Raw genomic sequence first — 72,089 nt, 5'->3', positions numbered from 1 at the left:
GAGCAAGGAGGATGGATTCATAATACAACAAAGTCAGAGTAGAAGAAAATGGGACAGTTAGTCTTCACTAACTGATAAGGTGAGTTATTACTCTCACTCTCTCTCTCTCTCTCTCTCTCTCTCTCTTTAGATTATGAACATATATATATATATATATATATATATATATATATATATATATATATATATATATATATATAGGCTTAGGTTATTATATTCAAAGTAATTATTGTGTTATTGTATGCATAAATGTGGGCCAATCATTTTACTTATTTTAAGAAAGTGATTAATACATATTATTGAATTAAATATAATTGAAAAATACCATCTAATTTAACTAGAAGGGTATTTTAGTCAATTAATATAGATTTAATAAAGGAAGTTTGTATATTTTAAGGGATCATAGATTCTATTAATTTTAAAAACCCGATTTTACGAATTACCTGATTTTTAAATTAATTCAATTTTAATTATAACGTATTTTTTTTATTCTATCCGATTTTATTCTGTCAGAATGATATTTTATTAGAATAATATTTTATAAGAACGCTAGGATACACATTTATGTCAGAATACATATTTTGATTAAACAAACTTCTTGAAGAAAGACAACAATCTTGAACCATAGTTGAAAAATAACAAGATCCTTATATATATTCACCAACATCAGAAATTTGATTCATACATATTCTTACAAAATAATAGCCTATATTTTAATACAATTATACATATTCTGACAAAATGTCATAAAAATGAAATAAATTCTTAAAAAATATAGCATGTTTAAACATACAATTCGTGAACAAATGCCCTTGATCTTCTTCAATGGTCCATAATCGAGTGATTCCAACCATTCTTATGAGAATGACATTTTGTGAGACTAACACCAGATGAGAATTACATTCTATAAGAATATCATTCTGTGAGAACACATTTATCCTCCTAATCTAATATATGAAAACTTGCAGTCCCTGCTTTTGCTTTCTCTACTTTACCAGTTCCAACCTCCAGATCCTTTTTTGATAATCAAAAATAAATATCAAACTAATAATCCAACTTAAAATTAAAGTTGAATGAAAATTCCAAGTAGCAACACTGCACAGTTACTTTTTGTATCAAATTTTGATGAACTGAAAACATATATATCAGGTGGAATAGTGATGTTGATGCTTTCTGAAAACGATTAATAGTGCATTGTTTTTGGAAGATTGATGACCATTGTTCATCTCCATCTCATGCACCATCATCCAATCTTGAAGCCTTTGATCATCACATTCCCTTCACACATTCTATGAGAATAACTGTAAATCGAATTATGTAGAATAAAAATATGTGAGAATGATTTAATATGACAAATAATAAAACAAACTATAGTAATTTTAACAGAATATACTGATATTAAAAATAACAATGTTACATTATTGCATAATAGTTCATATTAGAATCTTTACCAAGTTCATATTCTTTAAGAATGTTGGTTTTCAAAACCTTACTTACAGTTCTACCGTAATCATTACAAAAAAACACAGTAAATAACACAAAAACATCCAACTCAGAAAGGTTTCAATTTGACATGGAATCTTGCAAAAATAAATGGGACAGTTCCATTTTCATGTTTTGAACCTAATGAAGAAAACTAACTTTTCTTAAAAGAATAATAAAGAAATGTTTTCATGTTTTGAACTAATAAAGGAAACTAACATTTCTTAAAAGAATAATAAAGAAATGTTTTCATGTTTTGAACTAATAAAGGAAACTAACTTTTCTTAAAAGAATAATAAAGAAATGTTGTTCTTAAACTGCAACTACTAGGTACAATTCTTGAAGTTGGTCTGCAAAATCCAAGTCCTTTTAGCATACCCAAAAACTATGAATTGAGTTTACTAGTTCCAATAGCACCAAAAGTTCTATTAGAATGCAACGGGATAAATGTTCATATTTAAGCACTCAAATACTTTTTTAGTTTTTCTATGTGATTTAACTATTAAAAAGTTTTGTTTTATAGCTTGTTGGAATTCATAACAAGAAATAACTCGAAGTGCAACATAAAAAGGCTTGCAAGAAATCAAATTTAACCACTCAAATACTTTTTCAGTTTTTCTATATATGCAACAAATCCAGTATACAAAAAAAAAAAAGTAGACAAACCTGCAATCTTGCCCTTCTGATTTCTTTGTGTTGAGAAAATGCAACATAAAGAGGCTTGCTAGCAACCATATTTCCATTCATCTCATTCAACTATAAAATTAGATACAAGATTTTAACTTTTTACATATACTATTTGAATATAATAAAAATAGTAAATGAAAATATCTGCTTACTGTTCTAGAAGCTTTCTCAGAAGTGGAAAATGCAATAAAGCCTGATCCTTAAGTAGTTCTATTAGCATCACGCGTGACCTGTCACCTGTTGATAAACAAATACAATTAACAGCTGATTTATACAATTACTTTGTATTTAGAGTAGTGATTCTTGATTAACAAACCTGACAAGAACAAGATAGCAATAGTGTAGGAGAGTTGATCGTCATATAGTTTGCAAGTAGAAAAACTGTTTTTGTTCCATATAGAGCAATACTCTATAAAATTGGGGAAAGAAGAGCTACAATTGGTTATGGAGATGGCAATGGTGTTTCTTTTGGTAAAACATAGAGTTGTGGTGGGAAATAATCTGTATCTAAAAGACCTCGATTGGGTAAATAGTTTTTCCTGATTCTGAAATCGATGGTGTTTAAAGGAAGAAGATGATAAATCTGATGAAGGTTTCTCGATAGTTACTGATGGTGTACGAGAGGTAGATGAGAGGGAAAAGGTTGGGGGCGACGATGAATAGAAGAGAAAAGGGAAGAGGCGGACGTGAGGATATATACTAGAAATTAGGTTTTAAAACTGATATTCCTAAATTAAAGGGATATTAATTGATTCATATATTTACCATAATTAATTAAATGTAAGATTACATATTTACCCTTTTGAAATGATTGGCCCATATGTATGCATACAATAACACAATAATTACTTTAAATACCTGAACCTAGCTCTCTCTCTCTCTCTCTCTCTCTCTCTATATATATATATATATATATATATATATATATATATATATATGTGGGATCATGGGCACTAAGTGAATGTTATAAGTAATAAGATGAAGATAGATGAAAAATATACGTGTAAGACACATGTATCTGAGCGTGTATGTACATTAAGAGTATGTACGAGGTATATGTTAGAAGCATGTAGCAGAGCATGAAAATATACCTAGAGTATGTTGAGAAGATGAGAAGGGTATTTGTTAATACCCAAGAGATAGAAGAAAGAGTTAGAAGATGATTATATTCAGTATAAGCATAAAATTAACTAATTAAGTACGTATGTCTAGACATTATTGGTATCATGTAGAATACCAATATGTTATTAGACATAGATAAAGATTAAGTACTTAATGAATTAAGTACTAGAAGAGAAAGATTAGATGATCTCTTGATGGGATAAAGAGATACATTGTCCATGGGAAGAGTGTTATGTGATGAGTCACATAAAAAAGATTGAGATATAGAGATAGAGGTTCCTTTAGGGACAAGACATAGAGGTTCCTTCAGGGACAAGAGATAGAGGTTCCTTCAAGGACAAGTGATAGAGATTCCTTCGGGAAAAAGAGATAGAGATTCCTTAAGGAATAGAGAATATAATTCCTTCATGAATAAGATTATGGTTCCCATGGGAACAAGAGTATGGTTCCTATGAAGATAAGAGCATGATTCCTTCGGGAATGAGATTATGTCCCTAAGGGGAAAGAGATGACGATTCCATTTGGGAATGTAGATAGATGGTTCCAACAGGAATATATATTGAGTATGCTTAGAGAAGATAGAGAAAAGGTTCCTTTAGAGGAACAAGATACGAGAGTTATTTGTAAGAAATTATAGATAATCCGTGAGGGATTAAGAGTAAGGAATCTGTGATGAATTTAAGAGTAGAAAAAGATTAAGGATCATTAAAGAAAGAGAGAGAGAGAGAGAGAGAGAGAGAGAGAGAGAGAGAGAGAGAGAGAAAGAGAGAGAGTGTGTGAGAGAGAAGTAAGTTCAGGTGATAAGGAATTGGACTAAACGTATGGATGAAGCAAAATGGAAGGCTGCTAGGAGTTCACGGCCAGCCTTGGAGTTTACGACCCAAGAAGATCTTGGTGTTCTTGGATTTACGGTTGAGTTCTTCAAGAAATGAAGAAGATTCAAGGGTTTATGGTTGAGTTCTTGAAGAAATAAAGGAGATTCAAGGGTTTACAGTTGAGTGTTCTTGATGAAATGAATAAAACTTCAAGATCCAAGCAAGATCTAAGAATATTCAAAGGATGGAGGATGATAGTTGAGAGAGAAAAGGTGTTCACGGTTGGTGTTCTTGAGTGGGAAGGGTGTGTTTTCGGCTGGAATTGAAGAAGTGACAAATGATTTCGGTTGAACTCTTATATATACACATTAGTTTTCTGTTGTAAACACTTCCCAAGGAGATAAGATTTGAGGGTTTGCGGTCCGAGGAGTGAGTTCACGGCTGAGAACCTCGTTTGCGGCTGTGAACCTCGTTTGTGGCTCATGCGAGGGTTTGCGTCTGCGAGGGGGTTTGCGGTTGGACAAGGTTTTCGGTTTCATGCAATTCATTCCTAATTCAAGCAACACTTCTAATTTATAGGTTTTAAGCCAATCTAGAATTTAAATCTACTTAAATAAAATAGATCAAGATACGAAGTTTGACATTAGCTCGACTTTTACATTAATGGAATAACGGGTTGTCACAGTTTGACTACAACAACATAAGCAAGCCATAAACCAGCCAATCCAATAAAATGGATATGTCATGCGGGTAAAATATTTGCTAAAAAGATTTTGTGTGATTCACGATAACCCAACATTTTCTGTATATAAAGCAACAAATTAAAGAACCATGTCGTACCAAGAATTGAGAAAAAAGAAAAGCACTTAAAAGTTTCTATAATTTACATAAATGATTAAAATCATGAACATGATTGAAATCAACTATAAATCATCAGATATTAGGTTGACGACTATCACTATCAAAGCATGTTCTACCACGCACAACCTCTCTAACCTATAACCACTTCCATGATATAAACGCTCTGCATAAGAAAATAACAAATATTCATAACAAGCCATAATTATAAAATATTTGGTTACCATAGTCAAAATCCAAGAATATGACCAAATTCATATGATTTTGGAATGTTAACCGGTTTACGTGGTGCATGATTGTGGTTTCTTTCTGTGACAAACCGAAATTTTTTGCCTTAACCATTCAATTCAACTGAGTGTGAGACCAGTTTCTGCTATCTTTTAGCATTGTTTAGAGTCTGTTTAAAGGTTCAAAGCTCATTACATTCAAGCATTGGGTATAAGATTGAGTTGCGTAAAGTCTTAGCCCTGAAATCATGTCGAGCACTCCATTAGAAGGAGTGTACGGTCGTACACATGAGTGTACAGTCGTACACATGTGTGTGCGGCCGCACACCCATCATGACCGTACATCCCCTCCATAAGTGTGACATTCCTTCATTCCTAAGTCATTTCTTCAGTTTCCAAGTCAAGAACTCGAGTTTTTTCTCAACTATCATCAAGCTTTCACCCCGATCTTCAAGAATGTAAGCCTTTCTTCCGTTTTGATTTGTTTTTATCCTTTTTTACCTAGTAACACCCTTTGATTTCATCCATGCAAATCATCTTTTGGGTAGATCTTCAAATCTTCATCCATTTCACCAAGAACACCAAGAACACACACTTGTTCTTGGTGATTGTGAACCTTCTTGAGCCTCCAGATCGTAAGTACTCCTTCCTTATGCTTAGTACATGATAGGAACACTAGATTAACACCTTAAAATCGTCCAGAACTCAAAAACATAAGGTGTGTGCGGCCGTACACCCCTGTGTGGCCGTACACCCCTCAAAACACCCCTAAAGGACCTTCAAAGTGCAAACCTAGCTTCAACACTTGATGAGCAATTGTCCCACAAGCTTCCCTATCATTCAAAGACACTTTTGTGCTCTTGTTACCATGAGTGTGTGGCCACACACTCCATGGCCGTACACCCATGGCCGCACACTCCCTATAGTGGTCGTACACTCCCCTTTGATGAATCACATGTGATTTTAACACTTGGTCCAAGTGTTTCCTTGTCCCTAAAGGTGTTTCCTTGCATGTAGTTGCTTTTAAACACTATTTTCATGCCAATACATGCCATATATGTCATTTAGGACTCGTATGTGTCTCGGGACTTCACTAGTGGAACTTCTCATCCTTACGCGCATATTCGTTTGAATCACCCACATAAGGTGAGTTCATACCCCTATAATCAATCTTTTAAACTGTTTTAAATGCTTTTAAGGGGGGGGGGGGGGGAATACAAGTTGAAAACAATGATAATTGTGTAAATGTTTTTTATAAACATCTTTCAAAGGATTGCTTATGTTTTTATAAGTGATCAAAACATTTCAAAAACTCTTTTTAAGTTATGTTACTTTATAGTTTATAAAACTCCATTTTTAAAGTACAATCATAACTTAGTAGATAAATGAGTCTTTTCAGTAACAGTTCAAGTAAACATACTAGTAAACTATAATAGGTATAGTTTAGGGGTTCAGTTCATACTAGATACTAGAACATACTATAAAGAGAATCAGGGAGGAACATACTAAGATACTATAACGGAAGGAACATACTAAGATACTATAACAGAAAGAACATACTAAGATACTATAACAGAAAGAACATACTAAGTGCTGTAGCAGAAGAACAAGATCTAATTATACCAATAATCACTAACTCATTGTTCTAAACAAAAGGTGATAGTAAATTGGGTATACATGATCATATAACTTTAATGTGAATTTACACGTCCTAGCAATTTGTTTGCGGAAGTCGCGTTTGGTAACTAGAATCTCTTGCAGGGAGAGCGTATAGTATGGGTACTATTCATCACATTATGACCTTAATAAATCAAACTTGTGTTAAGGTAATCAGTTCTTCAGTTTGTCAGTTCAATAGACAACTGTGTACTTACATTTTCCTATTACTTTCATATTGTGATAGTTCCACGTGAAAGTTAATGCAAACTATTTTCGAGTTAAGATAGTTATAAACTAGGGAAAACTTACATCTTTTCAAGCGACAAACAGAACAGTCGGGTCTAGCACATTCAGTAGAAAGGGACCTATAATGCTAACTTTATGATTCCTTAGTCTATACATCAGGGATATATATTAAGCGGATCCGACAGGTAGTAGGATGTGTGCTTCCCGCTTCATTCCATGTTCCTTGTTTTGTTGTGGGCTTAGAGCAGATTCAACCAACCTACTATCTATCCGATCTTAGCTATGTATATATTCCCTATACACCAAGTAATCATAAGGAGTACCATGTATGGGTCAGGTCATAGGACACTAATTCAATGCACCATTTTCTAGTAGAAAACATACTTTTCAAATAGAACATTTGGTAGTCAAAACTAGAAACATACCAGTAAAGGTTTAATCCATTTTATTAAACCAGTATAAACTTAAAGGACCTTAAGTGGTTAATTCTATAATACCTAGTTTATACATCAGGGTTATATATAATTAATACCCGATATGTAGTTGGATGTGTGCTTTCCGCCTCATTTCCTGTCCCTTGTTTGGTTGTGGGCTTAGGGCAGATTCACACAATTAACTATCCGTTCGGTATTAGATTATATATAGCCTGTATAAACTAAGTGATTATAGAAGGAACTATTGTTGTTACCATTTTACTAAAAGAAATAAGGGTTTTCTTAAAGGATCTTTTCATCAAATATAAATGAACTATTACAGTTAACTCCGTGAGTACCAAGTGAATACACCAGGGTTATATACAACGAAGATCTAACAACCAATGGGATGTGTGCCTTCCACCTCATTTCCTGTTCCTTGTTTGGTTGTGGTCTTAGGGCAGATACACACAACCGATTGTTTGTTTACTCTAGGTTTTATATAACTTGTATCCATTTAGTACCCATAGAAAAGATTGTAGAGTCATTTTTACTTATTTTTCATTAAAGCAGGAAATATAGGATTTTCTGGAGGAACATGCGAACTTTTCTAAAAGAGCTTACAACTTACTACGACTTTCTTATAACTTACTTACATCACTAAAATCTTATGAACTCACTAGCTTAAATGCTGATCTACTCTTTCAAAATAACTTGTATTCTCAGTAGACTAGTAGACATGTACGCGCTTTGGGATTCAGAAGATGGAGCAACATAGCTTCATGTCTTATTTTGTTATTTATGTTGTAGTCTATGTCATGTGAACCACATACTTTGTAAACACTTTCTTTCTAATGAAATGGTTGTTTATTACTTTGATTACTATGATGCATGTCTTGTGATACTAAGCATGACGTTCTCTGCTCCCGAACGTTTCCGCCGTTCCGGTTTTGTGGTGTGACACTTTCCAATTAAACAAAAATTGGAATGGAATCATAAATCGGAAGGAGATGGTGAGAAAAACTTATGATTTCAGATATTAAATAATAAATGATATCTAACTTTGGCACATACAAAGCCATATTTGCATCTGATTTCAACAAAAAAACAAACAAACAGAGGAAAGAATGTTCACAGTCGGAGTTGCAGGAATCAGTGCTGGTGGAGGAGTGGCAGACGAAGGTGCTAGAGAAGAAGAAACTTGCGATGAGTGGAGGATGACGGTGTGGCTGAGTGGGGGAAGGGTTGGCTGATGAATGGCGATGGTGTTCTCAGTTGATCAACTGATGAAGGTGTTTAGTTTTACGGTTAGAAAAGGGAATTAACATGTACATGTTCCAGTCACCAGTTTTTTGGGAGGACTCGGTAAGAGCTAAATGAACTGAGTAAGAGGCTTAAGTGTTCGATATCAAACGCGCTAACTAGACCGAGTAAGAGATAACCTCTTATTGGACCCGGAAAGAGGTAAATCAAACAGGCCTTTTGTAACGACGTGAATTTTCAAAACAATTTTTCATTTTTAAAACATAACATATCTCATAAAGTAATCTCAAAACTCAAATGTATCAAATGTTATCTCAGTAAAACATATCCCAGAATCTCAATACAAGGTGCATAATACTCTATCAGTGTGTACAGATCATGCCGGCGCCTTCCCGCGATCCTCGTTGGTACCTAAAACACATATCACACAACACGGTAAGCATAAATGCTTAGTGAGTTCCCCAAAATACCACATACAACACATAAGCCACTCGAGGCTATAACTCGGTAAGACCCTCTGGTCAATGTGTCTCAGCGGGACCCTCCAGTCCCGTAGCTCGTTGGACCCTCTGGTCCGGTCTAGCTCGTTGGACCCTTTGGTCCGGTCTAAATCGTTGGACCCTCCGGTCCGGTCTGGTTGAGGACCCTCTGGCCTCGTAAGTCGTTGGACCCTCCGGTTCGGTCTAACATCACATAGCATACATAAATCACAATGCACATAATCTCAAGCAAGCACATAACACATAAGACCCTCCGGTCTGCACATAAATACCACTCTAGGTAATGTATAGTGAGAAGACTCACCTCATATGATGTCTAGTAAATTCTCGTGCTCGATATCCCTGATCTAGCCTCCACCTATCAGAATGATAATATCTTTAATCAATACTCTCTTTATATTCTCATCTCTTAAAGAATGGGTAGAAGGCCATTCTACCCCTTTCATGGCCTCTCTTGAATCAGTTGACCAAAACCCTAAGGTCAACAAAAGTCAACTCCAGTCAACGGTCCCACTTTGACCAGACTCGTCGAATGCACTAGGGTGACTCGGCGAGTCCATGCGTGTCCTCTGAATCCTTTTAAGGCCTCACTCGACTCGTCGAGTTAACCTTTCACTCGATGGGTTACCTCAGATCACGAATCGTGGGGCAACCCGATCCGACTCGTCGAGTCCTCTTATGGACTCGGTGAGTTTCCTCCATGGCAACACTCATTTTACCTTCTGAGGTCAGATATGTTTCTCTAACTTGTAGATCTGACCTTCTAGCACCCAAAAGTCACGTAAAGGTTCAACCTTTACGTTCATGCATCACACATATGGCTCTATTTGATGAAATAACTCTTAAGATGATAACCTAGGGTCAAAACTCTCATGGGACTGCATAAAGCTGGATGATTGGGACTCTCTGGACCTCTCAAGGTCCAGATCTAATGTCATATGCCACAATGGGACTCCCCATGCTCCATAATCTCAACAAAAAGGGGTAAAGAAACCCTAGATTTATGGAATCTACTATATACACGAAAATAGGCATGGGTTCATACCTCAAACAACAACCTTTGAAGAAGTGGTAGCAGATCTGAGCTCCTTAATCAGCCTAGCTTGAATCCCCTCCTTCCTTCTTGCAAGAATGCACTAATGGTGATGTAATTAGCTCCTTCCCTCACTCCCTATGCTCTTTGGTTCGTTAGGGTCTCTCAAGGGTGTGTGTGTGGCCGCCAATGAAGGCCATAAGGACCTTTAAATAGAACACATGCCCAAAGATTTAGGGTTTCTGTCCACAGCGCGGACTAATCGAGTCCATTCATTAATCCAAGTCATCAGTCGCGATCCTACTCGACGAGTTTAGGCGTCAACTCGTCGAGTCCCTCCTCTTAACTCAAAATAAATACTTAAATTATGATACCTGAAAATCCGGATGTTACACCTTTAGATGATAGAGTATGAGAAATAGAAAGTTAAAAAAGGATAAGAAAATAACTCACCAGACACCTTATGTGTGATGTTGCATAGATGTTTATGTTTTGCAGGTTCAGGTAGCAGAAACCGTGCTACAAGAAGGGAAGATAGGATCACAAGGATAAGACTTAGATAGTGAGAAGCAAATAATATATACCTCTTTAGACGATTAAAATGAAGAGCTCCTCTTTCGTAGTTACACCCAAGGAGCAGATCAACAACTTCCAACAAACACCCCGATCAGTGAACAACTTGAACACAATGCAGAAAATCGAATAACAACGGAATCGTGCCGTGATCCACAATTATCCGGAATTTAGGGTTTCGAGAATGAGAGGAGGCTACCAAATTTTAGGCTAAAGTTTGTAAAAATCTCTCTTAGTTTCGACCTAGTACCCCTCTATTTATAAGGAAAATTTAAACCCTTAAAAGATAAATATAAGGTAACAAGATAATTATATATATATATATATATATATATATATATATATATATATATTTGGTAATTATCCGACTTTCCATATCCTTTAGCTGGAACATTATAAAACTCCATATTTCATTGAATTAATTAAATTATTAATGAATTAACAAATCATGTCCCTATAATTTTCCCATGTCATCAGTTGCTAATTTTTGTCCTTGTGTGTAACCTAAAAGGGCCATACTATTAATAGTAATATTACTAACTGTTGTGACTATAGGCACCATATCCCAACAGATATTACTTCCTAAATATGCATTTTTAATCAAAACATTACCATGATTTAGAAAACACAACTATGCTCTGGTATTGGGATCCTAAAATAGGGTACAAATGAGTTTTAATGAAGTACATTGCTATTCTTGGCATAATTGGCCCAAACGCGATCATGTTTTGGAATACACGACCGTATTCGAGTCCTCTACATCTTTCATATAAGGTAGCAAAGGAAAAATACTTCTAGAAGGTCTAGACCGCTCATTTGAGTTGAATTGAAGGAGAAATCAAGGGAATTATAATAAACTTTTCATCTTCACTTGAAACAAGGTATGTTTGTTTTCTCTCTTGTTAGTTCTCTATTGATAACTGAAATTAGAAGCGGACTAAGAACCCTAGTTTCCATGTGTTGTTATATAAGGAAAATTATGGTGTATAACACTTGTTATTGGTTTTAAACTTCCAAGTAATCACTTGAAATATTTATTATGGTGAAATTTAAGATGATGGGTCAAACGCTAGCTTGGAGCAAGTGGTTAAAAACATGAAAACAAACATGTTTACATATTATTTAATGTAAATGAATGTTTAAAGGAATAAACTAGCTAGTTCAAATTCATGTCATGAAAATGTTTAACAGGGAATGAAGATGACTGAGGGATATTATGAAGACAAATATGTTTTAAGGAATTTATGGTGTTATTGAGTTCTAATACTCGACTATTATGGGGCTTTTAATAGCTTTGGGAAAAGGTGATAGGAAACTCCAAGACCCAAGAAATCAACTACATATAACATCAGAAGGTGAGTAACCATATATTCCCTTTTTTGACATTGATATATAGTTATGTTGTTATGATTAATTCATGTGAAGTAGATATCAATGGGATGGGAAGAATGTTTATGGTGAGTCTTAATGAAAGGAACCATTAGTCAGTGTTCATGGTTAGTCTAAATGACCAGAGCCATAGTGAACATTTATGGTGAGTCTAATGACAAGAACCATTAGTGAATTTTCACGATGAGTCTAAAAGACGAGAACCATTAACGAGTGTTTACAATAAGTCTAAATGAAAAGAAACACTATTAAAAGTTGTTGAATTATGTTGAATTATGTTGAACACAAAGTACATCCACTTTTCTTTTACAGTGAATTTGGTTATCCATTTATTCTTCATGATAAAGTATTGTTGATATTATTGCGTATGATTATAAGGTTACTCACTAAGCTTGTATGCCTTACCTTTTTTGTTGTGATGCCTTTCAAGATGTAGTAACCCCGATAGGGATAAGTTCATAGTTGAGAGATAGAAGACCTCATGGTCACTATATAGTTTTGTGTTTTGTTGTAAATCAATTGTAATACCTGGCTCGACCATTCGTTATATTTTTTTGTAAATGATCTTTTCGTAACTTCTTACATACTACAAGTTAATATAAATGTACACCTACAATTGTGTTCTCTGTAAAAGAAAACTGGATGTACTTTGTATTCAAATTGTTGGCTGTTACAATTTATTTGAAATTTAATAATAATGCAACGCTTATCAAATTTGTAGCGTATGCTATTACTAAAGTGACTATGAATGGTGGAAATTGTTATAAAACGGATCAAATTACTTTTGGGATTGAAAATGTATTTAACGGTGAAAACATGAAAGTTGAAATTAGATTCTAAATTTAACTAGAAGATTGAAAGTTTATTTTATTTTATTTTTTTATTTTGATTTTGAAAACAATATGAGATAAGTTTAAACTTTTGTTCAACACATACTATTATCTCTAAATTTCTTACAAAGAGATAACCGAACAAAACAACAATTCTCCTAGTTTTAAAAAATATTCAGTTATCACTTTAGGATTTTAATGTTAAAATCATAAGAAATATCATAAATACTAAATAGCAATAACAAAAACAAGAGTATCATGAGCCAAAAACGAAAACTTTGGTACAAACTATATATTTAATTTTTTTTTTGTCAAATATAAGGTTTTTTTTAAGAAGAAAAAGGTAGGGTTTTTATAATTTTTTTTTTGGTAATTCGAAAGATTACTGTTAAACATACTAAAAAGAGAAAATGACAAAAATAGTCATTTACACTAATTACATTACCAAAATAGCCAAAAAATCGAAATTACAAAAATAGCCCACAATTTCGCAGATGGAAATGCCCCATCTGCGAAATCACCCTTCCATCTGCGAATGTACAAGCAGCTAAAGCACAACTGTGCTTTAGCTGCTTGTACATTTGCAGATGGAAGGGTCCATCTGCGAAATTACAATCCCATCTGCGAAATCCCTTTTGTTTCACTATATAAACGTTTTTTTTCTCCATTTTTCAGCCTTTTCTACACAAAAACTCTCTCTATCTTTGGGCTTCTCTCGGGATTTTGGCTAGTTTTTGAAGAAAATGGAAGATTATGTCAACAATCCCGCAAATATGGTTAGATTTTAACTCTTTTAATGTTTAAACTTTTTTTTTTATTTTATCATTTATTGTATTATTTAGTGTTAAAAAATAGTAATTATAAAGTTTTTGAAAGGGTAATTTTGTTGTGTTTGATAGTTTTAATATTTGTTTAGTATACTTGAAGTTTAAATGCTATTTTGTTAGTGGTTGTTTAAATGTACAAGTAGAGACTGCGTAGATAATGTTTACAATTTGTTATTTTTGTTGTTTGTTTAGTTGTTGTATAACCTGGAAACTTGTATATTCTTATCGTATAATTGTTTATATAAAGTGAAAAATAGTTAAATTACGGTATGTGCAAAATAGTCGTTTGTATATATATTTGTCGTATAAGTATAACATTTGTATAAGTTGAAAATTTGTCGTATATATATTGTTAGAAATTGTTTGTGTTTGTCGTATAAGTTGAAAATTTGTATACAGTTGTCGTATAACTTGCAAAATTGTTAATTTGGTTGTCGTTTTATTTGAAAAATTGTGTTTATATGGTTATAAAATGTTAGCTTATATAATTAGAAAGATAAAAATTGTTTATATATATATATTTGTCGTTTAAGTTGAAAATATGTTTAATAAAATGTTTATATAATTATGTATGATATTGTTTTTTATCGTAAATATATTTGTTGTATAACTTGGAAAATTGTTTATATATGTGTATGTTATTGTTTTTTTATCGTAAATATATAAATTATTAATTAAGAATTTGTATTTGCATTACTAATTGTTTATGTACTTATTGCAGTTCATAATCATATATTTTAAAAACAAAATATTTTTTAGTTCTCTAATTTGTTTTTGTGTTTTTTTTTTGCAGCATGATTTTAGTTTTATCAATATGAAAGCAATTGTGAACTTAAAAGGCTCGGGCGGTAACATATGAGAAGTATTTGAAGTTTTAGATGATGTCAGGCGTGCCATTTTCAGAGATATTGTATTTGGTTATTTTATTGATGTCCCTCGTTTACAAGGGAATGCATTGTTGTTCCATAAAATGTTCCTTCATCAGATCTGGCCGGACCCTGTTTTGTCTCAAGATGGAATAAAACGATTATATTTTCGAGTAGACAATACGAAAATGGTTTATGGGCCGGAAGAGTTTTGTTTGATAACCGGCTTCAATTTTGGGGAGTATCCAAAAAACATTGGGAAAAAAGGGTCGGAAAAATTATTAACTAGTAAAAAAAGATGTTTATTGCGTGAGCGGCTATTTCCGAACCATACCAATAGTTCGGTGAAAATCGGCGACCTGAAACGTTTAATTTTAAATCGAACATTCCTAGAACTTGACGACGTTGATGCAGTTAGAGTATGTTTGATATACATTTTGTGTGAAGGTTTTTTGGGAAAAGAAATTAATGATCGGGTGCCACAAGATTGGTTTTTTTTGGCTGAGAATTTGGATCTCTGGAACAGGTATATTTTGTTTACGTTAAAAGTTTTATTTTATTAAAGTTATAATTTATATAAAAACCAATTTTGTTTTTTTGTTTTGTTAGTTTCGCTTGGGGTAGCTATCTTTGAGATTTTACTTATGTTGACCTTGAGGATACATGGAACAAAATAGATAATTATTTATCACTTTCTAAGCGTCGTCAAACTTTAAAGTACTCTGTCTCAGGATTTACGGCTCCAATAAGGGTATAAAAATTTCTTATATTTAAATTGTTTTATTGTTATGTTTTTTATTTTAATTTTAACTTTGATTACTGTAATTGTAAAAAATTGTAGATATGGATATATGAGATGATTCCGGCTGTTTGTGCATGTGGATTAGTATTGAGAAAAAATAAAGACATGCCTCGGATGAAACGATGGAGTGGAACAAAAAAATTGAAATGGGTTGACGTGAACAAGATTTTTTCAAAGCTACAGGTTTATAAATTTTTCGTTTATTATTAATAAACTTGATTATTATACTTTTATGTGCATTTTTAATATGTTTGATTTTTTAGGAGGGGCAACCACCAAGACAAAACATGTTACCGAGTGATGGTGAGATGACATCTTGTTATTATATGTCATTTCAAGAGTATGTATATGGTGAAGGGAAAGCAGTTCCATCCCCAGTACGAGACCATTTTAGGAGACAAGACGAATCTTCGTCCAGTATGTCGTCCAATGGTCGCTCTCATGGTAGAGGTAGGGGCTGTGGGAAACACAACCTAGACGAGGTGTTGAAACGGCCACATGCACTGGAGCAGCATGTGTTTATGAACCGACAACCTACAGAGGTTTTTGTTGAAGAAGTGAATACTGAACAATTTTGGAACGACATTACTTTTGATGATCCGATAGTGTCACAAAGAAAATATGATGAACAGGTTAGTTACACGCTACATTATTTTTTAAATTTTATTAACATATATGAATACCTGTGTTCATATTTTATATTTGAAAATATAGGTTGTGCAAGATGAAGTGATGAATAAAAACAATACAACTGAAAATGTTTTTGGTGATATTCAAGACGACAAGGTTGTTATAGATATTACCTTTACGATCTTAATAATTACTTTTTAATGTGTCTTTCGTTATTAAGTAAAAAAGTTTTATTTTTAATGTAGGTGTTGGAGGAGAGGAATGACTATGCGGGGAACAAATTTGATGATGATGTATTTGATGTAAATGATTATAGTGAAGTAAAAGAGGTTCTTATACTTACATTAATTTATATTTTGGTTTTAGTAGATTGAATCATTTATTTAATTAGATATTATTGCTTATTAAATTATGTGTCTTTCATTATTAAGTATAAAGTTTTATTTTTAATGTAGGAGTCGAAGGAGAGGAATGACAATGCGGGGAACAAATTTGATGATGATGTGTTTGACCTAAATGATTATAATGAAGCTAAAGAGGTTCTTATACTTACATTAATTTATATTTTGTTTTTAGTATATTGAAACATTTTTTAATTAGATTATATTGCTTATTAAATTAGGTGCCGGATGAAGATGAAATAATAGTTACGGGAATTGTAGATTATTTTGATGAGTATGATGGCAAAGAAGTTACACCCGATAAACCGAGAACTTGAAAACCATCACAATATTTGTGTCCTCCTTACACCGAGGTATTCGTTTTATTTATAAACTCATAATTTTATGTTTATGTGAATTATCTGAAAGATAGAGATTTAAACATTTGAATATTGTTTTTAGTTGCACACGACACCGAAGCAAAAAAGAAGGTTGATATCAAATCAACAAGCCCCGTTCCTCCTCCAGTTTTTGGTGTTGCTCACGACTTCTCCATGTTGCGCCTGCAATCTTACGTAGCAAGCGGTGAGGTTGTCATCCAAAATTATTTATTTCATTCATATGATGTCCATCATCGTTTGTTTAATTTCGTGTTAGATAGAGATTTTTGTAGCTCATTGTTTGGGCATACACACGACGGATGGTTGGAGTCATCGGTAAATTAATTGTTAATTTATTATTTTAAAAGTTAATTGTTTTTTAGTGAATAACAAAAGTATCATGTGTGCAGCATATAACCATTTGGTACCGACTATTGATGGAGATACGGTTTGAGGGCGACCGACATACAATAATGCCTCCAAATTTTTTTGTTTCTCATGCTTTGGAAGAAGGGCAGGACTGGAGGGCGTTTATGGCTGGTATTGCTACATACCCCAACTTCATGGTTGCTTGGTGGGATGTTGATACGGTAAACTTAATTGTTTATATTGAAAATAATATCGTTATTTTTGTTATGTTTTTGTATTGTGATGTAAAGAAACATAATTTTATTTTCTGATCCTTATACAGGTCTTATTGCCGATTCATTCATCCCTTAATCATTGGCTATTTGAGGAACTACGATTAGCGTCAATGGAAGTGCATATTTATGACAGTCTTGGTAGAGGGGCTTATGAAAAATTTAAATCTGAATGAATCTTTTCCAAATTTGAACGTCGGGTGGCAAATTATTTGGACAAGATTAACTATTGGGCCCGGAGGAACATCCCAAGGATTCCATTGAATATGCAATTCATTTATGAAGAAAATGTTCCCCAACAAAGTAGTCATTTGGGAGATTGCGGTGTTTTTGTTTGTATGTTTATGGAGCAATTCGTTTCAGGTCAACCAATACGTGTTCTTATTGACCCAAAGAACGCAGCTTTAGAGTTCCGTCAACGGATGGAAAAAATTTATTGGGGGTCTAGTCTTGGTCCTATGTAGTTGGATTATATAATTGTATATCTAAATTAATGTTGGATTTGATTATTAGTTTATTTTTACAGTTTCGTCAACGGATGACAAAAATTTATTGGGGGTCTAGTCTTGGTCCTATGTAGTTGGATTATATAATTGTATATCTAAATTAATGTTGGATTTGATTATTAGTTTATTTTTACAGTTTCGTCAACGGATGGCAAAAAATTTAATGTTACGACAATTACAACAAATTAATGACCTACTAATAACTTATCAATACATACAAAACATAAGAACGACTACAACATTTGTTTTAACGTTACAAGTACACTGTTCTAAACATAAGTACAAATACAACAATTTATTGACCTAACAACTTCAAAACCATAAAAACAATATTAAAAAGCTTACAACTTGTAAACAAGAACTGCCAAGAACAACACCCAACTACAAACCAACACTTTATTTTACTTTTTATTTTCTGATTGAAAGACCTTATTAGAGTTAGCTACTTTATCTATTACCATAGATGATTGGTCCTTCTCTTCATCAACCCAACTGATAAACCCGCATTTTGGTCCCTATTAAATTTAACATTGATAGTAAGAAAATAAATTTTTGTCATGTAAACACGAGGGTTTAAATTTGAATGACGTTAACAACATGCTACCAAATATGGGCAAGCGTAAAACAATCTTCCTGGGTTTTTAGCTGTACCCGAAATCCTAACGATACGTTCTCCTCCGCAATTGCAGTATTCCATTAGCCTTCTTTTTCTTTTAAATCGGAGTTACTTTCTCAGTTAAAATTTTCATAGTGAGTGACACCCATTTATAGAAGAAATCATATTACAGACAATTCTTTTTGACTATGAAATGAACTGGTTTGACTATGAATTCAAAAAGTTGAACTAAGAAATCCAGACAAATACATTCTGTAGTATTGTCATGTTGGTCAGTGAAATTTGACTATGAAATGAACTGGTTTGACTATGAATTCAAAAAGTTGAACTATCAAATCCAGACAAGTACATTCTGTAGTATTGTCATGCCAGTCAGTGAAATTTGACTATGAAATGAACTGGTTTGACTATGAATTCAAAAAGTTGAACTACGAAATCCAGACAAGTACATTCTGTAGTATTATCATGTCGGTTAGTGAAATTTGACTATGAGATGAACTGGTTTGACTATGAATTTAAAAGGTTAAACTATGAATTTTGAACAGTAGAGATACAATATTTTCTATTTATAATTGCATTTGTGTGATATTGCATTTGTGTGATGATTGTAGAGCACTTTCATCGGTTTTGAAAATGAGTACTTGCAGCAAAAGAAGCTTTTCTCAACTACCAATTTTCTTGCATAACCTTCAAAGAACAAATCCTAATACCTTCACAGCCATTAAGAAAACCGATACCAACCGCTTTCAATTCTGTTTTGTGGCTTTAGGTTGCGTGGTATAACATACTTCTTTTATTGAGTTATATAATATTTCATGGTAATGTATCTCGATTAGTTTTTACTTATCACTAATATGTGTTCGTTTTTATGTAGATTCGTACCTTCCTTAGGTGCATGATACCACTGATATATGTGGGTTATTTACCCCTTCTTGGGAGCTATCTGACAACAATGTACTTCGTAGTGGCTTTAGATGGAAATCATGAACCACTACTCTTAGCAATTGGTTTGGGAACCTTAGAGTGTGAAGAATCATGGAGATGGTTCATGATGAGGTTAAAAGATTGTTTAGGTGAGGACATAGAGGTTGGTTTCATAAGCAACCTGTGTGATAAAATAGACTTTGGTGTTCAGAGTGCCTACCCGGATTCCTATCATGGATATTGTCCTAAAGATATAGCTCGAAAAATATGTGAGTCTGTCGGACATAACAATACAGAAGTCGAATCGTTGTTTTGGAAGTCATGCAATGCATATAGCGTTGATGATTTTTACTTGTGTTTGGAAAGGTTGCAAAGTACATGTAGGAAACCATCTTTCTGCACCTTGCTTAGGAGTCCAATTTACTGGCTTGACGATATACAGATTTCAAAATGGACACGAGCATTTTTCCCAAAAATACGTTACAATGTTAAATCGATTGACGTCCCTGAAATTTTGCAAATTATATCCACACGTGAGTTTCCTATAACAACGATAATTGAGTTAATCACTACGTCGATACAATCAAAGTATGGTGAACGGGCCGAAGTGGCGGGTAAGGGAGATTGTTATATTTAGTTTTTTTATTGTGCTATTATATTTATTAAAATATCAAATTTTACAGGGAGGTTGTCTGGTGGGTTGACCCCTTACGTTGAGAGTAAGGTTCAAAAATGTCTCAACAAGTCTTATAATTGGAATGCAAGACGTTTGTATGGGGATACATTTGAAGTCGATGACAATTTTGCCACCACCAACGTACAACTTGAACGAAGGGTATGTAGTTGTGGTAAATGGCAAAAAAACAGTATACCATGTGGCCACGCTATAGCATGTCTAAGAACCCATACATCTGAATCCATTCACAGAATGGTTGATTACAAGTTCCCTAATTATGTGTATCGACTTGCATATGGATCTGAGTTGGTGAATACTATACTATCACATCTGCATTGGGAAATACCAAATGAAACGGTGGTCCTGTTACCTCCCTCAATGCAGTAGTTATTCATGTAGCACCTTTATATTTTATGTAGTATTATGTATTAGTTTTTTATGTACCCCGTTTTTATTTTAGTGTTGTGTTACGTATTAGTTATCCATGTACCCTGCACTACTAGAAAAAAGCCCTTTAATGACGCGCAAACAATGACACGCGGTGATTTGCGATACGCAAAAGTGTGTGCCCCAAAAATAATATCATCTCTTCTAAAATTTGAAGGATAGAGGATGCGCTTTTTGTGCGCGCCCTAAAATTAGTGTCAGAAAAGAAAAAAAAAAGAAATATGGAGGATGCCTTTCATAAGATGTGCGTCATGTAAGTGTGTCGCTTTATATTTTTTTTAATGAAACACGCGTTTCAAGCGGGAAATGAAATCTCAAAAATTAAAACCCCGCCTCCTATTCCAATTAGCAAGAAAGAATCCTAGGGTCTTCATCTTCCCCTCTCTCTCTCTCTCTAACCTAAAACCCAATCTGCAATTTCGTAGAGATCTCCCATGGCTGTAACAAATGTTGTCTCGTCTCACTGATCTTCGCAGCGATGGTGGCTTGAGGGAAAGAATATGGTAGCGACGGTGGCTCCAAAGAAAAAAGACGCCACGCCGGTGACTTTAGGGATGGAAGATAACAATGATGAGTGGGTCAACCCTCATGAAATCGATCCAAACTTGCTACTTTTCTCCTACCTTTCTCTCCACCCTTCTCTTTCACCATAATCATCTTCTTATTCATTCACAAAATATTTAACATGAAAATCAAATCGTTGTTTCATATTTCATTCATTCATATAAATGAGCATTTTTCGCAAAAGCGCGTCGTCTCTCTTTATGACAGGGCCTTCCTTGACGCGCATTTGCGCGTCGTCTGAGCCTTTTACGACGCGCAATGAGCGTCGTAAAAGGCTGTTTTCTAGTAGTGTTATTTATATTTTATGTCGTATTATGTATTAGTTATTTATGTACCCCATTTATATTTTATGGCGTATTATGTTTAGTTATTTATTTTATGTCGTATTATGTATTGGCTATTGAGGAAACAACATACATTAGAAGAAATGGATGTATATTAAATAGTAACGACTACACACATACAACAACAAGCAACTTAAATAACGAAAAACAATTAACTTAACCAACATCCATATTAAAAATAAGGGACATTCTTTAAAAGATTCCATACATCTAAGTGGGTAAACTCGCTACCATCATATTCAAAGCGGTATAGTTCCAAAGCCACCTGCCGTAGAATGTCTTCATCCGTATTTGCATGTTCATTATCCAACTCGTTATAAATACGTTGAAATTGTTTCACCTTTATTTTCAAATTCAGAAACTTCGCTTTGACATCTGTTCTTCTTCGATATTGAGTACGCCCCATTAAATGGTGAAACAAATGACAGACACGAGACCAAAATGATCCAGCACGAACTTGTGGGGGACCCGGTGGAAAACCCTCCTCAACAGTTATAATCCAAGCTTGAACCAAAGCGACCTCCTCTACGTTCCTCCATATATGTGGTGAGTCCATAATTGCAAGGAGGGAAGTAATACGATACAATTACAACGGATATTAAAATCTATTTATAACGACTCCTTACTTTCCTGGTGCAATGGCTTGTCAGTTCAAGCAGCAATGTATTGTGTTGTCATTCGACGAGGGATGACTTGTCAACTCGAACAGTGATCTGTTGTGTTATAAGTATAGTACACTGCATTCATCAGTTAATTTTGACTATGAATTGCAGACATATTAGAAGATTGGACTGCAAATTTGTGTAGAAACTACTATAAATTGACGTTAAGTTAAACAAATAGTTTACTAAATAAACCAATACAACTGTTTAAATATCGTTTTTTAGATTCTACTCTCTTTGTTTCAATCAAAATGAGTTCTATATCATGGATTAATGAAGAGTTCTCGGTTCTTACACATGCTTATATTCATGTGTACGAGACAAGCAAGTTGAACGATCCAATGTTTTGGAGCCGTTTAACCAATATTTTCAATGCTAAAAACCGAATGGCTACAAGTAACGATCGTGACGAACTAGACATCTTAGCAAGATGGTATGAAATGAAAACCGAAGTTCTATTATTCAACGATCTTTATACCAAAATTGACGACACCCGTTTAAATGCTACTGAGGAGGTCATCTTGGAAGCTGCTAAGGAGGAATACAAGTCATTAAGTAACGGGTTGGAATTCCAGTTTGAAGCCCCTTGGAATATTTTGAAATATATCCCGTTTGTTTAAAATCTATTTTAGTTTATTATGTGAGTACTAGGTTATTTTCATGTACTAGGTTATTTTCATGTATTTCGTATGTATTTCGTTTGTTTAAAATCTATTTTAGTTTATTATGTGAGCAACTCGTATGATTAATTTGAATTAATAAATGCCCATTGCATTAGTTTTCACAATACATTAGAATACATTACTAACAAGGATTCCATGAACCATTACAAACATTACAACAATTACATGAAAAACAACGACATAATACGAACAAAGCATTAACGTAAAACACAACTCCATGGGTTATTCTTAACAGAAATTAGAGCGGTCTACATGAAATACTGTTTATTTTTAACAACCTTCCAAACTTCCTCATATTCGAAGTCTCTGCCGTCATGCTCACAGATGTAAAAATCTGTAACAACTTCCAAGAACTCTTCTTCATCCCGATAACGAACATTGTTACTTTTTGCATAATTACATGCTCGATTGAACCATGTCACTTCTTCCTTTACATCCATCCACTTAGTAACAACATCTGATTTTTCTCTTTTTTGTCCTTCTCCCATCTCATGGTTAAACAAAGATGTTATGCGAGTCCATTCATCACCAATTAGGCAATACGGGGGAGCAAGTAACGATACACCATCCTTAACACTTAGCCAGCATCGTGTTTGAACTAACACCTCGTTTGTCGTCCATGGTCTTTCAGAATTGGAACCAGGTACTTCATTCGAAGAACTTGCTGCATTCAACGACATTTCTAATAATGGGAGTTCGTTTCGTTTAGGTGATTTGGGTGTTTGGTTTTTAGATCTTAAACATCTATTTATATAAATAAATAGACTATGAATTAATACTTTGACTACGAAATGGTTACATTTGGACTACGATTTTCAGCTTTATGCAGTGATTTATCATGTCAAACTGTCATTTATGTCTTGTCACTTAAGGGTCCCACTACAATTTGCAGGTTACTACAGTGACTTGTCATTACTGTCTAGTCATTTCAAAGTTGGACTTGTCATTACTGTCTAGTATGTATAAATACCACTTATAGCTCTAGTTTATTACAATGTCGACTTTATTATGAGTTCCTCACACAAATTCGAAGTTTGCTCATGCAACGAAGTAGATTGTTACTACTGTGATTCGGTAGACCCTTTTTTTACACCCTCTTCAGCCGGGCCATATATGTCACATGAAAATTTTGAAGAATTAAAGAAGGCTGAAGAACAACAAGAAGAGGACAAAGAGTCATCCCGACTTCTCACTAAACTTGCTAATGATATTGAATCGGAATGCAAACAAGCTTAAGAGTGGATTGACCTCAATAAAAACAAAATCAAAGAGCATAAAGATTGGATAAAAAAGAGTAAGAAGGCAATCAAAACGACTGAAAAACGGCTTGCTGAGAAGGATGAGCAGTTGATACACATTATGGTAAAAAAGGATTGTTTGGAAGATAAAATGAGAATTAGGGATGACTATATAACAATGGAGAAAGAGAAGTACCCATTGCAGTTCCCTGAGTTTAAAAATTAGTTACAAAGTTGTTGTAATATTATCATGAAACAGATTAGGTTGCAAAAGAATCGTTTGTTGTTTTTTTTTAAATAACATGTTGTAACTGTTAAAAAAAATCTGCAAACTATATTTTATAATATAAAGGCTTCATTAATTGTTATAATCAACAAACTTAACTAAAATATGAAAGCATAGCAATGTCTTGTAACAGTTAATAAAAATATTACAATACATAATAAGTAAACAAGTCATCATTACTCTTGATTTCAAGGTTGTTTTATATCAAAATCAGCGTTATAGGTTTGTGAGCAACCCGCTGAACCACCAATATTAAATGCCATTTCTGCAGTAGAAATTATGTGACGTGCTCCGCTACCGGACACCCTTCCAGTACAATTATTTCTCGTGTGTACTAGTTGACCACATGTAGAACACTCTTTTATAATTGGACCCTCGCCTTGGGATGGAATGCGGTCTGTGTTTCTTGGCCTTCCTGGCTGACTTTTATCCATTATAGGTGGCTTAACAATCATCAAATCATCGGGGATCTCCCATTCGGATGGCTTTGGCAGAGGGTTTATTGATTCCTCATATGTTTTCCTCAGTGTTTCGGTAAAGTAAGCATTTAATGCAAACCTCGAGCAGTCTTGGTAATTGTTCACTGTTAAACATCTTATGACATGACCACAAGGTATCCCATCAAGTTGCCAATGCCTACATGTACATGTCATATGTTGAAAAATCAACAATCACATTTTGTGCCCCCTTTTTGACCTCGCATTTCGTATTTGAGATCATGCAAACATCCCATTTGGTAAAAGTTTTCTTGTTTTCTTTTACAACTTCATCCGCCCAAGGGGTAAGTATTGTTGTTGCTTCCGCTAAAAAACAGCCAAAATGAAGAAGTTAAGATCAATAAACATTAATATTACAAATTTACTTAATACCTGCAAAGTTACGTCTTTGAAACCACCATTGTTGCATTGTAGCACGAAAAAAATCGATCAACATAAGTATTGACACCTTACGTGCGTGTATAGATAATGCATTTATAGACTCCGCACTGTTGGACGACATAAGATTGTATCGGTTCCCTTTAAAATGTGCCCTTGACCAAGTTTCTGGATTTATACTTTTTAAGTACTCCCATATTGGTTCTTTTGTCTATTTCATAACATCCATGGCAGCATCAAAAGCATCAACTGTGTACGCCCTACACGCCTCCCAAAAAATTCCTTTAACCGTCTTACTCTTGCCGAATCTAGATATTATGTTGAAATACAAATGGACACCACATATTCCAAGATGAGCGTGAGGAAAAATGTTGGCAACGGATGTTGCTATAGATGGAGACCTATCAGATATAATTGTAAGCTCCTGCATATTTCCTATGCAATCACGTAGTTTTTGAAAAAACCATGTCCAAGAATCGGTACACTCATTTTTGCATATACCATATGCAACCGGTAATATTTGGTTTTGTCTGTCCTTAGTAACTGCAAGTAACATGGTACCTTTGAACTCGCCCTTTAGGTGAGCTCCATCTACTACTAGGGTCGGTTTACAAAAATTGACAAAAGCGCGTACCTACAATACATTGTATATCTATTCAAATACACCAAAATAAATATTAAAAAATTAATATAATATGATAATACTAACTGAGAAACTGAGTGCGACGTACAAAAACTCAAAGCAATCATCAGCATCTGTTTTAATATGTGTGACAGTACCCGAATTATGTTTGGCCAAGTTGTGACAATACGCTGGAAGTTTGGTAAAAGAATCCTCTTTCGTACCCCTTAACGACAACAATGCATATTGCTTCGCACGCCGTGCCTGATGGTATGAGATATTGATATTCAATTGAGCATTCATATCATTAACAATTTCTTTTCCCCGATAAACTCTACTATAGTCTTCATCCAAAACATCAGCAACATATTCACCCAAAACATATTTGTTTGCTTGTTGATGATTAGGTTGCAACAATGTTGAAGAACATGTGTGTACATCAACAAATTTATTCACTTGGAAAAGTCCATCAAAATTTTTAATTGCTTTTGCTCTTAGTAACCAAGAACAATTTTTCGAAACACACACAACTTCATACCTTGATTTGGTGGATCTACTTGTCCTCGTCTGGAAACCTTCTCGAAGACATTTTTTTACCAATACACCACTTTAAAAGTTCTTTGTTCTTAAATATACTCTCACATTGAATCTTTTGAAGATTCATGTCTACCATCTGTGTTGGGATATCTTCATTAATATCAACTGGGCATGCTGGTACAGGGGGCATACCGTGAAAAAGGTTATCGGGAAACTTAGCTTTAACTTCATCACCCAACTCATCTCTATCGGAATTGCTTTGTAGCTCGGTTATATCTAAACATACATCACCAACATCAACATAATGCCCGTAAACATGATTTTTTTTCATTTTTTTGACTTGAATTTTTTTTCTTTTTAGTTTTATCTACCACACGCCTATTCATAACTTTAACTTCTTGTTCGGCAACATCATCACAACGACCACCCACATGATTAAGATATGTACCAACATCATCATCACCAACATACTTGTAATTCTCAGGATCCACATAGTGAATAGGTGAATAACTAACATTAACATTTTCAGCAACACTGTGAAACTGAGGTACACTAGGAGTATTGAAAGTACCTATGAGATCGTTGCTCCCTTTATAACTGCATAAATTACCAACAAGCTGGTTTCCAATTTCACCACCCCCATTAACCTCCTCAACTTCATCAACCACCACAAACACTTTCACAGCCCTTCCTCCACTACATTTGATTACGTTTATCAACATTCTAACATCCATGTCTTCAACTATAGCTATATAATAATTTAATTCAGGATGGTGGAAACGAAGACTAATTCTATATTTGTCTAACAAACCAATTTTGCTTCTTACCAAAGATACAAAATCAGTATAACTAATATACTCAGAAAATATCAAAGCAAGTTCAGAAATACCTCCCTGTGGACATATGTATTCCAGATTAGTTGCATTAACTTGCCATCTCCCACCGGTTACAAGACAAACCAAATATTCAATCATTTTTTGAGCAAATTATAGAGAAAGTTTCTAAACAAATAACAACCAAAATGATAATTTTCTACAAAACTTTTTATATAGCAACATGATTTCGTAGTCAAACCAATTCATTTCATAGTCAAACTAAAAAAACAAAAAAAAACAAAAAACAAAAAACAAAAAAAACCACAAATTCGCAGATAGAATGAGAGTAAATCGCAGATGGACCTATTCCATCTGCGCTTTTACCCCTATATATAGAGAAAAAAAATTAAAAGCACCTGCGAATGTACAAGCACCTAAAGCACAGCTGTGCTTTAGGTGCTTGTACATACGCAGATGGAATGATCATTTCGCAGATGGGGCATTTCCATCTGCGAAATTGTAGGTTATTTTTGTAACTTCGATTTTTTTTTGGCTATTTTTGTAATGTAATTAGTATAAATGACTATTTTTGTCATTTTCTCTACTAAAAAAGCTAAATCGAAAAACTTAAAAATAGTATAAAGTTTCTTTTAAATAACTTTATTAAGTTTAAGTAAAAAAAAATAAAAAAATATAAAATTTTCTTTTAATACAATCCGCCCCCTAGGCTAAAGGGTGTGATGATGTTTTTATCAATGATAAAATTGTGCAACATAGGCGCCCCCTCTAGGCTAAAGGGTGTAGTGATGTTTTTGTCAATGGTAAAACTGTGCTACATAGGCGTCTTATCACCTTTTACATTTTTTATAATTTTTATCTATAAATTAGAGTGTCGTGATAGTTTTACCTATGATTTTTTTTAATTTCAATAAAAAATTAAGAACTCTTTAAATAAACACCTTACTAAAATTAAAAATTACATTTTAGAGATCCTAAAAAAATTACATTAAAAACCTAAAAAAAAAAGTAGTAAAAAAAATAGAAAAAAAAAACATAACATCGAAATATCATTTGCGTTTTAGATTATATTTTTTGTGAATCGACGTCTTCTTTGCTTTAGCCGCCTCCTGATCTTTGGGGTTGAGGTGCCTCTCATCTTGCCTTAACAACGAATATTATGTGAGTCGGATGGTTTCAGTCATATGTTTCTCCAAAGTTGTATTCAATTAAACCATTTGTGTCATCATTTCCTCCAATCTAGTTGACCGCTCCGTTCCGACTGACGAATTTGACGATGTCACTTTTCCTTTTTCTTTTGCTCAAGCTTTTGCTTTGTCCCTTCCTATGGGACAAGGAGGCGGGTGTATTTCTTCGATGTCGTCGCTATCATCATTAAGATCAATGTCAATGTGACCATCCGATGACATTTGTTGTGAGCTCGAATATGAAGATGTTCGACTTCTTTTTGGCGGATTAGCAATATATTCATGTGTTGTAAGCTCATTCCATCTAATGCTTCTTTTGACAACTTCTCACACATGAATGAACTTAAAAGGCTTTAACATGTCATCTTGGAATACAGAGGCGGATTTAGGGGGGTCACCGATGGCACCGACAACCCCTCGCTTTTCCGACCGTAGTGGAAAAATTTTCGAATTTTTTTAATATTTTTATTTTTTCTATTATCATGCAACCGCTACTATGAAATACCGCGTGTGTTTTTTCAACAATTTCGCTTCACTTTCTCCGCTAGCCCATTGCTTTTCAAAGTTTGTGTAAATGTGTCATGAGTTTGTTAACAAGATTCCATTTCGAGTTACATTGGTCGGACGTCAGGTAATCTGGATCTCGACCTATACCCTTATAAGACCGCTCTTTAACACATAACCAAAATTGATCATGCAATTGGCTATTTCCCAAGTTGCTATCTTTAGATATGTCGACCCATGCCTTTGCTAATTCCGTCTCTTCTTTACTCCATCTTCTAGGATCGACCTTCCCTTTTTTGTTGAGGTTATTCTTCGGGCTCAAAATCAGAGAGATTTTCGTTTGCAGGTAGGGATGAGCATATGGACCGGGGAACCGACATTAGAACCGGAACCCGATGGAACCGGTCGGGCCGAGACTGGGACGTTATTTTTGTAGATTTTTGGAACCGGGAACCGGAACCGATATAACCGGAACCGGTAGAACTGGCAAAAACCGGTAGAACCGGCAAAAACCGGAACCGTATGATGCTATTTTTTAAAGACCGATTCCAACATTTGAAGACACGACAAGAACCGGTAGGAACCGGGAACCGGTAGAACCGTCGGCCGGTTCGGTTCTTGATTTTGGCCGAAGCCGGTTCCCGGGTCGGGTCCAGTTTGGGCCGGTTCCGGCCGGTTCGGTCCTTTTGCTCACCCCTAGTTGCGGGTGTGAAAAGTTGTTGAGATTAAAATTGGAATTAGGTTTACGTTTGGGTTTAGGATGTTGTTCGAGGTGGTAGGGATTAAAATTTGAATTGTTGTGAGATTTAGAATTATGAATAATATCCAGGAACACCACCTACAAACATTTGGTTTTGAGATTAACTTGATGGATCCATTTGTTGCCGATAAAGTGGTGGTGATGTCGGATCTTAACCGAAAAGTGTAAATGGGTTGGAAGCATTTTGGATTAGTAGGAGTCATTTTGATTGTGTGTGTGTTTTGAAATGAAAGGTAAATATGTGTATATATGTAGTGGTCAATTTGTAAAAAAAAAAATAAAAACAAATTTAAAAAAAAAATCGATCACAAAGCCGTTACGGTTCACTCGTTCCCTAACGCTCACTTTTTTCGAATTTCACCATCAATGGAAACCCACCACTGGTACGTCGGTAAAATTAAGTGTGGGGGGACGGTGTTCACCACCAGTAAAGGAGTCAATGTCGGACTACCGCGGGTGAAAAGCTCTCAACACCGTATAACCTAATATAATTATCGTTTCAATCAATAACATGTTAAATGGTGTATAATTTGAGTTTTGAAAAAAATCATTGTCACATACATATTTCTTCATTGAAATAAATTGTTATATCAATTAAAAAATAAAACATAATTACTTAAAAAAAAGTCAATTTTTTGTCGAATTATAAAGAGGTTGGCTAAATGGACACCCCATTTTATCATTTAGACACCCTATATAATTTTTAAGGTATTTTTATTGGTTAAAATTACATTGTTTTTTTGAAAAAGATGATTAAAAATAGTTACTTATTGGTTGACTTTTGATAAAGATATCTATAGGGTATCTAAATGTGTCTTAATAGCAACACCCATTATAAAATACCAAATGTTATCTAGGACTCTAGGAGGGAGTCCGAAGTAGTATATAAGGGGAATAGACCACTAGGGCAAACAGCAACTGTGGTTCTGATTCGATCAGACAAAAATGGGAAGCAATTTAAAAAACGCTTTGATTGCATTTCTAACTCCTCTTCCTTCAATACTCTTCTACACTTCCTTCCTCAACAATCACCCCTTTCTCTCCCCAATTTCCTCATGGTGCAACCACCACCCTCTCCTCCTAGCCAACGCCCTCTTCTTCTTCAACATCGATGTACTTTTCTGGCTCATCAGCCTCATCCAATCCAGCAATTGGGTAATTAATCAACCCCTCTTTCAATTCACCCTTCGATCCTAATTCCTAAATTCCCAATTCACTCAATTGCTCATCTGTTTCTGATAATTTTACATTTCTGTGGTTTTGTAGATGATTGATGTGTACTGGACTGTGATTCCGGTGATGCTATTGCATTACTTTCAGACTCACCCTGCTTCGCAATTTGACTTATGGAGGTCGAGAGTTGCGGTGGCGCTGACGTGGGTTTGGGCCGTGAGGTTGACTCATAACTATTTCCGGCGAGAAAAGTGGCAATGGGGTGCTAGAGAAGATTGGAGGTTCACTGATATGGCTCAACAGTATGGGAAAAACTGGTGGTGGATTTCATTCTTTGCTGTTTACCTCATTCAACAGGTATAAATGATTAATTTTGACTTTTGTCCTTTTGTGCTTGATAGTTGACTCACAGATCTCGATCCATGATGAACACCAACGAAATTCAAAATGGTGTTTATATAAAATGGATTCTTTACATCATTTTTTTTTTTTACAAATTTATGTTTTCTTTACAGCAAAATATATAATCGTAGTGCATTATTTTTTTTGTTAGATAAGAAAAAGGTTAAAAAACACTCATTTTATTTATTAGTTTTTAGAGATTTTTTTAATACAATTTTTTATTATAACTTTGTAAATTATCACATCATTATAATCAAATAAATTATTTTTACATGATTGATTTGAATTAATTTAATATATATTATATTGATAATTAGAACTATACAATAATATTAAGGAAAATGTAAAAAATAAAATAATATTGGATTGAAGCAAAATGGCATAGGAAATGATGTAAAAATAGGATTTTAATTTTGGGTTTAAGATGTCGTAAATATGAATTTCGATATCATATATTAAAATAGATTAAAATTGTACATTAGCTTCACTATAAATAAAATATAGAAAAATACAAATTAACCACAAAGTCCAATAATAGTAGATAGTATGGCATAAAGCTTTTATAAGTACCATCATAACATTCTTTCAAAATCAAAATCTTATGTACCTTTTAACAAACACTTTCATTATTTATAATTAGTAAATATTTAATAAAATGTCAACACCATATAGTAATTTATAAGTTTATTATTAGATAATTATTGAATATATAATAATTTAATAACAATAAATATTTCATGATGAAGTTTTATTTATGCATCTTATCAATTACTTGCATCAGGTTAAAGTAAGTTCACTCTATTTATATTTCCATTGATTTTCATGTCTATTTTTTAAAGTACGTTAATCATTTTATATCATTGTATACTATTAATTTGTTTTACAATATGGAAGTAAATTAAATAAATATTACTAAGATATAAACTAAATATGTTTAATGTAAAAAATATTTATATAACATTAAGTTAATATATCAAACAAATCAATAATTAAATATATTTAAATGACAAGTTATAATTTATTCTTTGTCGAACATGTTATCCCGAAACACACAATTTGCATTTCAAATGGTCCTTCTCAATTTGAAAGGGCAAAAGTGATGCCTTTGCAAACCAAGTTCTTTAATATATGATTTATTGAAATGATCATTACTTCCTTATAACTTGATTCTTTAATATATGTTATACCTATTCGATTTTCTATAAATTTATAACCATGCTACTTTTTAGTTTTAAAATCTACACATTCATATTGATAGTTCAACGCGATAGTTATATTCACAAACAAGTATCTTTTATCAATTAATTAACTTTCTACTACATTACATAGGTATTCCTTATCGGCGTATGTCTACCCCTATACATCATCCACACCGTAAACAAGCCATGTAACATATGGGACATAGTCGCCATATTCGTATGCCTAAGTGGCATAATTATCGCCTATTTTTCCGATACACAACTTCACACATTTGTGACAAAAAATGAGAAACTAAAAGAGGAAGGAAAGCCAATGGTGGCAAATCTTGATGAAGGGTTATGGTACTACTCAAGACACCCAAATTACTTTGGTGAGCAATTATGGTGGTGGGGTTTGGGAATTTTTGGGTGGAACTTAGGGTTTACTTGGGCTTTTGTTGGTGCATTGGTTAATAGTTTGTGTTTGGCTTATGTGACCATTCTTGTTGAAAGAAAGATGTTGAAAATGGAGTATAGGGTTGAGGCGTATAAGATGTACCAAAAGAGGACATCTGTGTGGGTCCCTTGGTTCAAATGGTCCTTGAACCAAGTACCCAAAGAAAAGACGGGTTGAACCAGTAAACGTGAAAAAGTGAAGAGACACAAAGTGTCTTTCAATGTGAAATGTGCAATGGTTCGATTGGATTGTATTGTGGTGGATGTGTATTTAATATCTATCTATATTATATATGTGGTTTCCAAATTTGGTTGAGTTAATGTTTAACATATCTTTACATTGGAAAAGAATTTATAGAGTTAATAAACTGAAAAAATATTGATCAAAGTTGAAAAACATAAATAAAATTTTGTAAATGAGTCATGCACACAGATCTTACATGAGATTGTTTTCACTTTTTAAGATTGTGATTGTAAGATTGGATCAAGATCGAAAGATCGTATCACAATGTCAAACTTTAAATTTTGGAGGATCAGTCCAAATTCCCAACATTAAGGAATAAGGAATAAGTGCTTGCCCTACAAGATGATATTGTCTCATAATCAAAATAATCCATTCACAAACATCAAAATTAAATCATGAGTAATAACTTTAAAACGAAAACTACAAATCTAAACCTAAGATTAGAAATGATACATCATTTGATTTCCTAATCTAAAGTAAAATTAGTCTAAATATTTAATTAAGATGATACAGAGCCTGAATGGAAATGATAAAATCCAAATATCACTTATATTAATTTAATTATTAAGATATAAACCAATTTAAAATATTTCTTAGATTAAATAAAACATCTAGAAAATAATAAAAAACTAAAATATCATTTTGTTGATGTTTTTATTAATATTTTAATATATCAGTATTATTAACGATCGTAAGATCATATTCATGATCTTGCGATCCTACATCGATCTTACCTTTAATTCGTTCATGTCAAGATCAAGATCTTTTTGGGATGGTAAGATCGTGCGATCCTACAATTACAATAGAAAATTTAACAACCTTTAATAATAGGTGTGAACCATATGAATCTCAAAATTAATATGCAATACATTTTACATACTCTACTTTTTATTTATGATGTCTGTATTTTATGATAGTTTGGAGTGCCTGTGGATGAAAAATAAAAATAAGTTTTGGAGTTCATAGCCTAGACGAGCATTTCTTTTTTAACTTTTTTTTGAACGGAAACAAAATATATTATAAATAAACAGCTAGCATGGAGCTAGCAAGCATACAAAATATTCAGAAAAGAAAAAGAGGGAATAAAAAGTAAAAGAGAAAAACAGTCGCAAACAATGCTAACATACAAACAACCCCAGCCAACCCTCAGATTCGGAGTTGTGGATATTGAGCATTTTGGTTGGTTTATTTTCATACCCAACCTGATTACACGACTTGTGAAACACCTGGAGGACCAATGGATCCCATTAAATTCGACCATGGCATTCTAAGATTGGGTCATTACATCACTCGATCCATCTAAACAGACTGCTTTTTTTCTTTCGTGCATTTATCCATAGGAAGGATAAGATTTGGATTTCCATTACTAATGTAGTATGGGATTTGGGATCATTGGAGTGGATCTTAAGATTTCTGAAACGCCATAGAACCCACATGTAAGTAAGGACTATAGCCTCTTGCACTTCAACAAATGATTTTAAATACAATGAGGTAATCTTGTGGTTACAAAAATCTTCAAGGGATGGAGGGTTTGACGGCAGAACTTTCGGTCAACTGCATAATTGGGACAAAACATGACATGCTATTCGACACTCAAAGAATAAGTGTTTTTCTTCTTCCGGGGCCTCAATGCAAAGTTTGCAATTTGAATCAGAGCCTAACCCATACTTGACCAGATTTACGAGTGTGGGAAGCCTGTCGTGACAGATTCTCCATGCCAAGATATTCAATTTCCCCGGTACTCAATGCAAAGTATGTTCCATTCCCAAGATGAGGGCGACTTGGGCAAAGTTTTTTTATCGATGTAATGGCGGTATGAGGCTACTGAGAACTTTTTAGAAGGATCAATAGTCCATTACCATTCACCAGATCCATGTTGATCAATTTAAAAAAAGTTACGGAATTGGAGATCATCCTTAGCTAGCATTTTTGGGAGGTTTGCAATATTACCCCAACAGTTTCCACGTCTAACTGCTCTTGCAGCATTTGTAAATCCCCTATCTGAACCATATATGGATATAATTACTTCCAGCCATGTACAATTGTTCGATGTTCTAAATCCACCACCATTTTGCTAGTAGAGCTTGATTTTGAGCTTTTAGGTTGTCTATACCGAGTCCTCCATGTTCAACGTCCGAAAGCACTTTGTCCCAAGCAATCCATGCCATTTTTCTTTTTTCTAAGTGACCACCCCAAAAGAACCGCATTCTAATTTTCTCTAGGTTTTTTATGACACATGCAGGAGCTTTGTATAGTGAGAAGAGGAATGTCCCAAGACAGATTTGCATAGGATGAAACACCCGCCAAATGATAGATTCGTTGCTTTCCATTTTGATAGTTTGGAGCGGAACTTGTCAATTATCAGATTCTAATGTACAGCCCTGGACATAGAAGCACCCACCGGCAGCCCTAGGTAATTGAATGGAATTTGTCCGATCGAACAACAACAATTTCTAACAAGTTCTATTTCTGTGTTTTGGGCAGAAATTCTAAAGAATTTGCTTTTAGACATGTTTACCATTAAACCTGAAGAGAGTTCAAAGCATCTAAGAATTCTTATCAAGTTTCTGGCATTGCCAATTGACCAAGGACCAAGGAAAATCACATTGTCGGCATACTGTAGATGTGATACAGTTGGACCATTATTTGGGAGTCTAATGCCTGAAAAGATATTTTTTTTGAGACCTTTCTTCCATGGCTATGTTTAAACCTTCGGCAGTGATGATGAATAGAAACGGGGAGAGGGGATCTCCCTGTTTGAGTCGTTTCTCCATGGAGAATTCAACTATTGGGGAATTGTTAATTAACACTGATGCTTTGGCCGAATACAAACAACCTTTAATCCACAAGCACCATTTGTGGCCAAAGGCCATTTGGCTCATAATTGAATCGAGATATCCCCAATTAAGGCTATCAAAGGCCTTCTCGAAGTCCACTTTGAATATAAATGCTTTTTGTTTACTTTTTTTTGAGCCATGAGATTACCTCGTTCACAATAAGAGGGCCATCCAAGATGGATCTGTTTTTGATGAAGGCGGTTTGAACTGGCCTGATGACAGTATTGATTACCAGCTTTAATCTTTCAGCAAGTATCTTGGCTATTGATTTATACAAACAACTAATTAAGCTAATAGGGCGAAAGTCAACGAAGGTGTTTGGATTAGGGGTTTTCGGCACCAGTGTGATGAACGAGGAGGTACAACCAGGGTTAATTATACCAGAGGCTTCAAAGTGTTTGATTGTGTCACACCCCTGAACCAGACGGCGGAAACGTTCGGGGGCTCGTGTGACTAACAATTGAATTATCATCACAATGAATATACATGAAACATAACACATTCACCATCAACATTACATATAGCAACCATCATTATTCACATCAAGTACATTATTATAAATTACGAAAATTCAAAGTATTAATTGTACGATGAGTGATGTTACACAAAATAAATCTATACATACTTGAAAATCTTCCTGCTTAACGATTACTTGAGAATACAAGTTATTTTGAAAACGGTCAACATATATAATATTTGTGAGTTCATAAGTATGTTTGAGTAAAAGTCTTTGTATCTTTCGTAAAAACCCAGAAAATCCGATATTTTCTGTAAAATGTCTGAAAACGATGTGAAAATCAAGTATAAATGCATGTGTGAATTTCATAGTTGTAACATATATATGGATGTAGTTTAGATTTCTTGTATTGTAAGGAAGTGATAATTGTATATGAATACTTCCCCAGAAAATTTGATATTTTCTGATTTATAATAATGTCGAGGTTCTTGTATCGTTAAATAAGTTATTTTGTATTGACACAATCGAAGGGTTAATCTTCAAAATGTTAAATTTGGTATTGAATCTCAATATGAGCCGTTATAACCATAGATTATAATGAGTAGGTTGCCTGTCTTGGCATTTTTCCAAATGCTGGTATTTGCTCAAGGTTTTGTCGCCCTAGACTGGCCTAGTCTAGCTGTAGCGAACAACTAAGGCGTAGGGGGTCACCCCATATAGATCTATACACAAACTCTCGTTCTCCCTCCAGGAGACTCTGATTATAACTACAAGCTACGATTGTACACTCAAGGTGCCAATCGACACGTCTCACTAGATTCGTAACCTTTCGTACTATGTTTAATGTTTACGTGTATGTGGTATGTTATCAAACCCAAATGTACATATATAAGTATACGAAGTTCAATAGTTGTGTAAGGGTCTAGTTACGATCTACTAAGCATGTGAATTTCAGTCCAAGCCCAATTATCATGTAAATGGATCACAAAGGCCCAATAACATGTAAGTGGGTAATTTGGGCCCAATAGGCATGTAAATGGACCACAAAGGCCCAACAAACATGTGACCCATAACTCAGGCCCAAATTAACATGTAAATGGGTCGCAAGGCCCAATAAACAGGTCATGGAAAAATATTGGGCTCAATATACACTTGAATGGGCCCTTAAGGCCCATTGGCCACGTAATGTGAATATTAGGCCTAATAAAACTATTATCGATGTATTTCGTCCGTTCGTTATTGTTTCGTTGTTTATTTTAGCTCGTGGTTTACCAAATTTATTATAAAAGGTCTCCTTTTTCATAAGACAACATTTTTGGTCAAAAGCCTCAAATTTTCAATTAAGGCCCCAAGTTTTGTAAAAATGACACTTTAGTCCATAATTTGTAAAAATTTGTAATTTTGTCCATAATGTCTAGAAATTCACGGTTTTAGTCCAAAAATATATATTTTGATATTTAAGGCCCAGTTTTACAGAAAAGTGCATTTTCAGCCCCTTGTTTGTAAAAAATTACACTTTCGGCCCAATTTTAATAAAATTTACATTTTTGGTCCAATTTGGAAATAAATGTTATTTTCACCCCTAAATTTGGTATATTTACATTTATGACTCAAATTTTGCTCAAATAACTTTTTTAGTCCCAAAACTTTCCCTTTTTTGCAATTTTAGGCCCAAAACCGTGAGGCCCAAATGTTTGGCCTATTAAGCTAAAATTTACATTTTTGCCCATTTGGAAGGCATGTTTATCATAAAAATCCATTTTTATACAAGTAGAACCTGTTTGATCCTTTTAAAAACATATATGCTTTTTACCCTTATCTTTTGCTTTCTTGACAATTTTGACCCTTAACAAGTTTTTGCCTTAAATTTTTATCTTATACATATGCCACTTTTAACTTGATAATATGATGTATAAGGTGTCTTAGTTCATGGATCTTAACTCAATGTTACTTAATAAGTCGTGGTTTTATAAGATCTAACATATTTTTACAAAATAAACTAAGAAATCACACAAGACATGCATATAACACATAGATCTACACATTTTACTTGCATTCCCCCCTAAAAATAATGTAAAAACCGAAAATAAGGGGGGTATGAACTCACCTTTTCTTTGATGTTTCGATTTTTGAAGAAGAGATGAAGAGATTTTTGGTCCTGGCAACACCTTGATGTAGATTTCGAGCTTAAGAAGTTTTCTAGGAGTATGAGCACCAAAAGCTTGTTTAGAAGGAGTGATCTAACATGAGAAAGAAGTTATATAACTTGGATATGTAAAGACTTACCAAGAATGATGATTTTTGGTGGTGAAAACCTTATTGAAGATGCTCAAGATCTCGAAAATTAGAGAGGAAAGGAAGGAGTGTTCTTGTGAATGTTTGAGAGAAATTTGCAAATGGAGTGTGTGTGTGTGTGTGTGTGTTTATCTTTGGGCGATGGGAAGAAAAAGAGAGAGAAGGGATGAGTTGCATGGAAGTATGAGAAACCATGCCTTGTTACATGGTGAATAATATGGAGGTGGCACCTCCAAAGTCCCCCCACCCCCTATTTCATCTTTTTTTTTTTGTTAAATGGTGTTGGGCTGAGAGTTTCGGCCAAGAAGATAGGAATGTAATAGTTTGAGCCAATTAAACTTTAATTAAGATTTTTGGAACCTAATCATAAAATTTCCACCCCATTGGGCCCTTGGAATCACTTACGGCCCAACATAAGATAAAGGGATGGGTTTTAGGTCCATTAGGGTTTATTGGAGTGGTTATGGCTAAATAAGGCCCATTAGGGTTAGAATTAATCATTCTAGGCCCAAATGGTCCAAAATGTTATAGATTTATGGAAGTGGGTCCAATTAGAGCCCATTTAAGGGTCCTAAGCCCAAAATAGTTGAATTGAATACTTATTGGTCCATTAGGCCCAATAAGGAAATCCTAGCCCAAAATAGACTTAAATAGGGATTCCTAGGGTTTTCAGGTTCTTTGCTGAACATGAAAGGTGAATTTAAATGAGCACTGAGTGATATTTACTTTGAGTGTATGTTTTACAATGGTTGAATGGTTACACATGAATAGAATTTCCTAGCTAAAATGCTAGTTGTGACAGATTACCTGGTAGAAGTCATCACCAACAGTGTCCCAATGCTTCTTTATAAGTAAGAATGACATCCCATCGGGGCCCGGGGCCTTCTCTGAATGTCACACCCCCGAACCAGACGGTGGAAACGTCCGAGGGCTCTTGTGACTTAAATTGAATACCATCACAATGAATATACATGAATCATAACATAAACCATCACCATGCATTGAAATAATACAACTGATATTGTTTACATCCAGTACATTGTTTCAAACATTACAATTTCATAACATAAACTGTCTGATAGATATCATAAGCATAATATCCAGACATTACTTGGTACTTATTCTTCGTTTTACCTGTTACCTGAGAATACAAGTTAATTTTGAAAAACGTCAACATATGAAATGTTGGTGAGTTCATAAGCAATGTTGTGATAAAATGATTTGGTGTAGTTTGTAGAACCCAGAAAATCCGATATTTTCTGAAAAGATCAATGTTCTAAAAAAGTGTGAAGATCTATAAATATATGCTTGTTGATTTTCAAAACATGTATAATTGTTGAACTTCTGTAATGATCGCGCAAGTGAAAATGTTGAACTTCCCAGGAAAAACCGTTGTTTTCCCATTACATAAAACACAGTGAATTCTCAATTTGTTATACCGTCACGACGAATGATTTTTGATTACTCGGGTGGCTTTGGATTAATTAAGGTTTGTGAGTCATTATAATCATGCATTTGAAAATGACTAGTTTATAACTACAGGTTTCGAACGATCCTTAAAGGCGTCGCTCGTTACTACTCACTTAATCCAACAACCATGATTACTTTTGATTAACGTCCTGAATCTGTTTACCTTGATTACTCGTAAGCCTAACAAATGAGGAAAAAGGGAGTACGAAGTCCCGTTATATTCCGTGAGTTATTTAGGCTGTCGGGAATGCGAAAGGCACGTTGGCCCAACTCGCATTTGATTTCTTGACCTCACTAGCAATACTAATGGGCCACTAGGGCCCAATAACACATTAGAGCCATTGAAAGTCCTTTTACATGAAATCGGGTCATAGGAGGCCCAATAGCACGTAAGCATATTCCCTTTGGGCCCAAAGATCATGTTAATGGGCTAGCAAGGCCCAACAAGCATGATTTGAAACTTCCAAGCCCAATGTTTGTAAGTTTGCTCATCGTAGTTATCGCGTATTATTTAGATGGTTTGGTTTAACGCTTGTTGTTTTGTATTGATTCGAGACCGAATCACTTCGTTTGTAACGATATTTGTTGTTGAGAGTGTATTTGTTTTCCGTTTCGTCAGTAGTCGTGGATCTTGTATTTTGTATCAGTGAATTAATTTGTTTAAAAGTGGAATTTGACCTTTTCACTACCCTTCTTTTATAAAAATAACACTTTTGGTCCTTTTATATAAAAGAATTTCATTTTTAGTCCTTAAAACCTTTTCTTGATACTTTTGTATTATTTATTTGATGAAAACACAATTTTAACCCAAAATTTATTTTGTTGACAGCTTCATCCCTTCCAGAATAGTGTTTCTCGGTTAGAGCCCCTTTTTTCACAACTTTTACAGTTTTGGCCCAAAATCTAAAAACTTTACATTTTTGGTCCTTTTTGATAGTGAAAAGCATTTTTGACTCATAAAATGATTTTGTCATGCTAATTACCCCCTGTTTTATAGAAAGTTTCATTTCAGCCCCTAAAATTTATCATTTTTCGCATTTTGAGGCTTATTGGGCCGAAAAGCCCAAAATTAGCCCATTAAGCTAAAAATTTACATTTTAAGTCCCTTGAAAATTCTAATGTTCAGAAAAATGATTATAGAAACTGTTTTGACCCTTTTGACCTTCAAGAAACCGTGACTTGTCGATTTGTATCCCAAGTTTTGTATTTTTGACAATTTAAGCCCAAAAATGGGTTTTGTGTTAGAATATGTTCATCATGACCTTATAAGCTATTATTCTTGACTTGTTTAGTGTAAAATAGCTTAGATTATGTTTTTTTCCTTTCTCATGTCATAGATCTCGGGTTTACACCCCTTTTTGGTAACATATTCATCACAAAACACATGAAATCACACACATACATGCATCAAATCACACATAGCATACACATACACATAGATCTACATATTTTCTTGTATTCTCCCCCATAAAACTCATAAAAACCGAAAAGAAAGGGGTATGAAGCTCACCTTGAGTTGTGGTTTCGGTTTTATAGAAGATTTGGAGAAGTTTGGTGCTATTTTCGGCCCTAGCAAGTTCCTTGGATGGATCTCGAACTTAGTGGGTTCTAAGATGCAAGATCATGAATTTGAATGGATTAAGAGGTGATTTTTGATGAAAAGAAGTGAGTTAGATCATAGATTTAAGCACCAACTTATCTTGAATGATGATTTTTGTGGAAGAAACTCCTTGAAAAGCTCTAAATCTCGAAATTTTGAAGAATGAGTGCAAGTGTTCTTGAGAGAATTTGGAAAGAGTTGGAATGAATTTTGTGAGTGTGTGTGGGTGTCTCCTCTCGGCCGAGAATCAAGAAGAAGAAGAGAAAGAGTTTAGGTTACTATCTTAGATGCATGTTGGTCCATGCATGGAAGTATGTGGTGTATTAATGAGGTGGCAACCTTAAAAGTCAACTCTTCCTCTCCATTTAGTGTAGTTGGTCCGAGAGAAGGTGAAAGGAAGAAAGAAAATTGGGCCTTGTGTGCTTAAGCCCACATTATGGTTCAATTAGATAGCTTTTGGCCCAAAGTAAATCAAGAAATGATTTTTATGGCCTATTAGGGCTAATTAGGTTAATTATGGCCCAATAAGGTTCATTTAGGTTTTTATTTCATTCTAGGCCCAATATGGCCCAAAATATTTAAAATATATGGAAGTGGGTCCAATTAGAGCCCATTTAAGAGTTCTAAGCCCAAGATAGTCAAATTGGAAGCTTATTGGCCCATTGGGCCCAATAAGGAAATCCTAGTCCAGAATGGACTTAAACCGGGATTTCTAGGGTTTCCAATTCTTTGTTGACTATTTGCAGTGCTTGTATGAAGTGTTTGATTGAAATTCTGTTGTTATTGAATAAGCATCCTACATGCTTTCACATTGTTGGTTCACATTTGTTATCATTATTCAATGTTTACAAGGCATCAAAATTCCTAGTTGTGACACTGAACCACAGTAAAAAATTGCATTTTTCACTTCATCGTAGGAGATAGGAGCTTCAAGGTTTTCGCTTTCAAAGATTGACAATCTACGAAATTTGTTACTGAGGAAAACCGGTCTTGTTTTATTCTGCTCTGTGAACTTAGAAGAAAAGAATTTCACTGCTTCGTGTTTTATTTTTCTGGGTCCGTCACCCATAGGCCATTGATTTTTATCCCATTTATACGTTGAGATCTCATATTCTTGTTGATTGATCCGTGAAAGAATCCCATGTTTTCTTCACCCTCAAGATCCCATTTTGACCTTGATTTTTATTTGAGATCAAGCAGGCGAGAAGATTTAATAATCATAATTTTTTGTTGTGCATCTCTCCTGACCGCCAATGTGGCTTCATTGATTAACTCTGATTCAGCAATGATGTCAATTTCATCAATCTTCTTTGAGAGTTCTTGGATCTCAACTCTATTTGAGGCATTGATGTATTTTTTTTCTCTAAGTTTTGATTACTTCCTTCAAATGTTTAAGCTTGTTTGCTACTAAGGATAGTGGGAAAAGGGATAACCTAGAGTCATTTGGGTTTATGCACCAGCCGTCTATGATTATATTGCAGAAGCTCGGGTCAAGAAGCCAAGAGTTAAAGAATCTGAATGGGTATGGACAACTATGAGAAGAAAACTACCAAATTTGGAATCCATATATGCACAGACGGCCATTTTGTGATAGTTTGTATATGCTTAAATGACTAATTTTGGAGTCCACAACATGAGTGGGATTCTAGGCATGTAGGATGAGAGTGGACACTAGGCCAAAAACGAATCACAAGTTACCAACAAACCATTTGTTATTAATTAAATCAATATCGTAAAAATATCGAACTGTTTATTTTTGTTCATAAAATATCATTAAAATAATAATGTTTTTTTTTTGTTTTGTTTTTTTTTTGTAACACATTGTTTCATTTACGTAACTTATGATAATACATTTTAAAGACAATGATGTTTTATAGAAAAAAAATTGTTACCAAATTATAACATTGATGTTTAAATATTTTGAATTTCTTTGGCTTTTTGACTGTTTGAAGATTTTGTCTTTTAAATAATTTTTGTTTTAAATCTATTTTTAGAAAGATAAACAACAAATTAAAAAATTAAAAAGCCACTGGGAATCTGGACACCAATACAAAGAATAGATAACTATGAGAAGAAAACAACACCAATCCAACACATGAATGCTCAAAGAACATATAAGGGGAAGAACTCTGAGCAAAAAACAATAAAGGTCTTCAATTCCAATCAAACACATGTTTTAAAATCCAGTTTTTAGTTGATCTAGTGAGTGTGAAGTGAATGGGGTGAACGAGTCATGAGTCAACCCGATTTTCAAAATTTTCTTTCATTTTATATATTCCTCACATCAAATAATGAACAACCATTTTAACCATTAAGTATTAAACTATTGATTATAGAAACTCAAAACAAACATTTAAATAGCTATTAAATATTGATTCAAAACACACGATTAACCAATTAACCTGTATGTATTAAATAAAAGGTAATACCATTCAATTCACTCTTTATTTTTACATATATTAAAGCACTAGTTTATAACTCGTGGAACCACTGTTATAAAACTAGTTAGATTTTCATAGTAAAAAAATCAAAATTATTAATGAATTATTTTAATTAAATTGTTAATTAAAAGATATTTTTTAGTTATATAAAATTATAATCGTTTATTTAAATAAATACGAGACTTTATAACTTTTATTAATGTTGTTTTAATGTTTATTTTAATGTTATTAATTTAATGTAATTAAAATAAAAATTTTAAAATTTGAAATGGAAAATCTTGACAAATAACATGACATTAATTAGGGGACCTAATACAATGACACATGACAAAAAAATAATAAACTTATTCTTTTATTAGAATAGCGACTAGACACCAAACCAATGAGGTGCCATTAATAAAAGTTGCAATAATATAATTTACACTAAAAACAACATGGATTTTAATAAACTATAAGAACAACACCAATATAAAAATAGTAAATTAGCATCCATACATTAGAAAAATAGTCAAACTTTCTCCATCTCAAAATTATGGTCGATTTTTACTTTTTGATTTGTACTAAAATAATAGTTCACTTCTAAAAATAAATAATATTTTTATCAAAATATTTCATCATTAATAGTTAACCAACTAATCATTTAATGAAATATTAAATACAAAGTAATCACAAAAGTTTCATGTTATTGTATAAAGTTAGTGATAATTAATGTTTTCTTAATCTGTGTATTTTTTTTGTTTGTGGACAATAATTTTGAGACGGAAGGAATATAATGTAAGTATCATAAATGAAAACTGTGTGGGCTTCATGGTGTGATTGAGACAAAATGGAACATGTGAAAAAGACTCAAATCAACCAGAAGCAAAATCATCATAATTCCGAAAAGATTTTTTTTCCTTTTTTAATTAGCCATAGCGTCACACCAACTAATAAAGAGAAAACGCAGGGACACGTGTTTATAACCGAACTAGGTTATAGCCCGTGGAAACCACGGTTTGGCAAAATAATTGAATTTTTATAGTAAAAACTTATAATTATTAATGAATTATTTTAAATAGAGTATTAATTAAGAGATTTATGTTTTTATTTATGTAAAATTATAATTGTTGATTCAAATAAATATGTAAAATTATTTTTCAATATATATTAGTCATTTATTAGCTTTTAATTAATAAAAAATTGATTTTGTATAATGAAATGTTAAATAAATTATAAAAATAAAACAAGCACGAGTGGAATAAATTATAATTGATATATGGCAAAGAAGAAAATTAAGTATTTGAAATAAAAAAAATATGAAAAAAAATACAAAATTACAACTAAAAATTAACAATAAAGTTTTATTAAAAATAATAAAAAAAAAAAAGACGTTATAAGAAATAATATTCTAGAAACTACTTACAAATTTATAAAAACTTCTTTATACACAACATTAGAAGTTTTTTGTAGGTCTACCATCCTTATCTAAAATTAACAATTTTAATCTTTCTCTACTTTTAACTCTAGATAAAGCAACATATAATTGGCCATGTGTAAAAACCGGATCTTTGAGAAACAAACCAACCTTAGATAAAGACTGTCCTTGACTCTTGTTGATTGTCATTGCAAAACAAACGGCTAATGGAAACTGTCTTTTTTGGAATTTGAATGAGATTTTTTTTTTCAGATGGTGTTAAGTACATTCTTGGAATAAAGGTCCGATTCCCAATATTACTTCCAGATATGATAACTGCTTCAATAACACGTTTGCCCAAAGAGATCACCTGTAGTCTAGTGCCATTACATAAGCCATTTTTTTGATCAATGTTTCTTAGCAATATAAGTCATGTAAGAATTGTCATACTATTTGTGATGATTTTTTTTGCATACCTATATGTGTGGGTTGAACAACATATTGACTGATATTATGATTCATATAATTATTGTAATAAAAAAGAATATTATATGTATAATAACAAAAGAGTTATGCATACCATTTGATATATTGGATAGTGGAGTCCTACAATTGATATTTGCAGAGATTGCATGGGATTACAAAATGCAGAGTATTGTCTGTTATTTGATAACGATGTTCGACCATTATGCTGACTGCTAAAAAAAGCTGGAAAAAAAATTATAACTTATGATTTATATAATTATTGTAATGGATAATAATATTGAATGTACAATTACAAAAGAGTTATGCATACCATTTGATATATTTGATAGTGGAGTCCTACAATTTATATTTTCCGGAGATTGCATTGGATTACAAAATGCAGAGTATTGTCTGTGATTTGATAACGGTGTTCGACCATTATGTTGATTGATAAAAAAAAGCTGAAAAAAAAATTATAACTTATGATTCATATAATTATTGTAATGGAAAAGAATATTGTATGTATAATAACAAAAAAAGTTATATATACCATTTGATATATTGGATAGTGAAGTCCTACAATTTATATTTGCAGGAGATTGAAAGTTTGAAGAATTATATCGAGGAAAGTTTTCAGAGTTAATGTGTTCCTTGTGAGAAGAAACAGATGTGACTTTATTTGAAGAGTTTATATCTTGACGATGAGTGATGATATTGGCTACAAATAAGTATAAATGTAGTTAATATTGTAAAAATATATAACGGCAAAGAAATTTAAAACTTGGTTGAAATATTTAACAAAAAGTATATGAAATAATTACTGTTCTCAAAAGTGTGAAAAAATTGTGCAGTAAATGAACTATTTTATGAATCTGTATAACATAATTATTTAATATGATGAATTACAATAAGTACATGCAAATACATATATCAATATCATAGTGCACATGATTAAAAAATATATATTTTTTCAAATACCTATATTTAAAAAATAGTATTTATAAAATCTGATGAATACAATAAATATAAGTATACAATTTTTTAATTTTAATATATTGTTTTTGTTGGTAAAAAATCAGATTTTATTGTCTGATTGAAATACATAAAAGTGATGTTTCTATTAAGTAAAAAAATTAAAGTAATAGAAATCCCATTATAAGACCCACGACTCCTATGTCCCACCCCCTGTACCTGTTCAGTAACATAAATCGCATATTATTGAAACAAATTAGAAGCCCTAGTTATCAACTTACACAAAATTCCCAATTCCGGCACCAGAAGCCACATTTGCTGCATCTACATTTCTCAGATACAGATTTATGTCTAGTTCGAAAATAGGTAAAGAGTTATCGTTTACACACTACCTACAACTATTTAATTGCTTCTACACATAACCAAGTAAGCACAAAGAAATGAAGCTACACCTAAAGAGGGGAGAAAGTTTTACGGAATAGTGAATGAAATGCAGGAGAAGCGAAACACACGTCGTATGGTGTTATTAAGTAGGTTCTGATGACGGGCTAACGACGTCGTATGGATGTGAACGGAGGTGAGGAGTTGGGACTTGGGAGACGACCAAAAATCAAGAACTTTGAAACGACGAATGGAGACAGCAAGATCAGTGATCGTGGAAGGCTGGTTGTGAAATAAAGCACGAGGTAGTTTCAAAACTTTTAGCAAGTATAAGTTTAATTTTTGAATTTCGAAATTGCTAAAAATTAGGGTATTTTAGTACAAATTCATATAAGGAAAGGAGTTAACCAAATCAAGGTGTAAAGTTTAAGCTTTTATACTAAAATAAAATGAAACTTTACAGTTCCATAAGATTAGAAATGACGTGTATGCCGATTCATTATTAGTCCTCAAAGAATTAGAACTGGTACAGGTTAAATGCAGATTGTTATTCGTACGAATAACCATGAGAGATATTGATAATATACTTGTGAAATTTATAGAAACAACCATTCTTTGGATACCGATTTAACTTTGATTTTGTGACGAAAATGACCCTGGTTTACTTTAAAAGTGAGATTTGTGTTCTTATGACTCAAAAAGTATTCATAAAATGGGAATTTCAATAAAATATGCTTGAAAACAACTATTCTTTGGATTCCAGTTTAACTTTTATTTATTGACAAAATGCCCATCATTCACTTTTGGAAGTGAGATTTGTATCTTTTATGCCTCACAACTCCATTTTTTTAACAAAAATTAAGTTCCATAATATTATCCTGTGAAGAATATGTGGATTTTAAATTTTGTTCCCAAAATGCCCCTTGCTAAAACTCACACCCACTTCCAAAAATGCTACATGGACTGTCATTAAGTTAAATATATTAATTTCAGGTTATTTCCCATTACGAGAAAATGACAAAAAAAAAGAGATTTATTTTTGACCAGTGTTATTCTATTCTAATATCAATAATTAAATGTATAAAATAATTAAGATAAATATTAATAGTTGTTAGGCAAAATTTTAAAATACTCTTCTGACTAAAAAGAAAATAAACCAAAGCGTGATACACATAAACATACCAATATACTTTCATTTATTTGACTATTTTAGCATCAAAATTCATTTCTTTCTATTACAACATTGCACTTTGGAAAACATATCCATTTCTAGCATTATAACTTTTTTTTTCTTATTAGGATATTATACCTTGAAAAATCTATCCAATTATGAACTCATGGCAGGTTGATCACAACAGTAGACATCAAAAATGATATTTTTAGTTCAAAGGCTACAAGTAGATTGCCAATGCACAAAATCTCAGACTAGGATGGATTGACAAATTGAAGTCTAATATGTTATCAGAGGATGTATTATACATCCTCCATAGTCCACTTTTGTATAGTTCATCTCTTACTTGATAATACAATCAATTATTATCTATAATTAAGCCACTGTTTGCTTTCCTCTTTAATTATTTTGTTACATTCTCCTAGCCAAAAAGTATATTGTAAAATTGCGTGTAGTGTATTTTATTTTAAAGCAATGGGATGTGAAGTTGTGATTGACAATCGAAAAATAGAGTGCAAAAAAACAAAACATAATGCATGAAAGAGAACCGATTTCTAGATGTACAGAAAATAATACAGGACTAATACATATACTAATAAACTGATGATAGAAACAGATGGAAGAAGATAGAAACAGATGATAGAAACAGATGGAAGAAGAAACATGAATGAAGAAATATAGATAAAAAAACATACCTGAGGTTTTGAAGTTGAAGCCAAAGCCGAGAGTTCAAAGAGGAAGAAGGAGAAGGCCGAAGATAACGACGAACCGTGTTTTTCAATTCGTATTGCAGGTATATATTTGTATATTAAGTATAAGAAAATCGTCCCAAATCTAGATAATATTAAGAGATAATATCATTATCACTTTAATTACAGAATTGATTGCTGGAATATGTATATACGAATGTAAATTTCCTTATTAAATGTCGGATTATTAGCTGGACAGCTTTTACGTAATTGTAATACCATATTTAAATTTAAATTTTGAATTGTAAAACAAATGGAGCAAGACCTCTGTTAAGCCGACAGTTGTCATCATTTAAATACAGTGACACGTGGCGATTTGATGACACGTGGCTAATGGAGGAGGAAGATTTACTCTTTTATTAAGAAGGGTAGAGGGTAGATTCACCATCTCTCAGTTTTGCTCCAATATCATATCATCATCTAATAGGAGAAAAAACTACATTTCCCTTTGATTTAAACACCCTTCAAAGAAAATCGTTTCTCTTTACAGGAGCCCATTTAAACACTTGAAAACGAATGTTGTGTTGCTGCCTTCAAATTTGACAATTGCTTTCTACATTTTGCAATTTGACAAAAATTTATTTCGTTTTAATTATTGAAGTGTTACATAAATAGGTCTTATAACTTCTATATCTATTTTGCATAATTATGTAGTACTTTGTTATGTTATAATCGAGTCCCAATCTAATGTGTGTTTTAATATACACCAAACAAACAACAATACAAGATCGTCTGTTATATTTTATCTTTGTCATATGCTGTCATGTCATGTATACATGACCACCCCATATATATGTATGCACATAGACTAGTTGTCCTAAATAGTCTAAAGAAAAAAAACAATCTTTTTTAGGAAATGACATGAAAGCCCATTTTTACCGAATTATGAGTTAGGTACAAATGACCGTATAGAATAACATACAAAATATATTATAGTACGATAAATAAATTATCGCTCTTTAATGGAACTGAAAAGTTCCTCAAACGACTTTTTAGGAGCTTCAGTTCGAGCAACTATCTCCACGACTTTGTAAGAAGATTGCGGTTGAAGCAATGCCTCAACCGCAACTTCAGCTACCTGGTCTCTAGATATCGATCCTTCAGATAGCGTATCCTACACAGACTTTCACTTGTTAGGTCAAAATACTCAAATTTAGCATGCACATTTGACATAAATTCAATTAAAGGTTTCATAGAAAATTAAAATAACTAGTATGCGGTTACATTGTCATGTATTATTTTTACTACATTACTTCTTTTTTAATTAAAATTTAGTAGCATGTTTGATGAAAACCAAATAAATAAATAAAAATAAGACTAGAAACTAAAAAATCCGACTGTTTGTTTTTCCTAAAGTCAAAAACCGTACGTTTGATTCACATGTTCAACCCTATTTTCTAGGGCTATCTTTTATGATGAGGATGGGGACAGTTTTGTCTTTCGCATAGACGAGAGATCAAGAACAAGTCTCTCTCCCATTTTTTGGCAGGATAAAAAAAATACAATTTTTGTCTTAATGACATCAGTCTCTGCTCTCCGGTCGAGGACATGTCAAATACAGTACAACCTATTCTGTCATGTCTTGTACTACATAACAAACGGGGCCGTAGGCCCCGTTTGTTAAGTATAAGACAGGACAATCATATTTCCACTGCATTTGACATGCACTGGTCTAGTACCGAAGATAGAGACTGATGTCATTAAGACAAAATTTGTATTTTTTTTTATCCTACCAAAAAAATGGGAGAGGGACTTGTTCTTGATCTCTCGTCTATGCGAAAGACAAAAATGTCCCCCTCATCCTCTTCATTTAAAAATAGCCTTAGAAATCTTTTCGAATCGAGTCGTTTATAAATAACCGAATTTTCAAGAAAGAGATAGGATGTGCAAAAGACGTAAATAACCTCTGGTTCCATGACAACGTTGCCATTTGGCGGGTCATTTTTTAAGCCTCCTGGTCTTATGATCGTGTAATTGATACCGGATTTTCGTATGTATTGCTCAGCTTGAAGTTTGGCTACCAAAACAAGCCCAAATGCATTTAGGAATACATAAGCTGGATTAAGCAATTGACCCATTGCAGCACCGTTGACCAATATTGAACTCACAAGCACAAATTTAGTCACACCGAGCTTCCGACATGCTTCAACTAGGTTCACTGTCCCATAATAATCAACCTGAAAAACCATCATAGCAATGTACTTTGATTGTATAAATAAATAATTAATTCAACCAAGAAATTTACAATATAATAATTATCTGATTAAAATATTTAATAATTATTAACTAGAGACAAATAGGAAACTACCAATTCAATTTCCAACAAACTTTAACTAAAGCTAAAAGTCTTCAGATTACCAAACCCTAACATTTAAAAATTCAAATTCAACTAACTTTAACTAATTACAAATCCAACTCAACCAACAAACCTAACAATTAAATATTGATAGAATGAAATGCAACAGAAAGAAGCTAAATAAACCCTAATATATTGGGAACACCATTGACAAAGAACTGACCTTCCATGGAGCCAACAAGTCCCATGAATACTGAAAGCCAGTAGCACATACGACAGCATCTGAATCATCTCCAATGGCTTCCGCTAACTTCTCTGAACCTTCTGTGACATCTGCTTTCACCTGAACTTAGAAAAAATGTGTTCAATTTGGCTCATTTGGGATAAACAATTTGATGTTACTTACGATTTGAAGATCTTGATTGAGATTTGGAAAGATTGTTTTAGCCTTCTCGGCATCACGCACACCGGCCTTCACGGCAAAACCCTTTGCAAGTAATTGCTCGACGATTCTCTTCCCAGTTTTTCCGGTGGCTCCCGATACGAATATCTTCTTCTTTCCGCTCTTACCCACTTCTATTTCCGCTGTAATTTCACTTCTTTCCATCTGAAAACATCAATCGCATACATTAATTAGCAGAATTTTACGATATTCAAAGAGTTTCGTAAGAATGTGAAATTGGAATGTTTTGATGGCAGGAGATTGGGGAAGTGATGAAATGTACTAACCTTGGTTGATTTGATGTGAAATTGGTGGGGTTTGAAAGGGGAAATGATGGAATTAGAGAAGGGTTTGGTAGTGGTGATTGTGAAAGCGTGAAAGAAAGAGGTTCTTAGGAGGAACATTGGGGATGAATTGGCCATTGATTTCGTGTTCAAGTTTTATTTGGCGAATGGCGGTTTCCGATTGATGTCCGCCACATGAGTTGGTTGCGGCTTCTCAATTCTCATAAGCTTTTTTGACGTTAAAACGTGGGTTAATGGCGGCCAATAAATCCAATAAAAAATAAATAAAAGTAAAAAATATTTTTTTTTATTTGAGAAATATGGTTGTTTAGTGTTTTTTTTGAAATGGCTTAGGGTGCGTTTAGTTGCGGAAAAATGGACCGTTTTTCGAAAAAAAATTTCAAGAAAAATGAGAATTTTGAAAACGCGTTTAGTTCGTCTATTTTTCTAAATTTTTCACGGAAAATAAAAATTTTCCGTTTTCTAAAATTACAAAGAGGTTGGAAATTTTTTGAAAACTGATAATCATTGTTTTCCACATTTTTCTAATTCCAAAAAAATTTCTAAAATATAAACACATACCCACTCCCACCCCATCCACCTCTACCTACCACCACCTTAACACCCCCACCCACCCGTACGCACACACACACCAACCCACAAACACACACACACATACATACCCACACCCACACCCACACTCACCCACAAACACACACACACACATACATACCCATACACACACTCACCCACAAACACACACACACACATACACCCACCCACCCACCCACACACACAAACACATACCCACCAGTGCACCCATACACGCACAAATACACTCACACACATACCCACCCACACCCCTACAAACACACGCACATACACACACACAAACCCACACCTACCCCCACCCCCACCCTCACAGACACACACACCCACACACATATAAACCCACACCTACCCCCACCCCCACCCTCACAGACACACACACCCACACCCACACAAATCCACACCTACCCTCACAAACACACACATACACACACACAAACACACACTCGCACCCCCACCCACCCAACACCACCACCACAATCACCGACCTACCATCACCATCACCATCACCACCACCACTAACCCATCACTAGCACCACCACCACTACTGCCACCACCATCACCACCACTGACACAATTGCCGCTGCCACCACCATCGCCTGGCATCACCACCACCACCAACCCGCTATCGTCACCGCATAAGTTTAACTAAACGCGTTTTCTAAATTTTTCAATGAAAAATGAAAACGGAAAACAAAAAATGAAAAATGAAAATTGTTTTTCTGTAACTAAACGCAACCTTAATAACTTATTGATTTTAAAAAAAAAAACCAATAAATTAAAAAATGTTTGGCTAACTTTAGACTTTTAGTTAAAAAAATGGAACTCATCAACCCAATACCAAGAGCAAACCAATCAAAACCCAAAACCAAAATATAAAAACAATAATCTAACGGTTTCAAAAACAGAAGCATGAACATTCGAGCATTTGCCTTTCTTTTTATCGATAATTTAATCATTCTACTTCTAAGTACTGAAATTAATGTCTATTAGTATGGCTAACAGAAGCTAAGATTAAGCTGAAAATTAGAAACATATTTGAACCCTAAACTTCAAAAAGAAATGTAAAGTGTCGATTTAAACACAAAGCTGAAATAAAAAATGAAAATGTGTGTATTGTATAGAGATGCACCTGTGATTTGTTTGTCGAGATAAATCGAAAGAGATGGAGATGTTGCAGTTGCAGTTTTGCAAACCACCTCACTTCAACAATTCATCTTCCATCCCATAACTTAATTGGCTTAATTGATTATGCCATTGTCATTCGTCATTTGTTGTGGTGTTAGTTAGTCGCTGAGAGACAGAAGTAGGGAAAAGCCATGAAGGAGTTGGGTATATATTAAAAATAAATATTAAATAAAAAGTAGGGTTATTATGGAACCCAAACCGAAACCAAAACCAATTTTGTTGCAGTTGCAGCTTTGCAAACGACCTCACTTCAACAATTCATCTTTCATCCTATCACTTAATCGTTTTAATTGATTGTGTCATTTTAACATCCCAAAAATCCGTACCAAAAATTTTCTTTAAATCATTACCAAAGCCATATTCATAAAAACATATCATAAGTCATAACATGAATTCCAAGTATCATTTCCAAAACATATTTTCATTATCAGAGCAAAACATTCCCAGGCTGTCTAATCTATGGTGTGTGCCATGCGATCACCCCGAGCTCTTCCCTCCGCTACCGGAAGTACCTGAAACCAAAACTGAAAACCGTAAGCACAAAGCTTAGTAAGTTCCCCAACCTACCACATACCAAACACAAGATCGCAAACCGAGAGTACTGGGCCACACCCTCTACCTCGGGCCTCGCCCGCTACAACAGGCCCCGCCTGGCTTCGAGCCTCGCTCAGATACAGATCTGTTTCGCTTAGGCCTCGCCTATCACTGGGCCTCGCCCGCTAATGTCTACTAACACATAACATATCACAACACATAAGCTAAACAATACTACTGTATCTTGTTCTAAGGCCTCACATATCTTGGGCCTCGCCCCTGTCCTGCTACTGTTGAGTCATGGAACCCCTTCCATGCTCCTACTGGTGGTGAGATACGGGCCCGACCCACACTCACTCTTTTCCTAACTTGGGCCTCGTCCCTACTCTGCTACTAATGAGATATGGAACCCCGTCCACACTCTGCTGTTGGTGAGATACGGGACCTCGCCCGTACTCACCTCCCTACCAAGCTCATACAAGTATCAAACAGACAACAAGTATACTCTATCATGCAAACCATTCATGGGCACTCGCCCGCTATCAATGGACCTTGGTCCCAGATATCATACTAGCATACAGTGCCTAGGGCTAACCCCCGTGTCTTCCTACTCATAACTACATGGGCCGGCATTGTGGCCTTAGACCCATCAACACAAAGGGAAAATCACCTGGTACTGCTGAACTTGCTGGAAATCCCTCTGGCCGCTGACTAACAACTCTCTCTAAACTGCTGCTCCACTAGCTCCCCGAGCTACCAATATCAATATAACACTTAGTCTAACTGTCCTCCGATAGTCAACTAATTCCACTCTGGTCAAAGTCAAAGTCTTGGTCAAAGTCAACCTTCCAGGTCAACCCTACTCGCTGAGTCTGCCTATTGACTCGTCGAGTTCATACGCTAAGAATTCTTTCATTCGCGACTCGACTCGCAGAGTCTATCGATTTTCGAGTCCTGTCCTGTCCAACTCACTGAGTTCCCACTCAACTCACTGACCCGAGTCTTAACTCGAAGGGTTTGGGGTTTCGTGACTTGACTCGCCATGCAGGGGCTCCAACTCATAGATCCACCTTTCCCAAGTCTATTCCTCACATAAAGTTGCAAAGTTTATGTGAAACCAAAGAGATATGGGCTTAAAACACTCTAGGGCTAGGTTTTGTGACCAAGGGGCTTCACCAACAACTTATTGGCATAAACTTTATGGCTTTCGGGATCCTTAATAGCCTAGATCTGAGGTAGCAACCTCAGATCTACTCCAAACTCGAAATAACCTCCTCCATACCCAAAAATGCCCAAATCTCAACCATAAGATAGATCTAAATGCAACACGGTCAGCTTATTACCTCAAGGGATCTGAAAAGCCACACCAACTGTGTATCCAAGGCTTCCTCTTGCACCACTATGAACCTCTTTCTCTTCCAAGCTTCCAATCACTTCACCAAGGCTAGATCTTGCTCAAAAATGGATATGGTGGCTAGGGTTTGGTATTCTGGGTGAGAGAGACTATAAAGGAACCCTAGGGAAGAGAATGAGATGTTTAAATAGGGCACCAAGTCCCAAATTTAGGGTTTCCTTCTTCAGACTGGACTCGCCGAGTCCTCTTTGCCGACTCGCCGAGTCGGTTACTTAATCGATCCCCCGGATCCCGCTCTGACTCGTCGAGTTCCTCCCTGGACTCGACGAGTTGACCCTTTGACTTAAGGTTTTCTTTCCTTTCTTGGCCTTTCGGATTTTTAAGTGTTACAACTCTCCCCCACTTAAACTAAACTTTGTCCTCGAAGTTTGCTATGGCCAACTGACCTATGATCTGCCCCCAACACTCTGTCTGGGAAACCTAACACCCGCTGGCTACCTCTTTTGGACTTTCGCATGACCATTTTGACTATCATTAATCCTTGCGAATAAAAATCTTGGGTCATCCCTAACCCTGAACATTCTGGGAACACAACTTACTCAACTGACAAATCTTCTGATACTCCCCAAGTACTTATGCTGAACACCCTAGGGGTTTACCCATTTCTTTCCCTGTGCGATTTCTTGCCTTTCCAAGGCAACGTTCCATAACCACCTACTTCCTTTGTCATTGTGAAGGTCCTATCCTTCACCAACTCCATTACCCCCCCCCCCCCCCCCCCCCCCCCCCCCCCGCTACTTCCTGTACGGGTCTTTACCGCCAGTGTCCGCTGGACACTTCTTACTACTATAACTTAGTGCTGAGCACCCCTCGATCAACTAACTGAATTCCACCATAGACTGCTTACCATCACTGCCACTGACTGAAAATCTCTGCTGTCCCTTATCTGCCTTCCGGATGAACCGAGACCACCCTGGTCCCTACTGATCTATCAATATCTGGATTACTGGCTCCCACCGGTCGCTAGCCCCAACACAAACTCCTAGTCGCTCCCAACGACTTCCGAAGAAACTTAGGCTATCTAATACTGCCCCCTCAACTCTGCCACTCTGGCGTTACAAATCCTGGGATCCCCGATCCCCCTAACTCGACCTTAAGGTCCTTACCAGGTCCCACCTGTGCTACTAAAACTCACGGGCATCGCCCACGGGTCTCACTCGACTATACTACTGAGCAACCCTGCCCTCAGGTCTCACCTATACTGCTACTCTCATACGGGCCTCGCCCACGGGTCTCACCCATCTACATCCTAGAGCGGCCTTTCCCCAAGTCCTACCTCTCTAGGGCTATGTAGGCAAGCTCCATACTATTCTCATCCACTTACTCATCCCTGATCCCCACCTTGATCACTAGCTAACTAAGCTGCTAGGGAATGCTACTGCTTACCCGTAGTCTTACAACACCTCCCACCACTAACTCGCTGCTAGAAAAATGTTGCGGCTCTCCCGCCGCTCTACAATGCTCTACATGCTATCTCTGCTACTGGCCACTATCACAAAAGCATCCCATGCTAACTGTTCTCAAGATCCTCATTCCAACTCTTTCGAGTCCTACAGGCGATCCTCCAACCCGAATTCCCAACCCGATACTAACCATCTTGATTACATGAACTAACTGTTGGGAAGTCTCTCAAACTCCCAACGCTGAACTCCTTAATCCATCAATCACTGTGCTACTTCTTTTCCTTCTCAGAGGTTGTGTATTTATTCTAGATCTGCGTGCTCTTACCCTTGTACATTCGGAGGGTTCTCCCCCACTTTAATCCTGCCTACCCCACTACTCAATGCTTGAGAAGAATTTCCGATCTTTTCTGCTATACCGCAATCAATCTGCTGGAGAACCGAGCTTGCCATAGCTAGGGATCCAACTGATCCATCACCCAATAACACCTTACCGAATCTAGCAGAACACCACCAAGTCCCATATAAGCATGATATAGTTACTGCATCCTAGGTAACCTGCTTCCATAGGGCACAACCCCTAACTACCATTTTAATATCCAAGGCATACAGATGGCATATATCTTACTCACAATCAGGCCACCCTATTCTAAAATACTCGTACCAATAACGATAAAGAACCATAACGATATAATCATGAATACAAATCAACAAGGAACTAAAAGATACGCACCTGCTACGTCCGGCGTTGTTCGCGCCTCCATGGTAGTCATCTGAAAAGCCCTGCCTCCTACCGTAGACGCCTCTTCTCGGCCCTGACAGCCATCAGTGATCCTCAAAGTTGCAGGGGCAGGTGCCATCACCCGTCCTGCTGAAAGCAAACTGGGACACCGGGCCTTCTTGTGTCCCCGCTAACTGTAGTGAAAACATATCAGGTCGGATCCTTGAGTGGTGGTCGCAGTACAATCTTGGCTAAAATGACCCGTCCGACCGCACTTGAAGCAGCCAGACTCACCACCACTCCCACTCCTGCACGTACCCCCGTGCGTCCTGCCACACTTCCCGCATCGGTTGCGGTCCTGATAATCCCTCGATCTCGAATCCGACCCCTTGGGCCTTTTGCCCGATCCTGTGGCTCTTTGAACCTCATCCGACTTCCTCTTCCGGATCTGCTCCAAATCAATCTCTCTCTCCTTGGCCCGTGAGATCATGTCCTCCAGCGTCTTGCAGCCAGACCTGCTCACAAACTCCATAATGTCACTCCTCAGCATCTCGTGGTATCGGGCCTTCTTCATCTCCTCATCCGCGACATACTGCGGTACAAGAAGAGCCCTCTCCCTGAACTTGACGGTGATCTCCACCACAGTCTCAGTGGTCTGTGTCAAATCCTGAAACTCTCGTGCCAATTGCTGCACCTTAATAGTCGGTGAGAACTCAGCCCTGAACCTGGCTGAAAAATCACTCCATGTCATCGCGTCCAATGCGACATCATCCCCCAAAGCATGACCAATCTCTTCCCACCAATCCCTCGCTCCGTCCTTCAGAAGACAGGAGGCGAGTCTGACCTAGTCCCCCTCGGGACACTGGATCGTACGAAATGCATTAGCGACATCGGCCAACCACCTGCTGCTAGCAATGGGGTCCCTAGCCCCATGATAATCTGGCACTCCGCAAGCTCTAAACTCTCGGAATGTCAAAGTACGAGCTCCCATCAAAGCCATCATCTCTGTATGGAAGGCTCCCGGCCTCTCATCTAAAATCTCTAGTATACCCTCCTTGACCGTGTCAAAGATCATAGGATTCTGGTCTAGTATGCTGCGCGTAACCTCTGCTGATATAAAATCTCTCATACGCTCCTCGAGCTGCTCGGTCCCTAAACCGGGAGCCTGATCCCTCTCCGGCGCCTGATCCGCCTGCTGGTCTCTCGCGCAATGTCACCATGCTGACAAACATAACACATAGCTATCAGAATAATCCTCACTGCTGAGGGATCTCTCACACACACACACACACTACAAGTTTCCTGGTTTTACTTCGGCCCCTCTTGAATCGAGTATAGATCCTCTGCTTTCAGTAGTACGGGCCTATACTACCTTCCACATCTATCTGTACTTTCCTCAAGAGTTACCTCGGTTCCACCAAGTCCCTTACACTACTACTATTGCGCCCAACATTATACTCATCCTAGGCTTACCCTAGGGAAATCTTCGACCCAAACCAGTCCTCAGCTGCTGAAGGTCTCCTTGTAATGCCAATTAGCCGTTACCTGAATACCATCACATGTGACGAGGCTCAGATAATCCTTTGAGTAAAAGACTCCTCTCTACAACGGTTGGACTCAGACAAGAGTTGTGCAATATGGCCAAATCCATTACTTTGAGATTATTCAACCCTAATCACATGTGACGTGACGTATTCACCTAATGGCTAATTCCCATCACTCAGAATCCCACAATGCACAAAGCAAGCAGCATTCAGACAAGAGAAAATATAACCATAACTTACTCAAGCAATCGTAACCTCATATCAAGAACCTGTACTAGCATGCAACATAAGCTCATAAACTCAGGCATAACCTAAACAGGCTATCCTACTACTATCTAATCAGCACTATCATGCAACTCAAAGCACATATAACAGGCACATAAGGCATCCTCCCTAGATCCGTAGTCCTAATCTAGCATGCTGTTCTACTAAATGATAATCATAACATAAACTTGTATGGGTATTTTGGGGTACTTACATGAGCTTGGCTGATTGCATGCACCACACCCTTTTCTCTTATCAAATTTCTTTTTCTTTCTGAATCCCTTTCACTTTTCTCAAACTGTTTCATTTCTAAAAACTCTTTGTACAAAACTGCCTTTTCATTTTGAAAAACTTTTAGACCAAATCCCTTAGTTTGAGTTCAGACACACCCAAGAGTATGTCCGAATCCCACAAACCAAGGCTCTGATACCAACTTGTAACATCCCAAAAATCCGTACCAAAAATTTTCTTTAAATCATTACCAAAACCATATTAAAAAAAACATATCATAAGTCATAACATGAATTCAGAGTATCATTTCCAAAACATATTTTCATTATCAGAGCAAAACATTCCCAGGCTGTCTAATCTATGGTGTGTGCCATGCGATCACCCCGAGCACTTCCCTCCACTACCGGAAGTACCTGAAACCAAAACTGAAAACCGTAAGCACGAAGCTTAGTGAGTTCCCCAACCTACCACATACCAAACACAAGATCGCAAACCGCGAGTAATGAGCCACGCCCTCTACCTCGGCCACGCCCTATACCTCGAGCCTCGCCCGCTACAACAGGCCCCGCCTGGCTTCGAGCCTCACTTGGATACATATTTGTTTCGCTTAGGCCTCGCCTGTCATATGGCCTCACCTGATAACGTTTACTAACACATAACATATCACAACACATAAGCTAAACAATACTACTGTATCCTGTTCTAAGGCCTCGCCTATCTTGGGCCTTGCCCCTGTCCTGCTACTGTTGAGTCATGGAACCCCGTCCACGCTCCTACTGGTGGTGAGATACGGGCCTGACCCTCACTCACTCTTTTCCTAACTTGGGCCTCGCCCCTGCTCTGCTACTACTGAGATATGGAACCCCGTCCACACTCTGCTGTTGGTGAGATACGGGACCTCGCCCGTACTCACCTCCCTACCAGGCTCATACAAGTATCACACAGACAACAAGTATACTCTATCATGCAAACCATTCCTGGGCGCCCGCCCGTTATCAATGGACCTTGGTCCCAGATATCATACTAGCATACAGTGCCTAGGGCTAACCGCCGGGTCTTCCTACTCGTAACTACATGGGCCGACATTGTGGCCTTTGACCCATTCACACAAAGGGAAAGTCACCTGGTACTGCTGAACTTACTGGCAATCCCTCTGGCCGCTGACTGACAACTCTCTCTGCACTGCTGCTCCACTAGCTCCCCGAGCTACCAATATCAATATAACACTTAGTCTAACTGTCCTCCGATAGTCAACTAATTCCACTCTGGTCAAAGTCAAAGTCCTGGTCAAAGTCGACCTTCCAGGTGAACCCTACTTGCCGAGTTTGTCTACTGACTCGCCGAGTTCATACGCTCAGAATCCTTTCATTCGTGACTCGACTCGCCGAGTCAGCCCCTGAATCGCCGAGTATACCAATTTCCGAGTCCTGTCCTGTCCAACTCACTGAGTCCCCACTCAACTCACTGACCCGAGTCTTAACTAGAAGGGTTTGGGGTTTCACGACTTGACTCGCCAAGTCCAAGAACAGACTCGCCGAGTCCAAGGCAATCTTCAACAGACTCACCGAGTTGTTCTTCCAACTCGTCGAGTTCTTGCTTATCTTCATCCAAGTCTTCAAGTCCACCCATGTGACTCGCTGAGTAGCTTCAATTCTTAATCCATACAGTGGCTTTTCTAGCCATGCAGGGGCTCCAACTCATAGATCCACCCTTCCCAAGTCTATTCCTCACGTAAAGTTGCAAAGTTTACGTGAAACCAAAGAGATATGGGCTTAAAACACTCTAGGGCTAGGTTTTGTGACCAAGGGGCTTCACCAACAACTTAATGGCATAAACTTTATGGCTTTCTGGATCCTTAAAAGCCTAGATCTGAGGTAGCAACCTCAGATCTACTCCAAACTCGAAATAACCTCCTCCATACCCAAAAATGCCCAAATCTCAACCATAAGATAGATCTAAATTCAATAAGGTCAGCTTATTACCTCAAGGGATCTGAAAAGCCACACCAACTGTGTATCCAAGGCTTCCTCTTGCACCACTATGAACCTCTTTCTCTTCCAAGCTTCCAATCACTTCACCAAGGCTAGATCTTGCTCAAAAATGGATATGGTGGCTGGGGTTTGGTATTCTGGGTGAGAGAGACTGTAAAGGAACCCTAGGGAAGAGAATGAGACGTTTAAATAGGGCACCAAGTCCCGAATTTAGGGTTTCCCTTTTCAGACCGGACTTGCCGAGTCAGTTATTTAATCGATCCCCCAAATTTCGCTCCGACTCGTCGAGTTCCTCCTTGGACTCGACGAGTTGACCCTTTGACTTAGGGTTTTCTTTCTTTTCTTGGCCTTTCTAATTTTTGAGTGTTACAGTCATTGTCGTTCGTGTATTAGTTAATCACTGAGAGGGAGAAGTTGGGAGAAGCCGTGAAGGAGTTTGGTATATATTAAAAATAAATATTAAATAAAAAGTAGGGTTATTGTGGAACCCACACCGAAATCGAAACCAAAACCATGTTTTTGGTTTCTGAATTTAGAAGCCAAAATCGTTGGTTTCTGTTTGGTTTTGGCTGGTTTCTCGGTTTCCAGATTCGATGCTCACCCCTATAAAATAGTCAAGACAATTAAAAAGGGGAAATGTCATTCTAAACCAACAAATGTTTTGAAAATGGTTTAAATGGTCCTTTAAGTTTTTTTCATGCAGTATGAGGAACAAAGTGGGTCTTAACATGTTCATTCGCTCATTTAACCTAATACAACTAGTTTAATATGTCATGTAACGACTTGTATTTGTTTATGTACCTAGTCACACCTAATGATGTGGACTTTATTAGAAATAAGATGTTAACATTGAAGAAGGAATTAAGGAAACAATGTCTAATGGTGTTTATTATAGTTCCTCGTTAGATTTGTTCATATGCCTTTTCTGACGAGTAGATAGTGAGACGGGGTTTAGATTTGGCTTCGACTATCATATACGGTGTGTATATGCTCCAGGAAATGGTTATAGATATGGTGTTACTGTTTACTAAAAGTCAAGAAGTGGAGCTGTGAGAATCAGTGAGAAAGATATAAGAAAGTCGTTGTAGAAGGATATCAAACATGGGGGTTTTAGAGAGCTTGGAGTCAATGGAGGAGGCGGTCATGATGTGAGGTTTAGTGTTGGTGGTTTTAGTGTCACCAAGGCATTTTATTTAATTGGAACTTACATTTGAGTTAAAGGGGCTTCGTAATTTTTACTATAATATATGTTTGGGTATGTTCGGAGTGCACACATGTATACTATCGAATTAGAAGCCAGTTCAACGACGAGTCGGGGGTTTGGGGGCAGCACCCCCGGGTTCGGGGTTTCCAAAAGGGCAGCGCCCCTTTGGCGGGTTCTAGGGGAAGCACTCCTAGCAGGGTCCAAGGGGCAGAGCCCCTAGCTGGGGTCCCAAAAACTCTTCGGGGCAACGCCCCAAAAAACTCTTCGGATTTTACAAGTGGGTACATAGTGGAAAAATGGAATTCTTGAGGGTGATTATGGTAAAACTAACTAAGATCATCAGTTTTGGAAACCATTGATTTGCTCATTAATTCCGGATTCCCTTGATTTGTTTCGAAAGAAACCAATGACGGCCAAACCTAAAAACGAAACCCTACATCTCGTTTTCTAAATAAAAGGCTCTCCTCTTTGAAGGGGGATACTTTTTAGCTCTTGATTTTCTTCATATGAACTCAAAATTATCTAGCAATTTGGCTTACATTTTTTATGCCTAGATTCGTAAGTGTCCCCTTGGGATTATCCTATGCTGAATTTCTTGTAAACAGGGCATAGGGTAGAAATATCAATTCAGAAAGTGTTTACACGATCCAAGGGGCGTCCAGATCTCCACTATAAACCCTACCTAATTTCTAACAATCGAATTGATATTCTCTATTTCTGGAGATGGGTGATTCAATCCGCGAGATGACCTTGAAGTTTGCAAAAATGGAGAAGTTTGAAAGCATCAATTTCAGGCACCGGAAAAAGAAGATGCACTTCATGCTGACCACTCTGAAAGGCAACATACGTGCTGACTCCTCCAAGACCACCTAAGGCAAAGGAAGGTGTTGATGAGACACTTGAAGAGACCAGGAAGAGGCAAAAGTGGGACAATAATGACTACAACTACAAAGGTCACATCTTGAGTGGTATGTTTGATGCTCTATTTGATATCCATGGTGATGCTTTAATTGCTAAGGAATTGTAGGACACCCTTGAATTGAAATACATCATTAAGGATGCTTCGAGCAAGAAGTTTTTAGTTAGTGACTTTAATAACTTTAAGATGGTTGATTCAAGGTCTATCACTAAACAATACAATGAACTCCTTGGTACTTATGGTCAACTTAAACTGCACAATATGAACATGGATGAATCCATTTTTGTGTCAAGTGTAATTGAAAAACTTCCACCATCATGAAAGGATTTAAAACATAACCTATAACATTAATAGGAGGAATTTTCGTTGGTTCAACTTACTAGTCATATTCTTAATGAGGAATCTCTTCGTGAGAAGGAAATTGAAAAATATGATAAAACCAAAGGGAAAGTTGAATCTGGACAACCTTCTGTTCATATGGTTGAAAATAAAGCTAGGAACCTGGACCATAAAGGAAATGGAAAACGTAAGTAGGAACATGTCCTAAATAACACCAACAGAAACAAAAAGGAATTGGTTTCTTGGAGGTGCAATAGGGTGGGGAATTGCAAGTGTGATTGTCATGTGAACTTAGGCAACAATAATTGTAAGGTCACACCTTATGATCTGGTGAGTCAAACACTTTCCACACTATTTGTCAGCGTCATCGTATACATCACCATCAACGCTACTGTATAAAGTCTATCAGCGTCAGCGTGAAGCTAGTTTATGTTGGATTAGTGTCTAAGTCCATAACTATTTTGGTATGTACTTGACCCGATTATGAGCATGGTCCTTTTGGGTTGCCTTCACCATAGCAATATGAAGGATGAATTAAGGAGAGAAAGGTTTAATTATGATTTATTAATATATTGTAAGAATAATATATTAAAGGAGAAATCATATTGTTTAATTAATATTAGTCAAGAATTAATGAAGAATTAATTTTGTGGCTAAAAGAGATTAATTAAACTTAGGGGACTGAATTTGTAATTATAAGATAGTTGCAATTGGGCTATGGATTACCTAAATAATATAGGTTGGACGAATTCTATGGGAGGCCCATAAGGAATTTGTCCAAGGGATATAATAAAGGAGTCCATGGGCTGCTTAGGGCTTAAGCAGCCGGATTAGGGTTTCCTAGTTGTAAACCCTAATAGCCTACATGTATATAAAGAGCCCATATGCCCCAAAAACGGGAATTAGAGTTCCTTTAGGGTTTCTAGACGTTTTGGGCAGCCTCCTCTCTTCTCCTCTTCATCCAAGTTGCTTAGTGGTGTTTGTGACTCCATTAGAGGTGCATCACTTGAGGCATTAAGTTTTTGAAGCCAATCCAAGCAAGGAATTGATTGTTATTGCTATATAACAATCAAAGATAATTCTCTAAACCCTAAGTCAGTTTATTATATGTTAGATCTAGGGTTTATTAGTCTTGGATTCATTGCATGTACAATAGAGAAACCTAGATCCAAGCATTAGGGTTTGTATGAGCACATAAGATTGTTCTTATGCCTAAAACCCATCAATGGTATCAGAGCCTTGATTGGTTTCTGTTGTATGTGATGCAATTGTCGAATTCTTGCTGAAAAACGATTTTCTTACCTCTGCCCGAACCAACTCGGCGACTCAGTATCTGGACTCGGCGAGTTGGCCCTACTCGGCGAGTTCAGATTGCTACTCGGCGAGTTTGGGACTTAGACAGAGGATATCTCGGGATTTCTTGCTGTTTTGATGAAGAATAATTGCCTTATATGTTTTTAACTGATAAAATTCGAATTTTATTGTTATTGAAAGATTATCCTTGCCAAAACACAAGATAATTATCAATTGATTAGATAATAAATTCCTTATCTGATTAAAATTGATTATTTGTATTAATTGGGTAACTTATCTTGCAAGAAATTGAATTAGGTTAAATATAGATAATCACTAAATTAATTGTTTGATTTATATTATTTGTTATTTGATCCCTAGTAAGTTTGAATAATTTCAAATTTCTCCCTTTAGGTTTTATAGTTTAAAATTTGAACTTAAAAGTTTTGTTTTTGAAATTTAAATAGTTAAACCCTAATGTTTTGAAATGTTTCAAAACTTTCCCTCAAGTTTTGGAATTTAAAAGTTGATTAAAAGTTTAATTTTGAAATGTTAAATTCTAAAACCCTAGTAATTTGAAAATGTCAAATCACATCGTCATGGTTTTATTAATTAATTAAAGTGTATAATTAAAGTGATTTAATAAATCCATAAAGTTTTGGTTTAAATTGAATTAAATTAAAAGTATAATTTTCTAAATTAAACCACCTAGTATTTTAAAAGTGTAAAATACACCTTATACTATATATAACATTAAAAGTCTAATATTATATATGAATAACTTAAACTGCTAGTCTTACCGTTAGTAGGCCTCATTCACGAAGCCGATCTATAAGGGGGGTATAAGGTTATGGCCTATAAAATGGCCGTTTAATGGGTGTCCACTCTCACCCACCGCTTCCTTGATTGGTGGAGGGTCGTTAGTCGAAAGGGTAGGATAGGGCAAACCCTCTCCTCATTAAAAATATAATGAATAATAAAGTAACTAAATGTTTACAAAATTCCCAATCTTAGTTACTTTAGGCAAAAGTGAATTGATGCAATTCCATGAAATTACACTTTGTGCCCTTGCGAAGACGTTAGTGGAGCATGTGTGGTTAACCAGCACACTAAATGGTTCTAAGCAAAGGTAGCAAAGGGTGACTCATTGTTTGTCATAGTTCGGTGGAGCGTATGTGGTTAACCGGCACATCGAATAGGTGACTGTAACATTTGGGGGCACCATGTAAGTTTGCATGGTTATTCACACCCTGTTTTGTGATCCTCGGCATCCCAGTCACAAATCGAGGGGCATATCAAGATTTAAACATGCCGTTGAAAAGTTCAATGAATCTCAAAAGATCTAGGAGTTTTCAATACATTTGAAACTTAAGTTTCCCTTTCGTTTTTCATGGTGGAAATTGGTAAATCATCATTTACCTACCTTCAAATATTTTGCAACTAGATTACGGCATCCCTCTTCTAGGTTGTAGAGTATTGTGTTGGATCCTAGTCTCGATGTTTCATTTGGGTGTCACATCAAGAATTCTAATCAACTTAACTTGAATTTTCTCCCGTTTTGTAGATGTCTGAATCTTACAATGGTTTTCCCAAATCCTTTGGAACAATATTTCCAAATGAAGATGACGTTCCGAGATATGATCAAGGAAATGAGAGTCATGCTTCACTTCCTCCTCCTCCAATTGTTCTCCCTGACCCACAAGTTCAAAGGCTTGAAAATTTCAAGCTCACTCAAGCCCTTTTGGCAAGTAAACATGAAGATGGGAAACCTGTGTGTGCACACGTCTTAGAGATGAAGTCACACATTGATAGATTAAGCATGTTGGGTGTCGAGATTTCAAGTGAGTTGGCTGTTGACTGGGTTCTTTGAGTCACTTCCTGAATCATATAGTGAGTTCGTTAGAGAGTACTATATGATGGATCACGACGTGACCCTCATTGATATCACCTATTTGCTTATAGCTGCTGAATCAGCAATGATTTGGCGTGCTGGTCAAGCAAATTTGTCTGGTGAATCAAACTCCCAAACTTCAATGGACACTGGCAACATTGGAAGTCTAGAAAGAACTAAGTCTATGATTGTCTGGTGTACTGTGCCAAAGGAGTCCATTTGCTTTTATTGCCAAGAGAAGGGACATTGGAGACGAAGCTGCCCTATCTACTTGAGAGATCTAAGAGATGGGAGAGTCAAGATGTATGGCTCTGCTTCAGGTAAAAATACATTAACTAACTCTTTTAAGTTCCTATTCTAGATTCTTAATACATGATGTGATAAGATTACATTTTGATGTTTTGTAGGATCGAAGAAAAGAGAGGAAGCTTAAGGGAAGAAGTGAGCTGAATCTAATCGTGAAGAAAGTGGATTTCGATCGCATTGTTTGAAGATTGGATTTTTGAGCTACTACTTGGAGTTAGAATAGATTGTTAAGAAATATGTAATAACATAGTTTTTCAATTGAATTTCATTGTAAGGACAAATTTTTCCGCAATAATTTTTTTTTGATTTTATCTTATTTATTTATCCTTGCAGTGGCGTGTATGAAAAATTGATGTTTGAAGGTTTCTATTAATAGGAATAATGGATTTGATTCTTAATTATGTTATTTGTGGAAATGTCGAGAATTTACCAAATAGGGAGAATTTATCATCGCCCAAGTTTCAATTGGACAGAAACTTGGAATCATACAACTTGGTTGCGTGATGAATGAGAAATTTCATATTTGGAAATTAGACTAATTCTTTGACAAAGTGTCAAGTGAAGGACTAGGAAATCAAGTACACTAGGTTGTGCGTTGATTTAGTCCACCACAAGATTGATAAAAATTATTCATCATGATTTACTAAAAGTTTAGTAAATATGATTGTACTTATAAGAATAAGTGTAATTCTGAGTTAATTGAAAGAGTTTCAATGAATAGCAGAACGAATAAGAAGAATCGAGTAAGCAGAAAGATAAAAGTTTCTCTATTCTAATAAGAAGGGAGAGTACCTTTTATTTTGTTTTATGATTAGTCTTAATGATTAAGGACCATATCTCAATTGATCCTCTAAGTGAGTCTTAGTGCATTTGCATGTCTAAGAAGTGGAATCGAGAAATGTAGAAATGGTTAAATCAAGAAGTCAATCATACTTCGTTCCGATATCGAATCTTAGAGTCATACTCCAAGATTGCGAATTGAGTGACAAAATTTAGTAGGTTTATAACACTCAACAAATGTGGAATTTGGAAAAGTTTTCTTATTCTTTAAAATTTTAAATTGGTAAGTTGTGTTGTCTTGGATAAGACAAAGACCAACTAGGACCGATTATGTGAAGTGTTTTGTCTTGATAAAAGCTACACTAACTCTTGAATATTTGTTTGTCAAGAAATGTTTCTTGATAAGAGAACTTTATATGTCGAGGAGTCAGTGGGAGTTTTAATGTTTTTTGAAAAGGTTTCGAAAAAAAATCAAGAATAAACCTTATCCATCATCACTAGCACACGACTTGAGGTTTACAACCTATCATGTTGACATTATTTTGTTTCTATGCCATTCCAATTGAGTTAATTATGCATGTGAGTTCTATGAGTTCTCATTCGAATGAATAAAGACAAAGCACCTTGATCGATGGAAAGTACATTGATATGTAAGGATAAGTTGCTAAACTACTTGGAAGACATGGTGGGCACTTGTGTTACCATAAGGCAAGAAATAAAGATGAAGAGAGTTCGGTCCATATGAGTTTGGATTTGTCGCAAACTTTGGTTTTGGCAAATTCACATGGATAGGAACACATACACCATAAAATCAAAGTGTCATAAGATTCCCTCCTTCATGAAAATGTCTGTGAGGAAATGCTTTCAATAAGAGAGATTTTAAGAAGATAGCAATTGTGAAAATTGTATTCTCAAATTCGATTATGATTACGACATTCCTCTTCATAGTTCGAATTGTGAGATTTGGCAATTAGTCCGAACATTTGGGACTTTGTAATAAAAGTTCTAAAACTATTTAGACACACGTGTAAGCTTTCTAAGAAAAGGTGTATAGGTTTAAGAAGCTTGGATTAAGTATTAGAAATATGAACTTAAGAAATTCAATAAGCATTGTTTTCTGGAAGATCAGCTGTTTTCTGAATACATGTCAAAGCTAGTGGGAGCATAAGTGTTATGCTTATATGATAATAATCATCATGATAGTGGGAGCATAAATGTTATGCTTGTATGATTATTAAGTCAAGTATTACAAGTTAGCAATATTAATTATAGAAAACAAGAGTTATAATTTGCAAAGTCGTAAGGGTTGAAAAGTTGTTTTGCTATAATTAAGGGAGAGAATATTGTACTTCGTTTCAAAGTCTAAAGCTTAGATTGAGAAATTTTAATAAATTTAGTCAAAGGATACATGGTGTGTCCTCAAATTTTGATTATGATTACGACATTAGTCTTCATAGTTCGAATCGTGAGAACGTGACACATAAAATATTATGGCAGAAGATTGATAAAGTATCACATCTTTATGTAAGACATTATGCATCGTGTCCCATACGCTTCGGGTATAGGATTGATTGAAAATGCTATAATATTTGACCATTCTAAAATTTTCCAAATGTCTAGCGCATTAAGAGGGAAAAAGGACTAGAATCGGTTTTGACTAAAATAATTAAACAACTATCAAAGGACGATCCAAAGTTCGCTGAAGATTGGTTGCTTGGAAGTATGATATTGGATGGACCATATCGACATTATTATGAATAGATAAGATTCTATTAAGAATTAGTTGTCATATGGCAAATATGGAAATGTTTCCATATTGGGAGTTGGATATTGAGAATCTATGTGTAGTTTAGAAACTTTTATGCAAGAAGGATATTCAAAGGAATGTACTTTGAGTGAGAGACATCATATCTATAGAATTGTTTTTGATAGAGATTGGCCAAGTCTTGATGATTTTGAGCTATGAATTTACGAAAGGATTATTGCATAAAATGTTAGAACTAGCATATTCTATAAGTGACAAGAATTTGATATTCTTATACTTATGACAAGGATTGGGAGTTGTGAAATGAGTATGATTGGAAATGTGTTCATTTGATCTATTTCACAAAGTAAGGACCATAAGTAAACATTGTGTGCATGCTAAGAGCATGGGACAATTGTAGTAATAATTCAAGTAATAAGTTAATTAACCGAAACAACAAATAATGAGTAATCAATATGGTGATGAATAAAAGGTGTTTTATTTATACTTAAAGGTTTGGGACCATATAGGATTAGTATTATTCTTGTGTTTCACTTTGCATGTTTTGACTTCCTGAATAATTAATTATTTCAGAATAATCAAATTATTTGAATGGTCCACAGTCGTTAATATGTTGGAAGTAGGTATGAATGAAGACTGTCATGAATTGGTTTGTAGATTGTCTAAAGTGTATTAGAAATAGCAAAGGTTTGCTGCAACGTTCATGAGTGCTTATGAATATGACTTTGAGCATTGGATTAAACCCAGACTCACAAGAATCACTTCATGGATTTTATCACGAGTGATTGTGAGTCGATAATATTGTATATTCTAAAAACCAAGATGTGTGAGTTGTTATTTACTGGTCGGTTACACATTGATGATAAGTAAACGCACCAGTAACTTGGTGTCATAAAACTTATTGTTGTGTGTGATTCGATGCGTGAATGTAAGCGAGCTTATGAGTCGAAGTTTATCCATTCCTTTTTTCCAGAGTGGGATAAAAGCGATATCTTTGGGCCCCTCGATGATTTAGTGATGTCACATAAGCGCTTGGCCAAGCCGAGACTAAGTTGATGTGTTCAATTGTAGTCTGTTGTCAGTCGTCATAAATTGGAAGTCAG

The 72,089-nt window shown here is 35.4% G+C and overlaps 2 protein-coding genes across 2 annotated transcripts; one reads left to right on the top strand and one right to left on the bottom strand.

The window, feature by feature from the left end:
- The first annotated feature begins 30,766 nt into the window (after positions 1-30,766).
- LOC111921806 (uncharacterized protein C594.04c) lies at positions 30,767-33,403 on the top strand. Its single transcript, XM_023917387.3, has 3 exons — positions 30,767-31,042; positions 31,154-31,417; positions 32,792-33,403. Exons 1-3 carry the CDS (start codon positions 30,833-30,835, stop codon positions 33,272-33,274), a joined length of 957 nt encoding a protein of 318 aa, XP_023773155.1. The 5' UTR covers positions 30,767-30,832; the 3' UTR covers positions 33,275-33,403.
- A 17,098-nt stretch (positions 33,404-50,501) lies between these two features.
- On the bottom strand, positions 50,502-52,824 carry LOC111907305 (uncharacterized protein At2g34460, chloroplastic). Its single transcript, XM_023903078.3, has 5 exons — positions 52,597-52,824; positions 52,274-52,474; positions 52,091-52,210; positions 51,476-51,748; positions 50,502-50,685 (listed from the first exon to the last, which is right to left on the bottom strand). Exons 1-5 carry the CDS (start codon positions 52,729-52,731, stop codon positions 50,521-50,523), a joined length of 894 nt encoding a protein of 297 aa, XP_023758846.1. The 5' UTR covers positions 52,732-52,824; the 3' UTR covers positions 50,502-50,520.
- Positions 52,825-72,089: the final 19,265 nt, after the last annotated feature.

The sequence above is a fragment of the Lactuca sativa genome, chromosome 1, assembly GCF_002870075.4.
Source record: "Lactuca sativa cultivar Salinas chromosome 1, Lsat_Salinas_v11, whole genome shotgun sequence".
Lineage (NCBI taxonomy): Eukaryota > Viridiplantae > Streptophyta > Magnoliopsida > Asterales > Asteraceae > Lactuca > Lactuca sativa.
The sequence above is the reverse complement of the archived record's forward strand: the minus strand, read 5'-3'. Positions and strand labels throughout refer to the sequence as shown.

Coding starts and splice junctions, on each gene's coding strand:
- LOC111921806 (XM_023917387.3), top strand. CDS start 30,833: ATGGGAAGCAATTTAAAAAACGCTTTGATTGCATTTCTAACTCCTCTT. Junction 31,043..31,153: donor TCATCCAATCCAGCAATTGG/GTAATTAATCAA, acceptor GTGGTTTTGTAG/ATGATTGATGTGTACTGGAC. Junction 31,418..32,791: donor CTGTTTACCTCATTCAACAG/GTATAAATGATT, acceptor TACATTACATAG/GTATTCCTTATCGGCGTATG.
- LOC111907305 (XM_023903078.3), bottom strand. CDS start 52,731: ATGGCCAATTCATCCCCAATGTTCCTCCTAAGAACCTCTTTCTTTCAC. Junction 52,475..52,596: donor TTCACATCAAATCAACCAAG/GTTAGTACATTT, acceptor TGATGTTTTCAG/ATGGAAAGAAGTGAAATTAC. Junction 52,211..52,273: donor TCAATCAAGATCTTCAAATC/GTAAGTAACATC, acceptor TTCTAAGTTCAG/GTGAAAGCAGATGTCACAGA.